Raw genomic sequence first — 72,089 nt, 5'->3', positions numbered from 1 at the left:
TTTTAAAAAATGGGCATATATTCCTTGGTAATGATCAAGCCCATATTATGTGTGGGACCTTGATATTTTGACCTGGTTATAGAAACTTCAAAAGCCCATAACTTTTTCTTTATCTAATTTTCCTCAAACTGTCGCTGATATGTTCTAATAATGTTGCTGAACTCTCTCAGTCCACATGTATTTCAACGTGAAATTGCACAGTACATATCACTTTTACGATATCATCAAAATATATATCATCTCTTTTCTTTTATCTACTCCCCGAAAGCATTACAACATTACTTCAGTTATGCGTTCATGGCTTTATGACAATGCAACACTGTTTTATAGAAATATCAAACAATCGCAAGAAATATTTTGATGATATCGGTAAAAGACAAATTCACATTGAAATACATGTGGATTGAGAGAATTCAGCGATTAGAACATATCAGTGACAGTTTGGGGAAAGTTAGATAAAGAGAAAGTTATAACTTTAAAAATTCATAACTTTGTTATTAAGCTCTTTATCCACAATATTTGTAAGAAACAGTTTGAATGCATGACAGTTGCAAATTTGACTTTGGTGTCAGATTTTTACTTGAATGGATTGATCCAGGTTAGCTAACTTTATATCTCAGCTCCTATGGGCCTATTGGCAAGTATTTCGTTGAGAATTTGAAAACTTGAAATCGGGTATATTATGTTGGTATATGTACCTCACATTAGCAATAGCACGAGCAAGAAAATTACGTAGGCCTGAAGGGAAAGGTCACCAAATCACAAAGTATAGTAATCTATTACTGTAGATGAATAAGCCTTGGTACATTTATTATCAAAGTTCGAGTCGGCAAATTTGACGAAATGCATGATAAGCAGGCACTATGCATAAATAGGTGAATTAAGGTTTTATGTAGACTCGCATTAAATCAGAATGTCACATACGAAGCTACTTCTTTCTTTTTAAACAGATAAAGGTTAGGCTCGTAAAGACATATAGTTTGGTATAATCTTGATTAAGACTTAGGTATGTTTATAGCTCTTCATGAAATAATAGAAATATGAAAGAAGGAGTTTAAACATGACACATTACATAAGTATGTACGCCAGAGGCCCAAAAAACTATACAGGTTAGGTAGACTGATATATAAAAAAACTACAAACTTGCTCAGATATTTCATGCAAATGGGGAATGCATTTTCAATGTACAAAAACAGAGAATGATTTATTTAGTATTTCTTTCACAAAGAGATTTATTGAGAAAAAGGTGAAAATAGAGGGAAAATCATGTTGGTCTTGATATGATTCGGTAATTATGAAGAGTAGACAGAAAAAAAAGAAAGAATAAGATCTACTGAGAGCTTGAAAAGAGAGAAAAGAAGAAACAAACCGAAAGCAGGGAGGTGGGAAGAGATTCCCACCTCCATGCAGAAAGGGAATGGCTGGGATAATTGTTCCTTGGTTCCTCATGTGCAAGGAGGTGGTCACTCATTGCAGAGGGGAGCATTCTTGCTCTAGAAAGCACATCCCAAGTCTTACATAACAGTTCAAACCACCATCTGGTTTTCTACTCAGGTTGACCTTTATCTCAGTGGTTGTCAGCCAGACAGCATGTCAATCACGGTTACCATGACAATCCTCTCAGAGTGAAGCTCCGCCCAATAAACATGAAAAGGTGTTTATGGACCCAAAGGTTGTACAAACCCTTGTTGGGAGAAGCTTCAACACAGGGCCTATGGGACAGTGCCAAAGTGGTGCATGTAGTAGTCTTGGCGCAGACTCCTTTACGACCAACAAGGGTTTGTGCCTGCAAACTACTGCAGCCTCTCCCAACAAGGGAGAAGCTACAACACAGGGCCTATAGGACAGTGCCGAAGTGGTGCATATAGTAGTCTTGGCGCAGACTCCTTTACGACCAACAAGGGTTTGTGCCTGCAAACTACTTCAAATCTGATTTTGTGGGGGTTAATAGACATGATTAATATTGATAACAATAGCAATCGCTGCAGCTGTAGACCTAGATATATAATACTTTGATTATAATTTATTCCAAGCTTCAATTGGATTTCCAATTTACTTTTTTTGCAAGATATTGATGACGACGTCGAGTTTGCATGCATCCTAATTGGGCTCACACCTGTACAAATAAAATGGAATGTCCCAGACCCCTTCACAAATTCGTACCAAAGATACCAAAATAAATGAAGAAGAATTAATTTAAAATCAATGATATAGTTTGGCAAAAACTGAATAGCTGTAAATATTGAGTATGAATTCTTCTACAAACTGCATTTTGGTTGGAAGATGAAAGCTTTTCTGATTGAATTTGAGGAGACTTTATTTCATTGGCTGCATGTACAGAAAAGATGTGATTTTTTTGAGTGAAGAGAACTCGTAGTTTGGCTTTGCAGACCCTTGGACAGAATTTAAGCCGAAGAACCCACCTGGGAAATTTGATGGATGACAGGGTATATCTCACTTATCCAGGTTAGTGAAGATGAAACATCTCATTTCATCCAGCTGTTTTACAGAATTTTTTCTAAGGGGAATTATTTACCCGTGTGAGCCCAGTAGACACAGGAAAAATGTCAGTAGACGGCGATCAAAACCACAGAAATACCTACAAAGGCGATGCTGATGACATGTGAAGTGGAAACACACACATACACACACGCACACACACACACACACACACACACACACACACACACACACACACACTCACACACACACACACATACCCATACACACAAACCCGTTATGCTTCTGTTTGAAGGACGGCGTCTCATTCTCACATTGTAATCTGATTCTGTAGTTAGCAGACGACCATGCCAATGGTACTGTGTGTAACAGTACAAACTCAACGCCTAACTGCCCAAGTCATGCAGTCCACGCACATGCGTACAAAAACCAACTTGCACACTGATAGTCTTTGCTCAAGTGACACAATGGGCAATTTCGACGCGTTGGGGTTACGGAAAAAAAAAATCGCGGGCGGCGGGGGGGGGGGGGGGGGGGGGAGGAGTTGCGCCAGCTTGTAGTTTTGAAAAGTCGCCTCCCTGTAATGCAAGGACTGGGTTTTGCCATCAACTTGTGGTTGACGCAGTCGCGGTTCTGAGAGAGGCGGCGCGGCGCCCCTCTCCTACTTTTGCTGTAACAAAAAGAAATAAAATGAAATAAAAGGAAGCTGGTTGCGCAAGCTTTTGATTTTGAAAAGGCGCCTTCCCTTTACGGAATTCCTGGATCTTCCCCTGTGAAACGTTATGACATTTGCAGTAAATTAGGAAATTTTGACATTTCTGGTCGAGGTGTTATGACATTTGTGATTAATCCGATTTTGACAGTTGTGGCTGACGCAATCGCGGATCGAGAGGGGGAGCATCCCTCTCTTGTGCCCCGTCTCTATATTTTGTTCGCGTTATGACATTTGAAGTAAATTTGAAAAATTTGACATTTTACATATGTGGTCGACGCGTTATGACATTTGCGACGCATGACATTTTGTGATTAATTTGATTTCAACATTTTGTCGTCGACGTGTTATGACATTTGTGGTTAATCCGATTTTGACAGTTGTCGACGTGTTATGGCCATTATGACATTTGTCGTCGACGTGTTATGATGATATTAGTGGTTGTTATGACATTACATGCGATCCCAATTCAAATGAATTTATTAAGAATTTTCTGCATCGATTATGATATTACAAAAATGAAATACAGTCATTTCTTTTTGTTTACAAGAGAATGAAACATGCAGTGTGTACATCCGAATATAAAATTGAGATATACGTGTATCAACAGATTAAAGAAAAGAGTAAGAGAACGCGTCGATAGGGAACCACTCGGAATAAAGAAAATCAAATGATCTGACTGAATTAAGGGAGTGTAAATGCAGAAGACTGTCGTCAAGTGAGCATATAGCTTGACGATACGACAATCACATTAGTGGTTGTTATGACTCTATATACTGGTCGATTATTGTTGACATTAGTGGGCTCTACACATGGTGACAGCATATTTTGAAAGAAAATCATACAATGATATGAATTCACCTAACTCCCTCAGATTTTGAGCATTTGACTTGAAATTTGGCATATGTGACAGCTATGACATATACTTGTGCAAACTTCATTTTTTTTATATATGTAAAACATTGTGTTGACATGGTAACAGTATTTTTTAATGAAAATCGTATAGAAATTGCTGATTTACTTACTTTACTAACTCAAGTTTTGAGCACTTGACGAGATATGGCACATGTGACTATCAGTGAGCAAAATAACACATTACTGTTAATTTTATTCAATGTTGAAAATTACATTGTCATGGTATTTTTTTTCAAAGTAATCATTGCCTGTTGAGCTAACTGCCTCATTGTTTAGTTTTAGGGATATTAATCACATCGAGTGATAGTTCTAGTTTGTATTACAATACTTCTTGGATATTGGAGGATCAGATTACATCTGTACCTTCATGAAAAGAAAAAGTGCTTGAACATAAAGAAGTGAATAAAGTGCATAATGACTTCATGCAACAGTGGTGTAATTTTCCTTCATAACATGTGACCGTACATGTTTCAATGTAGAGAGTAATAAGTGGTCTTGTAAACAAACATTGTAAAGTTTAAGAATCAGAAAGAGAGAAGGGGGAGAGACAGAGAGCGCGTATGAGAAACAAATAAATTGTATGATCAAGCTATGATTGAGGAAGGGAAAAATACACGAGTCATGCATTTGAAAAAAGGAGGGGGTCGAGAGAGGTCGGAAAAATGAATATGCAGAGTGAGTCTTTGAAACTAGTATGAAGAAAAGAGGGGCAGGTTTGAGAAACAGAATAATATACCATCAGTATGAAGATAGATTTAGGGCCTTTAATAGCAACAGATACTAGGTGTTTCAAAAAACATTTCCCACTTTTGATCATTAATAGTGCAAAACCTATTCATCCGATAAAACTGTCATTAATATGAGTAATAGCTGAATAGTGTACAATTTTGTTGAAGGTAATTTGAATGTGAAAGCATAAATCAGTTTCATTAGATCTAAGATTGATTTTGAAGTAAGGTTTCAGATTTTGGTCAAATTTTAACCCTCTGTACAAAAATTGAACTTTGCACAAGAACCAATGATGTGTATGTGAGTGTGTGCTGACAATGGCCATGAACAATGGACATGCCTGAACCACCTGTTGACTAGGCGTCAGTCTCGCGGTCCATGGCACGTGAATGCTTAATCAATAATTCATGTGGATTGCCCTGGGCACTGCTAGTCTGAATTCATGCACGGTAAAGGGTAAAATGTATGCACATGGAAAAAGTAAGCACATGTTTCCATGTGCTTGCAAACACCACATTTCATTCCAGCTGGCAATCATTTTCAAATTTTGCTTCACATATCACTAAATTTGGGATATAAATAAGCATAAATGATCTAAAGTTCCTCATTTTAATACAATTGTCTACTAATTAGATAGTTGACAAATTTTTCGCTTTTTTTGATAAAAAGATATTATTTTTGGTAAAGAGTTCAGCAGCATTTATCATTGGGGCGATTTGTTTCACAGTAGATTTATTTAAGGCTCCATATACACAAGTGTATAGTCCAATTGATTTCTTTGCTTCGTGTCACCATGTTTACGATAGAACAGAAGGTATTCATTGTAATTTCGTTTTTCAGAAGTAAGGAGAGCACTGTCGCGACTCAACGACAGTATTGGCAGGCGTTTGACTTTACACAGATACTGCTAGAGGCTGAATAAAGACTAGTTGTGATAGTGGAATTTCTCATGAATAAATAATGAAGCATTCAAAGCCTGGCCATTGTTCAGGACCATTGTCAGGGTGTTAACCACACACTCCCATACACACCCATTGACCCCTGTGCAAAGTGAAATTTTGTACAGAGGGTTGAAAATAGAGCAAAATCTGGAACCTAAACTGTGAAATTAATCATGAATTTCATGAAACTGATTCATGCTTTCATATTTAAACCACCTCCAACCAAACTGTACACTATTCAGCTATCACTCATATCAATGACAGTGTTATCTGATAAATAGTTTTTGAATTATTAAGAATCAAAAGTGGGAAATGTTTTTTGAAACACCTAGTATAACAGAGGGGGTTGGGGTCTGAGAAATAAAATCAATACATGTACATACAATGTATATAGAGAGGGGGTCTTAGAAACAGAAATCATGTGATATGAGAGGAAGTCAAGAGAGATAGAGAGAGCTTGTATTTTGAACAAATACTTATGATGTATGGAGAGACGGGAGAAGAGAAAGACGTTTTAGAAATAAGAGAGTGAGGGGGGTCTGAAAGACAAATACAACACTTTTGATACAATGTACTAATTTTAAAATTAGAAAAAAATCAAACATTTTCCAATGTATGATGTTTATTCCAATCAGGTGTCATTAGATTTAAGCGATCATGTTATTTCACAACTCTCTGATACATGTACCATTGTATAGCCTATTCCATAACTTTCAACTATTCTCCCTTCAAGCTTTCCATCCATGCTCTTCTTCTCCACTCCTTTTCCCTTAAAGGGGTGGTACAGTATTGGTGGAGATGAGAATTGGTCTTTTAACTTTTTGCAAGATACCAAGAAAACACTTATGATATAGTACAGAGCATATCATTTAAAGAGGAATTTAAAGTTAATTTGATGAAAATCGGGTTTGAATGACTGAAACATCCAAAAACAAAGTAAATCAAAGTGAGTTATATGTGTTAGTAGAAAAAGCTGTTTCCCCTTTTGGCAAGGTTTACATTAGTATAACTGACGTCAAATAACTCATAAATGTTAATAAACAAGGTTTGACCATAGCCAATAGGGGATAAATGCCCAAAACGGCCTATTTGGGGATGTATTTGGAAATTTGTGTATTTTCCATAATAGAGGAATATCGCTTGTAATTGTTGCTGCTATCCCCCTATTGGCCAGTTTCATATTGGTATAATTATATTATATAACTCATATCTGTTGATAACCAAGGTTTGACTCTGGCCAATAGGGGATAAATGCCCGAAAGTTCCCTTTTTGTGATAAACATGAAAATATCGATTTTTTTTGTACTTGAGTTATATGTGTTAGTAGAAAAAGCTGTTTTGCCCTTTTGGCAAGGTTTACATTACTATAACTGACGTCAAATAACTCATAAATGTTAATAAACAAGGTTTGACCATAGCCAATAGGGGATAAATGCCCAAAACGGCCTATTTGGGGATGTATTTGGAAATTTGTGTATTTTCCATAATAGAGGAATATCGCTTGTAAATGTTGCTGCTATCCCCTATTGGCCAGTTTCATATTGGTATAATCATATAATATAACTCATATCTGTTGATAACCAAGGTTTGACTCTGGCCAATAGGGGATAAATGCCCGAAAGGGCCCATTTTTTGGATATACATAAAAATATCGATATTCTTTCTTATGCGTGTTAGTAGAAAAAGTTGTTCTCCCCTATTGAAAGAAGAGAAAGAAGATGAAGAAAAACAAGAAAGGAAGAAGAAAAGAAAGACTGTTTGGATCAAAAAGTGGTTGTTGCAGAGGACAGACTTTGGTAATTACAATGAAAAGCTTTTGCAGCAATTACATGATGGAGATGTCAAGAGCTTCAAGAAACCTTGCCTGTTTCAGGAGCTTTCACATAAGACTTGTTCGCTAGCAGTGGCGAATCGAATAAAACGTTAGCGACACCGTATTACGACCGTTTGCGAATTCTTACGAGTGTTTTGCGAATGTTTGCGAATGTTTGCAACTGTTAGCGAAAATACAAATTCGCAAAGGTTCGCGAAGAAATTTTGAACATGTTCAAAATTTCTTTGCGACAAGAAAAACTGTTTGCGACAATAAAAACCGTTTGCGAACTTGCTTGAGAATATTAACGAACCTTTTGCAACCGTTTACGAACCCTGGCGAATTCCCAAATTCGCTACGTTCGCAAACGTTCGTCGCTCAGTGAGATACCCCCTTTACGAACCCTGGCAAAATCCCAAATTCGCTACGTTTGCCAACGTTCGCCGCTCAGTGAGATACCCCTGTGGAGCCGGGAAATGTGCAAACGCCGGGAAATGTGAAACGCCTGGAAATGTGCAAACGCCTGCCGCCGGGAAATGTGCAAAAGTCGCCGGGAAATGTGCAAACGTCTTGCCGGGAAATGTGCAAATCTCTAAATTTCATCAACGGGAAATGTGCAAACGTGACGCCGGGAAATGTGCAAATGTTCAATTTTGCCGGGAAATGTGCAAAACGTCGCCGGGAAATGTGCAAACCATTCATTTCACCTATATTATGTAGAGATGGAAGAGAAACTCTCAATCAAAGCTGCGCACGATATTACCATCTTTACCACCTGTCTTAGCGACCATCTGTCTTTTTATGCCTCCGCCACGAAGTGGTGCCGGAGGCATTATGTTTTCGGGTTGTCCGTCCGTACGTACGTCCATCCGCTTTCGTTTACGCGATAACTTTAAGTAATATAAGTAAGATAAGTAATATTGACTGGAATTTTACCAAATTTGGTCCAAGTATAAAGTATGATAGGGTTATTATTTGATAAGATTTTGGGTGAAATCGGCCGAAGGTCAGAGGTCAAAGGTCAAGGTCAAATCATGAAATTGTATCCGTTTACGCGATAACTCAAGACTGGATCGAGCAAATTTCACCAAACTTTGTCGGAGGATGATGTATGATGGGGCAATTACTTGATTAGTTTTCTAGTGAAATCGGACAGAGGTCAAAGGTCAAATATCAAGGTCAAATCCTAAAATTTATCTGTTTACGTGATAACTCAAAACTGGATGAAGCAGCTTTCACCAAACTTGGTCCAAGGATGATGTAGGATGGATCAATTAGTTGAGTAGATTTAGGTGACATTGGCAAGAGGTCAAAGGTCAAAAGGTCTAGGTCAAATGCTGAAAATGTTGCTATTTCTCCATATCTATGCAATGCCCAAAGGTATTTTCTTGAAGCTTAGTGTAGACATGTACTACTGCGTAAAGATTCTCCAAGGAGAGTTTCATGTCATAAGGTCAAAGGTCAAAAGGTCAAAGGTTAGGTGAAAATGTTGCAATATCACTTTTCTCGCAAATGGTTCAATGTATCTTCATGGAACTTGGTGCACGCATGTACTGACTGGCAGGGATTATCTAGGGAATTTAGGGGTCGTGGGTCAATAGTCAGGGGGTCAAAGGTCAAGGTCAACTCCTCAAAGTTTACTATTTCCCTCATATACTAGTATATGCAATGCTTGCATTATTAGTTTTAAAACTTAATATATACGTGCATTACCTAATGGAGATTCTCCGGGAAATTTCCAGCCAGAAGATCAAAGGTCAAAGGTTAAGTGTCAAGGGCCAGGTTTCAATGCCCCCCCCCCCCCAAAAAACAACAACAACAACAACAACAACAACAAACTATCTTGTACTGTAATTACATTCTTTTTTCATACCTTGGAAATTACTCAATGCATAAACTTATAAAAGGGTCCGTCAGAAGTCAAGTAAAAATTCTCAATTTCCTAAATATGTGTACCTGCACTCCTAGACAATAATTATAGCAAACCCAGTTCAAGGAAAGTGAACATTCAAGATATTTCTGACAAACCTGTCATTTCAATATTTTGCCAGTTATGTGAAACTGTCATCACACATTGTGAAGACATTGTACTACTAGTATACACCTATTGGGAGAATCATGCATTATGGCGGAGGCATCAGTCGCCATAGCGACATTTCTAGTTTTTTATTACATTTTCAGCATTTCCTTGCAAACCCTACAACGATTTTTCACCAGATTTGGCAGATAACATCTTAATGGTGATATGATCGTAATTTGTCAAAATGAGCCCCCCCCCCCCCCCCCCACACACACACACCAATCCTGAGGAGGGGGAGGGGGAGGAGTTGAAGCCTCAGAGTCCCTATACCATGGTAAACGCTTGATTTTTTTTTTTCATCTGTCGAACCGAAAAAGAAAGAGCTAAGTTAGTGCTATGAAGACATTAATGACTAAAATTTCATGTTTGATTATGGCGGACCCAGGGGTGCCCTTATCGGGGGTGAGGGGAGGAGGGGGATTTTCCACATTTTCAGCACATTCTCGAAAAATCTAGGACGGATTTTCACCCAACTTGTGAAATATAGAGACAGTCATATTTATGGTAATATAATCTTGATTTGTCAAAATGCGCCCCCCCCCCCCTTCGCCGAAGGGGGGGGGGGGGGGGGGGACTGCGGGGGGTTGAAGCTTCAACGTCCCTAAACTCTAGGACTTCTTCTGTCAAACCGATAAAGATAGAGCTAAGTTAGTGCTATGAAGACACAGCGTTAATGAATGAAATTTCATGTTTGGTTATGGCGCGGATCAAGGGGTCTCCAGATCGAGGGGGTGAGGGCAAAGAGAGGAATTTCCACATTTTCAGCATCTTCTTGAAAAATCTACGACAGATTTTCACCAAAATTGGCAGATTGCCTCTTTACGGTGATACGCACTTAATTTGTTAAAATGAGCCCCCCCCCCCCCATACACACACACACACACACACACACACACACACTGCTTAAGGGGGGGGGGGGGGTTGAAGCCTCGGCGTCCCTAAACTCAATTTTTTTCTTCTTCTGTCAAACCAGAAAAGAGAGCTTAGTTAGTGCTATGAAGACATTAATGGCTGAAATTTTATTTCAAGTTTGATTGTGGCGGATCGAGGGGTGTCTTTATCGGGGGGGGGGGGGGTTGAGGGGGAGGAGGGGGATTTTCACACATTCTGCATCCTCTTGAGAAATCTTTGACGGATTTCCACCGAACGTGGGAGGTAGCATCTCTCATAGGGTAATAGAGTCCCACTTTGTTCGAAGGGGCAACAAGTCCAAGTTGTTCCCCTTCCCCAAAGCTATAGGGATAAGACCAGGGTAGCCCCCACATCATTTAGTAAGCAGAAGTGAAATTTCATCAAAGTATAGATCTACCTTCTAAAAATGTGATAAGATTGTGTTCTATTACTCTTGGTTGTATAGAAAATTTCTTTCCGGGTTTTTTTTTTTCATATGTATAGGGTTTTCAACAAAATTCTGAATTCCACCCGAACGACCCCACCCCCTCGTGTTGGTTCCTTTCAAGTTCAAGGGGCGGAGATGAGGTAGGGGGGGGGGGGGGGGCTCCATCTCCTCCCACTTTAGGGGTTGGGGCAGTGCTCATTTAGACAAATTGAGGTCATATCACCAGATAAATACGCTACGCTACGTTTCAAGCTTGGCAAATATCTATTATAAGGGTTTCAAGAAGAAGCTGAATAAGTGACAAATCCGCCTCCGCCGCACTTAACGTTAATATTCATGAATTAATTTACCATAACAGGCACCAGCACTCTATTAGCTCCATCATTTTTGTATAGAAGGTTTTTTTCTTCTTTTTAAAGCTGATATATAATTTTATTATCCGAGGGATGCGTCTTGAGTTTTCAGGAAAAAGACAAAAAATGTGAAAATTAAGCCTCCTTCCTACCCACTCACCTTGTTGGGCATCCCTTCATCTGTCATTGTAAACTTGAGCCTACTTGTACATCATGCATTAACTGTATTTACAGTACTATCACCATAAAGATGCTATGGCCAAGTTTGGTGAAAATTCGTCATAGATTTTTCAAGAAGATGGAGAAAATTTTGAAAATCCCCCTCCTCCCCCTGGTTACAGCTCGTTATTCCGAAGGAACGTTATTCCGAGGGCTCTTTTATTCCTAAGATTCGTTATTCCGAAGGTTCATTGTTCCGAATTTTATTTACGGATTAACCAGTCTTCCGAAGGTTCATTGTTCCGAATTTTATTTACGGATTAACCAGTCTTCGGAATAACAAAACTTCGAGATAAAGCCACAAATTTTCGGATTAACGAACCCTTTTTCATTTTCGGATTAACGAACCTCTAGGTATAGGGACTTTGCGTATTTCGGATTAACGACCCTTTGGAATAACGTACCTTCGGAACAGCGAACCTTCGGAATAACGAACAGCACCCCCTCCCCCTCACCCTCACCTACCCCCGATCAGAGCACGCCTAGATCCGCCATAATCAAACATGAGATTTCGGTCATTAATGGCTTTACAGCACTAACTTTTTTGGTTCGACAGAAGTAAAAAGAAAAAAATCAAGAGAAGAATAGGGACTCTGAGGTTTCACCCCCCCCCCCCCTCCTCGTCGGCGGGGAGGGGGGGGGGGGGGAGGGGGATTCAATTTAAGAAATTAAGATCGAATCACCATAATCAATCTGCCAAGTTTGGTATAAAATCCGTCATATATTTTACAAGACTATGCAGAAAATGTGGAAAATCCCCCTCACACCCCTTATCAGCGCACTCCTGGACCCGTCATAATCAAACCTGAAACTTTAGTAACTGTAGTGTCTTCATATAACGTAGTTCCATATTCTTCGGTTCAACAGAAGAAGATTACAGATTCCAGAGTTTAGGGACCTAAAACTTCCACCCCTCCTCCCCCCCCCCCCCCCCCCCCTTTGGCGATGGGAGGGGGTGGAGCTCATTTTACCATATAAGACCATATCACCGTAAAGATGGTATCTGCCAAGTTTGGTGAAAATCCTTCTTGGGATTTATCAAGAAGATGCAGTAAATGTGGACAATCCCCCTCCTCTCCATTACTTCCCCTCCCCCCACCCCCAATCAGGGCACCCCTGGATCTGCCATAATCAAACATGAAATTTCAGTCATACAAGGCACTAACTTAGCTCTATCTTTTTTTTTTTTTGTTCGACAGAAAAAGATTTTTAAAAATCCAGAGTTTAGGGACTCTGAGGCTTAAACCCCCCCCCCCCCTTTTCGGCCGGGGGGGGGGGGGGGGGGAGGATTGGGGGCTAATTTCAATTCATAAAGATCATATCACCGTAATGAGGCTATCTGACAAGTTTCGTGAAAATCTGTCCTAGACTTTTCAAGAAGATACTGACAATGTAGAAAATCCCTCTCCTCCCCTCACCCCCTCCCCCGCGATCCGGACGGAAGTTTTTGTGGAAGTTTTTGTGATGTACAATTGTTGAATATGCAAAAACAGATTTACAGATCGAAAATTAGACTCTCAATGCTTTTAATTAGGCTAAAATATCATCTTGAGCTTAATTTGCATAATTAATTGATTTGAATTAGAAATTGATTGTTTCAAAAAATCTTATGACACAATCTTTTGTAGATTATGACGTGGGTCTCACGCATGCGAAATTTCATCGCGATCGCACCACCAGTGGCCGAGATCTCATGGGGGGGGGGGGGGGGGGGGGGCGGTGTGAGCATAGCAAAAAAAAAAAAACATCCTAGCTCATTCTTATTTGGTTATATAATACAAGAAGAATTTCGATAATACCGTAGTTTGGGGACTTAATTGAGCCCCCCTCCCCTTTTTCGGGGGGGGGGGGGGGTGGTGGCTACTATATAAACAAATTGAGATCCCATTGCCATAATCGTACTACCTGCCAATTTTGTTGAAAATCTGTCAAGGATTTTATTAAGAAAATCTAAATGGTGGAAGTTCATGGGCAGTTTTGATATGGAGTTTATCTATTATCTTTATACACAATGTCGCTAAAGTAAATGATTTGCACATTTCCCGGCGACGTTTTGCACATTTCCCGGCAAAATTGAACTTTTGCACATTTCCCGGCGTCATGTTTGCACATTTCCCGTTGATGAAATTTGCACATTTCCCGGCGAGACGTTTGCACATTTCCCGGCGTTTGCACATTTCCCAAGGCGTTTGCACATTTCCCGGCGAGACGTTTGCACAATTCCCGGCGTTTGCACATTTCCCGGCTCCACAACCCCCTTTACAGATAGTGTGTAGCGATGTCAGCACTCCCGAGGGCAAGCCGCCCTATAGATAAATCTGACTTCAGAGCACTGTATAGCTTATGGCAGCCAGCCATAACTGGGGGCTTCCAAAGAAGAACAAAAGCACTTTCAATGGGTTAGAGATGAGTCAGGGCGTTGCAATGTCAGTGCATGAATTATCTTTTATCAGTATACTTGAAGCCCCCGGTTAGAAATTAGCATACAAACAGCAACCGAGAATGAGTGAGCATTGATTTCGCATGATATCAAAGAATCTATTCTCAGTATAGAATCTTTTTCGACATTCGACATTGCAAGGGTTTATCTGACAGGGGGTTATACTATATACGTGCAGTTTGAGCTGAGTAATGGAAAATCTAACGGAATCTCTGATTTGTTAGCTATTTGAATGAAGCAAGTACAGTAATTAGTCACTTCTATACTATGGAACGATTTATTCCAAACCTTATACACGGTAGTATAAATGGATGAAAAGCAAATGGAAATAAATGGACGAGTAGCAAAATGGACAATTAGAAATGGTGTGCTCGATTCAAATGTTTATTGCAGATTCCTTATGTCTGGAAAAGTGCCAAACATAGCATGCTTCTTAGATGTATTAGGCATTATAGATTCAGGAATTCATGCATGCTGTTGGTATGTATATAATAAGACTGGTAGTGGCGCAGATAATGTAGCTATAAAGATTGGTCGAGATGATGCATCGGCGGAGAGTATGATTTTTTTTTTTCTCAGAGGTATTTTGGGGGCGCTAAAAAGAAAAAAAATTGCCGGATCCAAAAGACATGACCACTGGGTCGGCCCCTATCCTGAATTCCAATATCATGGCCGCCATGAAGAAACAATTATAGGGCTTAAAAATTCTTGTCTTGGCTTCTAAATGACTAATGGCGTTAATATTTCGTACACAAGGACTTTTGGACATGCTAAATTCAAATTCATGTGACGGATGGATTTGAAATGTCTGACAAACATATCAGTGTGCCGCCTCGACGAAAAGTTGAAAATCCCTATCTTAAGTTCTAAATGACGAATGTTGCTCCGTGCAGGGAAGAATTGATGAGATCTATCGCAGGTGTTGATGAGTTGCTTTGACGAAACACAGCGTTCCTGTTTAAGTATGCGTAGTTCCTCAATCACAGTGAACCGAACGAGCAGCAGTTCGATGCCCCTTTCAATACTTTCGGCAGCAATGTGTATAGAGAACAGGACACGTGAACAAAAATCAGTTAAAAAAAATGTAGGCATACTTCGGATCGTTAACTGTAACATGATAATTAAGTATACACAAAAGTAGGGCCCTGCTTTAGCCAATTACATTTCATAATTAGAAATATTTCACATTCAAGTTCTAAACTTCCCCAACGAAGCCATTTTGTGCGCAAGGTAGTTGATCGATTTTTTATGAAGAAAAACTGAAGGGATTTGTTCGCCGCCATAATTATTACCCCCAAGGCCCACACAGGATTTCCACATTTCTTCTGAACGGAGGTCTCCGTGATATATTCAAACTCTGTAAAAGAGCGGCTTAGAGCACTGTCATTGCCAAAGACAGTGGAATGTCTGTAAGCATTCAAGAATTGTCATGCAATGAATCTACGAAAAATTTGCACAAAGTGCGAAGAGATTTCGCTCCTTCTCTAAAGGCCTATCGAGACAACGAATTCCCGAACGAATTAAACAAAAATGGAGATGCGTTCGGATCCGTTGCTAATGCTTAAGAATAGTTCATAACAATCACCAAGTTTGACGGTCTTTGTTTCCAGTAGCTAGTTTCGCAGAGATACGCTGGAGCAGGTGTTTTTTTTTTTCTTTTGATATGTTCAAAATAAAAGTCAGCTCCGGCGTGTCACTGCGGATCCCTGTACAGCATAGCAACAGCCCCGAGCTTTACATGCATTTTTTGCGTGATATTCGACGGTCGAAAGGCTTCATTTGAACATGGAAGTTCCATGATTTGAATAAAGAAACGTTACCCGCTTTGGCAAATTACGCATTACGTGCCGGGATTACGCGTCCTTGACAGTAGCATGGGGGGGGGGGGGGGGGGGGGGGGTGTCAGAGAAGGAGAAGAAACGAGAATCTTTTCTTTTGCCCATGCCCGGTGGATGCTGCCGAGAAGTTATGCACTCTACCGCAGGTGTTGATAAATTGCTTTGACCTATGACAGCACTTCTGTTTAATGCATCATTCCTAAAATACAACATACCTATAGCCAGCAGCAATGCGCTGCCCGTCCAATATTTTCAGCAGCAATTGTGCGTACAATCAAGGAGGTTCTTAAACCTCCTTGGCACAATGTGCAAAGAATATAAATTTATATAGGACACACGAAGGAATGTAGTAAAAAAAATGTACCTCTTTAACTGTAAAACTGACTAAACAGGCAGAAACACGCAATTACCAAGTACTAAATTCGAAAGATTTGATAATTGAGTATTAAACCCGGCAAACAATATTATGCACTTGATATACGCAAGATTGTTAAATATTACCTTTTTTTATGAGATATTAATATTCAGTCCGAAGGTATTAATAATAAGGAGATTTGAAGAAGAAAAAAAAACTTATTATTCCATACACGATTACCGCCAAGTTGCATACAAGATTTCAAAATTTCCTCTGAAATACAGTTCAAAATTCTTAAAATCAAGAGCCTCTTCTTTGGTCTCCATATCCAAACCCTATGGAAGAGCGGCGTGGAGCACGGAACATCAGAGCCAGTGAAATGCTAAGGGTTAGCGTTAGGGTTTGTCTTGCTATAGAACCCATATGCTATTCGCACAAATTGCGAAGAGACTCCACTTTTTCTCCAACACTTTTTTTTTTTTGGTATAGTAGTGGAGAGCATTAGCTGTTATTTTAGACACGATCGCTATAACAGAGTGACGTTTTGATTTCGAAACTGTTGTATACAGTACATATGTAGGCCTACCTCTGTTTTCTCAGCCACCCTGACATTCACAAAGCTCCCAAATTCAGGAACTACTTGATTAACAAAAGACATTAGAATGCACCTTAAAAAACAATAGCAGGATCCAAAAGACATGACCACTGGGTCGGCCGCCATCCTGAATTCCAATATCATGGCCGCAATGAAGAAACAATTAGGGCTTAAAAATTCTTGTCTTGGCTTCTAAATGACTTGTGGCATTAATATTTCGTACACAAGGGCTTTTGGACATGCTAAATTCAAATTCATGTGACGGATGGCTTTGAAATGTCTGACAAACATATCGAATGGCCGCCATTTTGAATTTCAGTATGCCGCCTCGACCAAAATGTTGAAAATCCCTATCTTAAGTTCTAAATTGCAAATGTCGCTGAAATTGGTTGCACATAAATATCATAACACGCTTGGTTAGGAAATGGAATAATATAATCTGTCTGACAAGCGGTTTGCCCGCCATTTTGAATTCCAATATGGCTGCTAAGGCTAATATTACGACTAATTACATGAAATATAATAGGAGCGGGGAGGGGGCGGGGACTGCTGATCAATTTGCATTGGTGAAGAAAAGGATTTTGTCATGAGGGCAGGGAGTAGGTCTACACAGCTTGCTCCTTTGGTTATGTCTACAGAAGTTGGTCTCAAAGGTAACAGGCGCCGATAATTGCTTGAGTAATCATAGAATTCAATTTTTCACAGTTTGCAGGGTGCATACTATGAAGCACAAGCTGTTTTGATTGCGTAATATAGTGTATGAAATCTGCTGAATCTCTGGTTGTTATCACTGAAGACGACGAGGAATTTGTCTTGAAGGAAGAGACTTGTTTGTTTGTTTTCCTCCTTTGTAATGCTCGCCGTTGCTTGCCTCACATAGCAACAGGCAGTCAGAGTTTGCGTGCATTTGAATAAAATTTAGCTTTTGAAACCATTCACTTAACTAGAAAATGTTATCTGCACTCAGTTTGGTGGCGCAGGCAGGTGGTTACTGGAAAAGAAGTGATATCTCTTCGCTCTTTTGCAAATTTATGCGTAGCCCCTATAGCATGACTATTGAAAAAGTAGCATTTCTTCTGGCTTTGGTGTTCCATGTTCCAAACCGCTCTTTAAACGCCTCCTTGTCTTTATCCAGGCAGGTTGTCGGCGGTTATGATGGGATCCAAGTGGGAAAGCATGTTTAACATGTTATTGTAACGCTTTTGACAGAATTTAGGCATTTTCACATCAGCCCGATAAAAATCCAAGCTCGAGATATTTTTCGCGATTGTGAATTAGCGCGCTATTTCATTTCTTATTCACATCCACCCAAAGAGAATTAGCCCGAAAATTTTTCGAGCTCATTCGACAGCTTTAGTAATGTGTGCACTTTCAAATATTTCTCATGCTTTGTGTGCAGTTTGCCTCGATTTATCGGGTCACACACGCTAGGCATGATGGGATGCATCGCGCTAATTTCTTGAGGCGTTTTCACATTATCAAATAGCGCGCTAGTTCGCCAATTATCCCGCTATTTCAGAAATTTCCCGAGTTGGACTCGAGAAATTTTCTCGACCAGAGAGATACCATAGGCGTTTTCACATCAGCCCGATGTTCCAAAATAGCGCGCTATTTTCTGACTTGGGAAATTATCCCGATAGCGAAATAGCGCGCTATTTCATAATGTGAAGACAAATTAGCGCGCTAATTGTATCGCTCTGATCGAGAAAATTTCTCGAGTCCAACTCGGGAAATTTCTGAAATAGCGGGATAGTAGCGCGCTACTTGATAATGTGAAAACGACTCGAGAAATTAGCGCGATGCATCCCATCATGCGTAGCGTGTGTGACCCGATCGATCGAGGCAAACTGCACACAAATCATGAGGAATTTTCGAGAGGGCACACACATTACTGATGCTGTTTTTCGCATACTCAGCTGTCGAATTAGCTCGAAAAAAAAAATCGGCTAATTAGGCGTTTTCACATCAGCCCGATAAAAATCCAAGCTCGAGATATTTTTCGCAGAAAATAGTCAGCAAAATAGCGCGCTATTTCGAAACATCGGGCTGATGTGAATAAGAAATGAAATAGCGCGCTAATTCGCAATCGCGAAAAATATCTCGAGCTTGGATTTTTATCGGGCTGATGTGAAAACGCCTATTTAGTGCGCTAATTTGTGTTCACATTATCAAATAGCGCGCTATTTCGTGATCGGGTTAATTTCCCAAGTCAGAAAATAGCGTGCTATTTCGAAACATCGGGCTGATGTGACAACGCCTAATGTAATTAACGGGTGATGAATGTCCATGGTCAAAGCAAGTCAGTACATGTATAATACCTGCGATAGCGCGTGTAACTTCTAAGCGACACGGAGCAATCTGGGGTATAAAAAAAGAAAGGAGAGATTGTTTAAATATATATTTTCTGTAACACCTCTCAGACGGACGTCGTGATAGGCATCTTTCAAGAACGGCTGATTTCGATGGCACCAATCGGCGTTTTCACATCAGCCCGATAAAAATCCAAGCTCGAGATATTTTTCGCAGAAAATAGTCAGCAAAATAGGGCGCTATTTCGAAACATCGGGCTGATGTGAAGCGCGTAAATGAAGACACGGGGAATTGTCCATATAGGGCACCCAGAGGACATTTGTTCCTTCTGTATTGTTGATAGTGGCTTGCTATGCGTTGATAGTGGCTTGCCTCACATAGCATCAGGTGGAGGGAGTTTGCTGCATTTGAATACGATTCAGATTTCGAAAGGAATCACTTGACTAGAAATGATAACCTCGCCCAGTTTGGATCTTTGGGTGACTTTGAGAAATTGCTGATTTCGACAGCACTAATGAAGACACGGTATTTTGTCATTAGGGCAGCGAGTGATAAAGTTGCCCCTTTTGTAATGTTCGTGGTAGCTTGCCTCACAAAGCACCAGGTGGTGGGAGTTTGCATGCATTTGAATAGGATTCAGGTTTTGAAAGGGATCATGATTAGAAATGTTAACCGCACGCAGTTTGGATTCTTGGGCGACTTTGAAAAACTGCTGATTTCGATAGCACTGATGAAGACATGGTATTTTTTGTCATTAGGGCAGCGAGTGATCAGGTTGCCCCTTTGTACCGTCCGTAGATAGGAGCCTGTCTCACATAGCATCAGGCGGCAGGAGTTTCCATGTATTTGAATACGATTCAGGTTTTGAAAGCAAACACATTAATGTTAACATCCCCCAGTTTTGATCCTTGTGCCAGTTTTGTTTTTGTTTTTGTTTTTTAGAAACTGCGTGATTTTGATAGCACCGATGAAGACACTGTATTTTGTTAATGGGGCAGGGAGTGGTCACGTTGCCCCTTTTGTGATGATAGTAGTAGCTTGACGCACATAGCACCAGGTGGTGGGAGTTTGCATGCATTTGAATACGATTCAGGTTTTGAAAGGAATCAACTGACTAAGAATGTTAACCGTACCCAATTTGGGTCGTGTGACAGGCTACGCCTACTTTGAGAAACTGCTGATTTTGTTGGCACCAATGAAAACACGGTATTTCTCGATAAGGCATCGATCGAGTGGTCAGGTTGCCTATTTTGTAATGTTCGTAGTAGTTTGCCTCACACAGCATCAGTTAGCGAGAATTCGCATGCATTCGAATATATTTCAGCTTTTGAAAAGAATCATTTGACTAAGAATGTTAACCGCACCCAGTTTGGTTCGTGTGATAGGCATGATAGGTAAGGCCTACTCTGAGGCTGCGTTCACATAGAAGTATACTATTCGGGTATTCGGGGCTCGTTTTCGAGGGCACGCGAATAGCTTGAATCGAACGATAGGATTTCCTCACACCGGTTCACATAAGAGGGCACTATTCGAAAGTACCGAATAGCTGCGAATAGTATAGCAAAGTGGGAATCGAGCTTGTTCGATTTTCTTGCAGCGTATACCGTCTCTCGTTTATGAAATAATGATAATTTTGATCTGGATTTGCCATTTGGCAAAAATAAGCATGTAGACTGACATTCTGATGCAGTTTAGAAATTGTTAATAAGATTTGCTGGGATGTAGGAGGAAGAAATCCTCACTGCATGGGATGGTGAGTTGACGGTGCGGGTGATGGTGTACTCGGTGCCCGAATACCGAATAGCGAATAGCGAATAGCGAATAGCGAATACCGAATACCGAGTACTTCTATGGGAACGCAGCCTTAGGCTGGGTTCACATAAGAAGTACACGGTATACGGTATTCGCTATTCGTTATTTGCTATTCGCTATACGCTTTTTGGACACGCGTGTCCTAATATGGCGCCGTCAAGTCGATCCAGTACACCATCACCCGCACCATAAACTCCTATCCCATGCAGGGAGGATTTCTTCCTCCTACACAACCATCTTATTAAGAGTTTCTAAACTGAGATTACATTGGAACGTACCATTTTTGTGACAAGAAAGCTATAAATTGAGTATATGAATAAAAAACTGATCCAACTCCAACCTGGGGTCATTTTGGGTAAATCAACTAAAACTGATTATTTTTAATTGGTTTAATAACATTATTTGATCATGATACACAACACTGCATCAGAATATCAGTCTACATGTTTATTTTTGCTAAAGGGCAAATCCAGACCAAAATTTTCATCGTTTTCATAAACGAGAGATTGTATACGCTGCATGAAAATCGAACAAGCACGATTCCCATTATACCATGCTATACGCAGCTGTACGGCATTTTCGAACATTAGGAAATCCTATCGTTCGATTCAAGCTATTCGTGTGCTCTCGAAAACGTGCACCATATACCCGAATAGTGTACTCCTATGTGAACCCAGCCTAAGGAACAGCTGATTTTGTTCGTAGCACCAATAAAGACACGGTATTTTGTCAATAGAGCAGTCAGTGGACATTTCGCCCCTTTTGTATTGTTCCTAGTATAGTCTGCCCCACATAACATCAGTTGGCGGGAATTCGCATGCATTTCAATAAAATTAGACTTCTATGATTGGAATCCCTTGACTAGGAATGTTAACCGCACCCACTTTGGGTGGCGTGACAGGATATATTGAGAAACTGCTGATTTTGTGAGAACCAATGAAAACGAGGGATTATCTTATTTGGGCGTTGAAGAGAGTTTTTACTCCTGTCATTGGCTATAGGGGGTAGATTCAGTGAAAACAGGGAGGTGGAACCATCTCCCTGGTGAAAAGTATTAAAGGGGACAGCGTGGATAGAGACCAGCCTGTATCACCTCTGAAGGAGAGTCTTTGCTTCATGGAGGAGTCGTGCATGCTGAGGAACGAGTCACTTTCCCCTGCAGCAAGACATCCGACATCATGCCGGTGAGGAGCGGTGAGGACCACACGGCCGTTTCGTGGACATCATCTCTCCCAGGAGTCGGGCAGCTGTCTACTGGCTCCTTTGTACCGGCATTCAAAGCTATTATAAGTAAAACACATTTAGCTCTCTATTTATTTATTCATTTATTTATTTATTTATTCATCTATTTATTTGCTTCATGAAATATCTGTAGAGTATAAAGATGTATTGTCTTAGTGAGGAAAAACTACACACAATGTGTGCATCCAATGCTTTTTCATGTTTACAAGTTATGTTATGTAAGACTGTTTGTGTGGAAACTGTATTAACTGGTCTTATATTTTCTATGACTGTCGTATCAAAGGTGAATGCTAGTCGACAACCTCACCATGCCGAGTGTTCCTAACAGCCTTTATGGGGGACGTGCAGCCAGTGAGACCAATCCAAGCTCCGGACACCTGCTGGACCGACCACGGGGCCATCCCCGGCAGCAGACACCAGTCCACCTGTACCCGCCACGAATGGGCCATTGGTAGTGTAGTCTTGTCTTTTAAATCTATGCTTGCAATAAGATATTGCGTCACTTGTATTAAGGTACTCCGTATAGGGAGTGTCCAATATGCCACTTTATCTCTGTTATCTCTTGTTTGTACAGGTTCCGTAACCATTTATGAATCTAGCAGTTAGCTCAAGTGGACATCATTTTAGCAGAATATGGTTTTAAGCGGTGATAGTGTATGGGTTGTAAGCTCTCATTGCCTTAGGTTTTTTAATTCCAATTTGGGACAGAAATTGTAGAAATTTGCCATGCTACTACATGCCATGTGCCACCATGTCATCTATATCATCGACTTCCGTTTGGTTTTCTTTTTTTATTTGAAAAAGTAAAAGTAAAACCAAGTGAAAAGTAATACCGATTCTGATCAGTGTAGTGAGATGTAGATTGCGGAAAAGTGTATCGATGTTGTGTTTTTATGTTTCTAGTTAATAAGACTTCTACAGGTTACCTGTCAAGTCTACGACCCAGAATGCCGAGCATCCCATCGCCTTTATGGGGCATGCAACCAACGAGACTAATCCACGCTCAAACAACCCATTACTATAGAGTAGACCGAATAGAGCCATCTTCGACGGCCGGGGCCTCCACTCCCGAACTTCACATTGGTCAGCACGGTGGGGACGACTTTTACGACCGGGTAATGCATCTAAAATCTTAATCTTTAAGTGACTTGGCTGTCTTTTGGGGGACTGGCTGCTTACTAGTAGGGCCTATTTGCTTCATCCAAGATAACTTTATTTCTTTATGATAATCTTTTATGATAAAATTTGAATAATCTTTGAAGGCAAATGACTGCGAACAAGTTTCACTTTTTAATTATATACTTTCGGATGGAACTGCAGTTAAAAAAATATTTGTACATCAAGTAAGGTTAGATAATATTTAGATCCACAATCCATTTTGGGTATTTCCTGACAGACAATATAAATCTAATATCTTAAACCACAAGACTGCATGGAGGCTCTCCAATAATGAATTTATACCTTTCTTTTGGTTTTTAATTCTCTTCCGAAGAAAGCAACAAAATAGCTGGCGACATGCTTTGTATGTCGTATGTACAACAGTATTCCCTGTTGTCTCGAGACATTTAGCTGAATAACATGACTTTACCCTCTAATAACGACAGCTTCATCTTAAAACTTGAAAATAACTCAAAAAGACCTGATCAAGCTTCAAATCTTTGGTATAAATACAGATTGATGGACTTCTTGTAGATATCTTGTACAGCTGATTGCAATAAAGAAGAATGTTACGAAATTAGAATAAAAGTTTATTTTCAGAACCTGTTTTCGTCTTTATTTTCAGAGTGCCCAGACTGAAAAGTGACACTACCAATCTCATTTTGTATGCAGAGTATGAGATAAAATATGTCAAAGTGCAGAATGTGCAGACCCCAGTGGGTATGCTATCACGGTGCCCACCCAGTCGGCACTGTGACAGCACACCCCCTGGGGTCTGTACCCTCTGCACTTTTGATATATTTATCTCATATACTCGGCATACAAAATGAAATGGAAAATAAAAATCATTTGTTCAGGCTTGTAATTTCGGGTGTGTTGTGAAAGTGCATAGCGTGAAATACGACATCCACTTCACTTTATACATCACAGTATACAAAATGATTTCAAAATTAAGTGTGTGTGTGTGTGTTGGTGTGTCTGCGTGGCGTGTCCCATATCACGTAGTAAACAAGACTATACAAAAAGATATAGAAAAATATAAATTTCTTAAAAGACACAAAACACTCGACCCGACAAGACTCAGTATCATGTGCCACATCGAGGGGGTGGAGTTTAAACAAGATACACTCTTGTTTAAACCCATCCACTAGGTGTGGCACATTCTTCGATACTGGGTCTTGTCTGGTCGAGTGTTTGTGTCTCTTTAGAAATTTATATTTTTCTATATCGTTTTGTAGTGCAGTACTTAGTAGAGTGTGCCACACCCAGGGGGTGGGGTGCAGACCTAGAGTGTGCCACACCCAGGGGGTGGGGTGCAGACCTAGAGTGTGCCACACCCAGGGGGTGGGGTGCAGACCTAGAGTGTGCCACACCCAGGGGGTGGGGTGCAGACCTAGAGTGTGCCACACCCAGGGGGTGGGGTGCAGACCTAGAGTGTGCCACACCCAGGGGGTGGGGTGCAGACCTAGAGTGTGCCACACCCAGGGGGTGGGGTGCAGACCTAGAGTGTGCCACACCCAGGGGGTGGGGTGCAGACCTAGAGTGTGCCACACCCAGGGGGTGGGGTGCAGACCTAGAGTGTGCCACACCCAGGGGGTGGGGTGCAGACCTAGAGTGTGCCACACCCAGGGGGTGGGGTGCAGACCTAGAGTGTGCCACACCCAGGGGGTGGGGTGCAGACCTAGAGTGTGCCACACCCAGGGGGTGGGGTGCAGACCTAGAGTGTGCCACACCCAGGGGGTGGGGTGCAGACCTAGAGTGTGCCACACCCAGGGGGTGGGGTGCAGACCTAGAGTGTGCCACACCCAGGGGGTGGGGTGCAGACCTAGAGTGTGCCACACCCAGGGGGTGGGGTGCAGACCTAGAGTGTGCCACACCCAGGGGGTGGGGTGCAGACCTAGAGTGTGCCACACCCAGGGGGTGGGGTGCAGACCTAGAGTGTGCCACACCCAGGGGGTGGGGTGCAGACCTAGAGTGTGCCACACCCAGGGGGTGGGGTGCAGACCTAGAGTGTGCCACACCCAGGGGGTGGGGTGCAGACCTAGAGTGTGCCACACCCAGGGGGTGGGGTGCAGACCTAGAGTGTGCCACACCCAGGGGGTGGGGTGCAGACCTAGAGTGTGCCACACCCAGGGGGTGGGGTGCAGACCTAGAGTGTGCCACACCCAGGGGGTGGGGTGCAGACCTAGAGTGTGCCACACCCAGGGGGTGGGGTGCAGACCTAGAGTGTGCCACACCCAGGGGGTGGGGTGCAGACCTAGAGTGTGCCACACCCAGGGGGTGGGGTGCAGACCTAGAGTGTGCCACACCCAGGGGGTGGGGTGCAGACCTAGAGTGTGCCACACCCAGGGGGTGGGGTGCAGACCTAGAGTGTGCCACACCCAGGGGGTGGGGTGCAGACCTAGAGTGTGCCACACCCAGGGGGTGGGGTGCAGACCTAGAGTGTGCCACACCCAGGGGGTGGGGTGCAGACCTAGAGTGTGCCACACCCAGGGGGTGGGGTGCAGACCTAGAGTGTGCCACACCCAGGGGGTGGGGTGCAGACCTAGAGTGTGCCACACCCAGGGGGTGGGGTGCAGACCTAGAGTGTGCCACACCCAGGGGGTGGGGTGCAGACCTAGAGTGTGCCACACCCAGGGGGTGGGGTGCAGACCTAGAGTGTGCCACACCCAGGGGGTGGGGTGCAGACCTAGAGTGTGCCACACCCAGGGGGTGGGGTGCAGACCTAGAGTGTGCCACACCCAGGGGGTGGGGTGCAGACCTAGAGTGTGCCACACCCAGGGGGTGGGGTGCAGACCTAGAGTGTGCCACACCCAGGGGGTGGGGTGCAGACCTAGAGTGTGCCACACCCAGGGGGTGGGGTGCAGACCTAGAGTGTGCCACACCCAGGGGGTGGGGTGCAGACCTAGAGTGTGCCACACCCAGGGGGTGGGGTGCAGACCTAGAGTGTGCCACACCCAGGGGGTGGGGTGCAGACCTAGAGTGTGCCACACCCAGGGGGTGGGGTGCAGACCTAGAGTGTGCCACACCCAGGGGGTGGGGTGCAGACCTAGAGTGTGCCACACCCAGGGGGTGGGGTGCAGACCTAGAGTGTGCCACACCCAGGGGGTGGGGTGCAGACCTAGAGTGTGCCACACCCAGGGGGTGGGGTGCAGACCTAGAGTGTGCCACACCCAGGGGGTGGGGTGCAGACCTAGAGTGTGCCACACCCAGGGGGTGGGGTGCAGACCTAGAGTGTGCCACACCCAGGGGGTGGGGTGCAGACCTAGAGTGTGCCACACCCAGGGGGTGGGGTGCAGACCTAGAGTGTGCCACACCCAGGGGGTGGGGTGCAGACCTAGAGTGTGCCACACCCAGGGGGTGGGGTGCAGACCTAGAGTGTGCCACACCCAGGGGGTGGGGTGCAGACCTAGAGTGTGCCACACCCAGGGGGTGGGGTGCAGACCTAGAGTGTGCCACACCCAGGGGGTGGGGTGCAGACCTAGAGTGTGCCACACCCAGGGGGTGGGGTGCAGACCTAGAGTGTGCCACACCCAGGGGGTGGGGTGCAGACCTAGAGTGTGCCACACCCAGGGGGTGGGGTGCAGACCTAGAGTGTGCCACACCCAGGGGGTGGGGTGCAGACCTAGAGTGTGCCACACCCAGGGGGTGGGGTGCAGACCTAGAGTGTGCCACACCCAGGGGGTGGGGTGCAGACCTAGAGTGTGCCACACCCAGGGGGTGGGGTGCAGACCTAGAGTGTGCCACACCCAGGGGGTGGGGTGCAGACCTAGAGTGTGCCACACCCAGGGGGTGGGGTGCAGACCTAGAGTGTGCCACACCCAGGGGGTGGGGTGCAGACCTAGAGTGTGCCACACCCAGGGGGTGGGGTGCAGACCTAGAGTGTGCCACACCCAGGGGGTGGGGTGCAGACCTAGAGTGTGCCACACCCAGGGGGTGGGGTGCAGACCTAGAGTGTGCCACACCCAGGGGGTGGGGTGCAGACCTAGAGTGTGCCACACCCAGGGGGTGGGGTGCAGACCTAGAGTGTGCCACACCCAGGGGTGGGGTGCAGACCTAGAGTGTGCCACACCCAGGGGGTGGGGTGCAGACCTAGAGTGTGCCACACCCAGGGGGTGGGGTGCAGACCTAGAGTGTGCCACACCCAGGGGGTGGGGTGCAGACCTAGAGTGTGCCACACCCAGGGGTGGGGTGCAGACCTAGAGTGTGCCACACCCAGGGGGTGGGGTGCAGACCTAGAGTGTGCCACACCCAGGGGGTGGGGTGCAGACCTAGAGTGTGCCACACCCAGGGGGTGGGGTGCAGACCTAGAGTGTGCCACACCCAGGGGGTGGGGTGCAGACCTAGAGTGTGCCACACCCAGGGGGTGGGGTGCAGACCTAGAGTGTGCCACACCCAGGGGGTGGGGTGCAGACCTAGAGTGTGCCACACCCAGGGGGTGGGGTGCAGACCTAGAGTGTGCCACACCCAGGGGGTGGGGTGCAGACCTAGAGTGTGCCACACCCAGGGGGTGGGGTGCAGACCTAGAGTGTGCCACACCCAGGGGGTGGGGTGCAGACCTAGAGTGTGCCACACCCAGGGGGTGGGGTGCAGACCTAGAGTGTGCCACACCCAGGGGGTGGGGTGCAGACCTAGAGTGTGCCACACCCAGGGGGTGGGGTGCAGACCTAGAGTGTGCCACACCCAGGGGGTGGGGTGCAGACCTAGAGTGTGCCACACCCAGGGGGTGGGGTGCAGACCTAGAGTGTGCCACACCCAGGGGGTGGGGTGCAGACCTAGAGTGTGCCACACCCAGGGGGTGGGGTGCAGACCTAGAGTGTGCCACACCCAGGGGGTGGGGTGCAGACCTAGAGTGTGCCACACCCAGGGGGTGGGGTGCAGACCTAGAGTGTGCCACACCCAGGGGGTGGGGTGCAGACCTAGAGTGTGCCACACCCAGGGGGTGGGGTGCAGACCTAGAGTGTGCCACACCCAGGGGGTGGGGTGCAGACCTAGAGTGTGCCACACCCAGGGGTGGGGTGCAGACCTAGAGTGTGCCACACCCAGGGGGTGGGGTGCAGACCTAGAGTGTGCCACACCCAGGGGGTGGGGTGCAGACCTAGAGTGTGCCACACCCAGGGGGTGGGGTGCAGACCTAGAGTGTGCCACACCCAGGGGGTGGGGTGCAGACCTAGAGTGTGCCACACCCAGGGGGTGGGGTGCAGACCTAGAGTGTGCCACACCCAGGGGGTGCCACTTCGTGGTCGACATCGACATCTTTGTAAATCATCATCGTCATCGACATCGTCTTCGTGGTCGACATTGACATCGTCATCGACGTCGTCTTCGTGGTCGACGTCTTTGTAAATCAGCATCATCGACGTCGTCTTCGTAGTCAACGTCGACATCGTCATCGACATCGTCTTCGTGGTCGACATCGACATCTTTTGTAATCATCATCGTCATCAACGTCGTCTTCGTTGTCGACATCGACATCGTCATCTTTGTAATCGGCATCGACGTCATCTTTGTGGTCGACATCGACATCTTTGTAATCATCGTCATCGACGTCGTCTTCGTGATCGACATCGACATCTTTGTAATCATCATCGTCATCGACGTCGTCTTCATGGTCGACAGCGTCATCTTTGTAATCATCATCGTCATCTACGTCGACTTCGTGGTCGACATCGACATCACCTTCATAATCATCATCGTCATCAACGTTGTCTTTGTGTTCTTCGCCATCGTCGTCATTGTGATCATCATCATGGATATCATCCTCATTTGCGTCATCGTAATCATCATTGTTGAGATATCTCGCATATTTCAATGATGGGAGTATATTCTGCATTACCACTTGCCCTCAAACTGGAGAAATTGACCCAAAACAGTCAGCTACTTCAGATACCATATTATGTAATATATTTCGATGTGCTTTCATTTTCTCAATAAATCACAAAAGTCAACCCTGTAGCAAAAATGTTGCCTTCTGTAACACATTGAAATGCACTGTATATTGTGTGAAAGCTAAAATATTGTTATCTCTTCCATTTTGAAAGAGATGATACTACCGTACGTGTGATTCTCAATCAATGTGCTTCTTAATCATGAATTCAACCATTCTGCTCATATCTTTTCATCTATCTCTCTTTGTATGAATATATGTACTGCTTTATGTTTCTCTCTGACAGTTTAACGAGTTATTCTCTTCTTTCTTTCCAGGAAAACTTTAACACAAGAAAAACAACACTCATAAGCAGGCCCGTAGCCGGGGGGCGATTTTTTTTCCGTAACCCTAACGCGTCGAAATTGCCAATTGTGTCACTTGAGCAAAGACTATCAGTGTACAAGTTGGTTTTTGTACGCATGTGCGTGGACTTTCAGTTTAGGCGTTGAGTTCGAACTGTTACCAGGGGGGCCACCTCCCTGCTGTTACACAGTGTCATGGACCCATGCACAGACAGAGTACCATTTAGTCCATGGGCCAGGCCAGATATTGGTACCATCTGAGGTGGCAATACCTTTTTGGTGTCATTTTGTTTGTCGGGCATAGATATGCTTATCAAGCTATGATAGCATTTCCAAATGAGTAGCTTAGTCATAATAAATGAATTTTAAACCAATTTGGTCTCGTTGTTATATCCCTGTACTTCTGAATCGAGACCAACCGCTATACAAAGAAGAGCACTGTCTTCTGTATGTTCACAGGTGTTCTGTTGTAAAAGCGGTGTGCTTAGTCTTTATTCAAGACAGCAAAGGGAATATCCAAGGGTTATGATGTCCACAGCGCTTAGTCTAATATTCAAGACGGCGAAGGGAATATCCAAAGCTTATATGATACAGTGTATATCCCTTTATCTAAAAACAACAACAACAACAAAGCAATTCCTCGTGAATTTTACCGTATTTTTCAATTATTTATCATTTTCCGGTGAAAACGCTACGGTAAAAACGCTAATACCACGCCAATGTCGCTTTATTTCCATCTAACAATGAAAGATTATGCAAAAACAATGTACCGGTACACTACAATACATTATAGAATAAAGACTAAGCGCACCGCGTTTACAACAGAACACCTGTGGACATACGGAATGCAGTGCTCGTATTTGTATAGCGGTTAGTTTCGATTCAGAAGTATAGGGATATAAAAACGAGACCAAATTGGTTAAAAATTTATTTATTATCACTAAGCTACTCATTTGGAAATGCTATCATAGCTTGATAAGCGTATATATGTCCGACAAACAAAGTGACACCAAAAAGGTTTTGCCACCTCAGGTGGTACCAATAATTCATTTTTCGGGTCTTGGCCCATGGACTAATTGGCACGGTCGTCTGCTAACCAAAGAATCAGATTACAATGTGAGAATGGGACGCCGTCCTTCAAACAGAAACATAACAGTGTATAGGTATGTGTATGCGCGTGTGTGAGTGTTTGTGTGTGTGTGTGTGTGTGTGTGTGTGTGTGTTTCCACTTCACATGCCATCGCCATCGCGTTCGGCTTTGCCTTAGGTGGTATTTCTGTAGATCGCATTTCTGTAGATTTGTTAGCCGTCTGCTGACACTTTTCCTGTGTCTCGCGAGACTTGCGTTACTAGGATGTATGCAAACTCGACGTCGTCATCAATATCTTGAAAACGTAAATTGGAAATCTAATTGAAGCTTGGAATAAATCATAATCAAAGTATCATATATACGTAGCGACACGTAGCGGTACCTATATAGTGAAGCAACCTTCTTTGTCAAATTTGTAATCTGCTATTTACATGTAGATTAACGTCTGTATATCTTTTCATTTTACTCATGTTTGTATTCCAATATACACTATAATCTTGTATATCTTTTGTGTCATGTGTAATCTTTGAGTATTGTATTCACTGGTTTGTTATATTGTTATTTATACTCTTTGTTTGCTACTCTCATACCCCGAGAGGAGGTCGAAAGAGTCAATAAAATTCACAAAATTCACAAATATTTAGGTCTGCAGCGATTGCTATTGTTAACATTGATCATGTTTATTAAGCCCCACAAAATCAGATTCGAAGAGGGCATTTGGTCTTGGGTAACATGGATGAACTCCTGGGTTAATTTGGGTTTATCCTCCAACTTCACAATGATTCAGAAAGGCGTAGTATAGGCTCCTTTTTAGTTCAGGTTCATATAATTGTATCAACGTATATGATTACATTTTCATGCAATAACATCCATGATGAAGATGGGGGAGGGAAGAGAAACTGCGGGAGGGGGGAGCTAGTAATCATCGATTTTGATCTATGAAATCTCTCTATACATATTTTGATTTAATCAGCTTTAAAAAGGCATTTTGGATCGGCATTTAAAAATCAAAAGATGTGCTATTTCCATCAAAATCGATTCATTTTCCCAGTCCATACATGTGCAAACTATAGTATCACGGTTTGAATTGCTCTATCAATAAGTTTTTGATGTTCACTTTATCATTGCCAACCCTATCTATAGTCCGTCTAATCACTTACCATCGTCACCTCTGCCATCACGACTATCATTGAAGGAAACCAAAACCCAAAAAGAAATGTGGATTGAGTGAAAGCAGCAACATTAGTAGAACACATCGGTGAAAGTTTAAGGAAAATCGGGCAATCGATGCAAAAGTTATGAATTTTTAAAGTTTGGATGTTGGAACCACTGGATGCATGACATCATGTGTGGGCAACAACATAAAGACAATATAAAGAAAACAAACATGTTTTCACTTTTCTTGAGTAATGGAAGAGCATTTGATTAACCACTTTCAGAAAGTAGGGGGAATGATTACTACACTTAACATAAATTATGTCAGTGTCAATTAAGTTGATGGAATGTATAATTTTATCGATTTTTTTTTTTTTGGTGGAATTCTCTTCATATCTTCTTTACATTGTTGCCCATCATGGTCTCTGTAGTCTCTTTATTCAGTGATTACAACACAAAGAATATAAAAACGAAAAACTTTGCATCGATTGCCCGATTTTTCCTCAACTTTCACTGATGTATAATCCTAATGTTGCTGCGTTCACTCACTCCATATTGATCTTTGGGTTTTGGTTTCCTTTAATATCAACCAATCATCACTACCATCATTGCTTTTATTAGATTACCATGCACGACCATAAACATCATTACTACTTGTATCATTTCACAACTGGATATCATCTTATCACCACGATTATCACTCGTATTACCATCGTATATCACCACAAGCAATATATCTTCCACCACTATCAATACTTTTTTCCATGTCATCAATCCATCAACAACAACTTCACGAAATCTCTATCAAAGTTTTCAGCATCATCATCATTATCATCAGTCTAAATAAGCATTGCGACTGGCAATATATTCATACTCGATCCCTCCCTCCAATGCGCACATGGCCTAGCACCTGTAATTGAAATGATGAAGAGAAACGATTGAATATTAAAACACTGATTTGTTTGTTTGTTTGTTTGTTTGTTTGTTTGTTTGTTTGTTTGTAAGAACACTAGCCGCATTCACACGTACAAAATAGCTTGTTATACTCGCAACTTTTAACTTCATGATCGATATATTATAGAAACAAACACCTGGCTTTAACTGGTATCAGATTCCCAGGTGGGTTCATGACTTTAAATGTGTATAAACCATTTATTGTCGACTGTCACCCAAAAAGGGAAGCCATGCGTGATTTGTTGTCTCGAAGTCGTGCAGTATCGTACACATAAAAAGTGATGAGATATTAGAGCTGTGATAGAAGTTTACCACAGTATATGAAGTTTATCAATATCAGCATAGCCATTATGTTCACTATGTGAGAGAGTAAAACACATTTGTAGAAGAGATTTGAAACGATCGTTTTATAATGTGTTATTTGGCACAAAATAATTTCACTTATTTACAATAATATTAATCGATAACCAAATGAAAATCAATTTGCCCGATATCAGCCAAATTTAAGATCTTTTCATTAAGTTGGAGCAACGAGATGGTTACAGTTCGTTATTGAGAAGGTTCTTTATTCCGAAGGTTCGTTATTCCGAAGTTTCGTTTTCCAGAGGTTCGTTAATCCGAAACTGAAACAAAGCTCGTTATTCCGAAGGTTCGTTTCGGACCCAATTTAATTGTCGGATCAATGAACCTTCGGAATAACGAACCCTATTTCATTTTCGAATAAACGAGCCTTCAGAAAGCGAACCCTATTTTTTCGGATAAACGAACCTTCGGAATAACTAACCTGCGGAATATCGCCACAAATGTTCGGAATAACATACCCTATTTGATTTTCGGATTAACGAACCTTCGGAATAACGAATATCCGAAACACACAAATTCCCTATATACTTACAGGTTTGTTAACCCTAAATTCAAGAAAGGTTCGTTAATCCGAACATTTGTGACGTTATTCCGAAGGTTCGTTAGTCCGAAAATAAAGCAGGGTTCGCTATTCCAAAAGGTCGTTTATTCGAAAATGAAATAGGGTTCGTTATTCCGAGATTCGTTAATCCCCAAATCAAGCAAGGTTCTGGAACGGGTCATATGACTTTTTTGAATGTTCTTAAAACGTTTTTAAATGTTCTAGAGGGTTTTCAAAAGTTATCTGGATGTCTATAACGTCCAAACGTTTTTCTGTCGGTCCTTAAAACGTTAGATTTTTTTTTTAGTGTTATCTTACCGTTTAAAAAAAAAAAACGTTTCTATAACGTCCAATTGAAACGTTTAAATACGTCGAAAACCTTCCACAAGAAGACGTTCTGAAAAAGTTTTGACAAAACGTTCAAATAAACGAACTTGGAATGTTTCAAGAACGTTTAGAAAACGTCTTTGTGTTAGCTGGGTAAAGACGTAAAATTCAAGTCAGTTTTGAGACGTATTTTTATCACTTCATATTTACGACGTATTAGTGAAATAAAATGTACTTTGCTTTGCAATCTATCTACCACGTCATATTAATGACGTGACGTTAAATTTACGTCAGTTTTGCGACGTCTTTTTGACTTCATATAATAAGGCCTACGAATTATAACTTTATAGAGTTATATCAGTTTGCGACATACTGTCGTCAGAACGACGACAATTTCACGTCAGTCAACTGTCAAAAATAAGATTCTTTTTTGCTCAAATGGAAGACATAGAGAGACGTCATTATCTAGACTTTAGAAAGGCGTAATAACTGTCGTTTGTTTGCGGTAAATAAGCAAAGAAAAAAGAAGCTATTTGGACGTCTCAAACTGACGCCAATAAGTCGTATTGTTGTTTGAAGATATCTAAAAGACGTCATATTTGTGACGTCTTTCTGACGCCTGGTTGGTAATACGAAGACGTTGTAAAGACGTGTAGATTACTAATTTAAAGTCTTATAGACGAAGATAAACACAGATACTTGACATCATATAAACGTTTCAAACTGACGTGAATATGTCGTATTTTTCAAACTGACGTCAATATGTCGTATTTTTGTTCAAATGGAAGTTGTCCCAAAGACGTCATTAGTGGTCATTAGATTCGTCTAAATGACGTGTAAATCACAATTCTAAAGACAAGATTTACGTCAGAATAACGTCATGAGCACGTCATCTACACGTTAATTCATGCCTTTTTGATGTGTATTGGAAAAGAAAAAAAGGAAGACGTCTGAAACACGCCATTTTCACGAAAACTATGTAAACAAGAAAAATGGACGTGATTTTGACGTCATATTTAGATCGTGGGCGGTCAAGGTCTAATAAAGCGCACGTAAGTACCTCAAAGCACAACCATTATACAAATCTGGGTCCTAGCTGACATTTGGACGTTTCTAAACGTTCTTGAAACGTTCCAAGTTCGTTATTTGGACGTTTTGTCAAAACGTTTTCAGAACATCATTAAATTTTTCTGGAAGGTTTTCGACGTATTCAAAACGTTTCAATTGGACGTTATAAAAACGTTTTTTTTTTAACGTTAAAATTACAAGAAACCTTTCTAATCTTTTAAGGACCGACAGAAAAACGTTTGGACGTTATAGACATCCAGATAACTTTTGAACAAAAAAGTCTTATGACCCATTCCAGAACCCTGTTTGATTTTTGGATTAACGAACCTTCGGAATAACGAACCCTATTTCATTTTCGAATAAACGAGCCTTTGGAATAAAAACCCTATCTTATTTTCGGACTAACGAACCTTCGGAATAACGTCACAAATTAATGTTCGGATTAACGAACCTTTCTTGAATTTAGGGTTAACAAACCTCTAAGTATAGGGAATTTGTGTGTTTCGGATATTCGTTATTCCTAAGGTTCGTTAATCCGAAAATCAAAAAGGGTATGTTAATCCGAACATTTGTGGCGTTATTCCGCAGGTTAGTTATTCCGAAGATTCGTTATCCGAAAAAATAGGGTTCGCTTTCTGAAGGCTCGTTTATTCGAAAATGAAATAGGGTTTGTTATTCCGAAGGTTCGCCAATCCGTAAATAACATAGGGTTCGTTATTCCAAAGGTTCATTGATCCGACAATGAAATAGGGTCCATAACGATCCTTCGGAATAACGAACCTTTGGAAAACGAACCTTCGGAATAACGAACCTTCGGAATAAAGAACCTTCGGAATAACGAATATTTGGAATAACGAACGTTCGGAATAAAGAACCTTTTGAATAACGAACCTTCTCAATAACGAAATGTAACCATGATATTATGGGTGCTATCATCGTTCAAAGTTTCCTATGAATGTATTTCATAAAAACTCGAAAGTAGCCTCTGTGACTCCGAACTAATGCTCATTGCTCCAACTTAATGAAAAGATCTTTTCATTAAGTTTGGCTAATATCGGGCAAATTGATTTTTATTTGGTTATCGATTAATATTAAAAATATCGATTTTATTTGGGTGTATATTGATGTGTTAAATATTCTTTTTTTTTCTTATGAAGCACTGTTATGCTGAAAGTACAGCTCCATTTAATATAAATATTCTTTTTTTATGAATGCACTGTCATGCTTATAAGGACAGCTCCATTTGATTTTAATGAAAGTAAGTAAGCAGTGTATGTTTTGTTTTTATTTTTGTTTTTCGGTGCATCGTATATTCTTTACGAATGCACTGTTTCTGCTGAAAGTAGAGCTTGGTTTGATTTCATTATAATTGTGTTTTGTTGAATCGTGGATTCTGTAATACATGTGATTCGATTTATTATGAAATTGTATTGAATCTGGAATCAATAAAAGATTATGGAAAAAAAAAATAAGTGAAATTATTTTGTGCCAAATAACACACTATAAAACGATCGTTTCAAATCTCTTCTACAAACGTGTTTTACTTGAGAATCGGAGCTGTGGGTTAGATTTTTTTTCTCTCTCTCTCTCTCACATAGTAAACATATGGCTATGCTGATATTGATAAACTTCATATTATACTGTGGTAAACTTCTATCACAGCTCTAATATCTCATCATTTTTTATGTGTACGATACTGCACGACTTCAAGACAACAAATCACGCATGGCTTCCCTTTTTGGGTGTCAGTGGACAACAAATGGTTTATACACATTTAAAGTCATGAACCCACATGGGAATCTGATACCAGTTAAAGCCAGGTGTTTGTTTCTATAATATATCGATCATGAAGTTAAAAGTTGCGAGTATAACAAGAACTCTCGAGTTTTGGAGCGCGCTCGGTAACCAGCTATTCTGTACGTGTGAATGCGGCTAGTGTTCTTACAAACAAACAAACAAACAAACAAACAAATCAGTGTTTTAATATTCAATCGTTTCTCTTCATCATTTCAATTACAGGTGCTAGGCCATGTGCGCATTGGAGGGAGGGATCGAGTATGAATATATTGCCAGTCGCAATGCTTATTTAGACTGATGATAATGATGATGCTGAAAAATTTGAAAGAGATTTCGTGAAGTTGTTGTTGATGGATTGATGACATGGAAAAAAGTATTGATAGTGGTGGAAGATATATTGCTTGTGGTGATATACGATGGTAATACGAGTGATAATCGTGGTGATAAGATGATATCCAGTTGTGAAATGATACAAGTAGTACTGATGTTTATGGTCGTGCATGGTAATCTAATAAAAGCAATGATGGTAGTGATGATTGGTTGATATTAAAGGAAACCAAAACCCAAAGATCAATATGGAGTGAGTGAACGCAGCAACATTAGGATTATACATCAGTGAAAGTTGAGGAAAAATCGGGCAATCGATGCAAAGTTTTTCGTTTTTATATTCTTTGTGTTGTAATCACTGAATAAAGAGACTACAGAGACCATGATGGGCAACAATGTAAAGAAGATATGAAGAGAATTCCACCAAAAAAAAAATCGATAAAATTATACATTCCATCAACTTAATTGACACTAACATAATTTATGTTAAGTGAAGTAATCATTCCCCCTACTTTCTGAAAGTGGTTAATCAAATGCTGTTCCATTACTCAAGAAAAGTGAAAACATGTTTGTTCTCTTTATATTTTCTTTATGTTGTTGCCTTAAAAATTTAATAAACTTTAAAAATTCATAACTTTTGCATCGATTGCCCAATAAACTTACAAAATTCATAACTTTTGCATTGATTGCCCAATTTTCCTTAAACTTTCACTGATGTGTTCTACTAGTGTTGCTGCTTTCACTCAATCCACATTTCTTTCGGGGTTTTGGTTTCCTTCAGTGATGGTCGTGATGGTAGAGGTGACGATGGTAAGTGATGAGACGGACTATAGGGTTGGCAATGATAAAGTGAACATCAAAAACTTATTGATAGAGCAATTCAAACCGTGATACTAGAGCAATTTTGCACATGTATGGACTGGGAAAATGAATTGATTATGATGGAAATAGCACATCTTTTGATTTTTAAATGCCGATCCAAAATGCCTTTTTAAAGCTGATTAAATTAAAATATGTATAGAGAGATTTCATAGATCAAAATCGATGATTACTAGCTCCCCCCTCCCGCAGTTTCTCTTCCCTCCCCCATCTTCATCATGGATGTTATTGCATGAGAATGTAATCATATACGTTGATACAATTATATGAACCTGAACTAAAAAGGAGCCTATACTACGCCTTTCTGAATCATTGTGAAGTTGGAGGATAAACCCAAATTAACCCAGGAGTTCATCCATGTTACCCAAGACCAAATGCCCTCTTCGAATCTGATTTTGTGGGGCTTAATAAACATGATCAATGTTAACAATAGCAATCGCTGCAGACCTAAATATTTGTGAATTTTGTGAATTTTATTGACTTTCATCTTCCAACCAAAATTCAGTTTGTAGAGGAATTCATACTCAATATCTACAGCTATTCAGTTTTTTGCCAAACTACATCATTGATTTTTATTTAATTTTTTTCTTCATTTATTTTGGTATCTTTGGTACGAATTTGTGAAGGGGTCTGGGACAGTCCATTTTATTTACAGGTGTGAGCCCAGTAACGCAAGTCTCGCGAGACGCAGGAAAAGTGTCAGCAGACGGCTAACAAATCTACAGAAATACCACCTAAGGCAAAGCCGAACGCGATGGCGATGGCATGTGAAGTGGAAACACACACACACACACACACACACACACACACACACACACTCACACACGCGCATACACATACCCATACACACAAACCCGCTGTTATGTTTCTGTTTTGAAGGACGGCGTCCCATTCTCACATTGTAATCTGATTCTGTTAGACCAGGAGCTGGCTGCTGGTCAATTTACCCCATCAAGTCCAAAAGGTTTGACCCCACAAAGTTACTGGGGCCACCCCCCTAATTACAAAACTGGGCGTCAGCCTGATACCTGAGGGCGGGGTCGTCCCCCAGGGACCCCCCCCCCCCCAAAAAAAAAAAAAAAAAAAATGGCCCCCGGCGGGTGTAATTTACCCCATGGAGCCCATGGACCAAACCTGGTCTAAAAGAATGGCCTAGGGGTGTACATAATAAAAATATAAAAACTGACAAAATATCTGGTCGGGAAAGGGGTTGCCAGACCGTCCCCCCTGGGCCCCCCCCCCCCCCCCTGGCGGGTGTAATTTACCCCACGCAGCCCATGCACCAAACTTGGTCTAATGAAAGTACTATGGGTGTACATAATGAAAATATAAAAACTGACACGATATCTGGTTGGGAAAGGGGTTGCCAGATCCCCTCACCCCCCCCCCCCCCACCACCGCCCATTACGCCCCTTCGTGGGTTTAATTTAGCCAACAGCACCCATGGATCAAATTTGGCTGGGGGAAAGTAGGCCCCACTATGGGTGTGCAAAAAATAAAGATAAAAGCTGACAAAATATCTCACTTACAAAGAGTAATCAAACATATCCCCTACCTTTGCTACCCCCCCCCCCCCCATTTTTTAATGTGAAGGGCCTATACGGTTTGGAGAGGTATGAATGAGCGTGTCATAAAAAGTAATAAATGGAACTTCTTGAATTAAGATGAAGTTATGACAACAGAAGCATTGTGTGTGTACATATATCCACATGCCCCATCCCACTCCCTCCCCCAAAAGAATGGAGTTATCAATATCTACACTAGAAACATACTCAGACAGTGCAGACCTTTGCCAAGCAGCTCATTTCCACCCATCCACACATGCTAAAAACTGCCAAATTTCCCATATAAAAGCCTTTTGCTTTTAAATGCCATCAACTTCCAGCTGTGTGGTAGTGCATTATACCTTGAGCACATGCCTTTACCTTTAGTGCGCATGTATGCAAACCTCAAATTAATGCAGCTTGAACTCCCAATTCCATTGATCTCATCTAGCTGCCATAAGATGAAAATCATCAAAATTTCATAAAGATTCCCGGATCACTACCAAAATTTATATTTATCATCTGTTTTTAAAATGTAATTGTGTTATTATCATCTTTTCATACAAGTTTCATCCAAATGTGTTCTCAACCTTTCAAGTTGTTTTGCATACAAACAATAATGCAGACAATACTATATATAAGTAACATAAAACCTCAAGTGGCAGAAATAATTACAACTGTATCCAACATCCTACAGTTCAACTGTGTTACCATGCATGTGGAGCGAGCTCATGTACAACAGTACAAGAAACTGTATACCTGTGATACAAAATTGTACATGCAGTGGGTGCATAGGCCATAGTGTGGTTAATTGCATGCATATATATTTGTATGTTGTATACATTTTACTTGTTGCATGCAATTATACATTTCGAAGATCGGCAACACGTGTATCATCAGTCTGCAAACAATAAAAAGGCGGTGTTTTCCTGACCTTGGTAAGTGAACTGGGCTTTCCTATTGTAGGTACTATACTGGTAGGCCCCTATGACAGTAGTACATGTATTTCATTACTGGATGACAATTGGTGTCAGTAACAGAGCAAACAAAGAATGGTCAAGAGTCTAGATCTTGGACTAGATCTAAGTCTCAAATATGCTATGATATGGCTAGATATCTAACGTTAGACCCATATTTCCTATACATGCTATAGCTCGTAGAGTACCTAGTACTATTTGGCGAAACCAAATGAACTGGAACAGGGGATGGATTATCAGTGAGATGTAGTGTATCATGAGTCATAACTGAAAAACCAATAAATAGAACATCAATGTTCTCAGCCTATATAAGTTTAAGTGTCAAAGGTGTGCATTGCTTTAAATTTGCATAGAACACTTAAACTCTGAATTTCTTAAAGTCACTGCACTTCCTATCACTCATAGCTAGAGTCAAAAAGGCAGAATTATACTACATTTCAATTTCTCTATCTAATAGACAACTTTGACTTTAGGATTAGAAATAGCCTTATTGATAGCTATATGTATCATAAGTGTTGAAGATGCAGATGTTCCAGTGAATGAATACTTGCAGAATTGGGTATGAAGATTAGGCAAATAATCTGATAAGCAAGAGAGTTTCACGCACATGCGTACAAAAACCAACTTGTACACTGATAGTCTTTGCTCAAGTGACACAATTGGCAATTTCGACGCGTTAGGGTTACGGAAAAAAAAATCGCGTGCGGTACACAGCGACTGGGCTGTAGTTACAGTGTATGAGCATGCATGCAGAGCTAAATTCACTGTGCGCGCGTGGGTGACCCAAAGATAGTAGATTAGTTAAGGGGGTTTGGGGTGACCGGTCCTACATGGCCTTCTGTCATTTGTTACGTGAAAATGTTCTCCCATGGGAGAACATTACCAAGAATGTTCGCCCATGGGCGAACATAACGAATGTACCTCCATCACGTGACTCTGTTTAGCCAATCACTAACCGGTATTTGACTAACCCATTTAATATAATAAAATAGGTTATTCTAGATTAGTTAAAGGCATTACTTACAGTTGCAGATGACATAAAAACCCAGCATTAGTCCTTCAAAATAGTTCTAAGATGTGAGTTAGGGATAGAAACAACCAATGTGATAATTTTAATCATTAAATAATCGATGTTAAGTATTGTTAAATATACAAAATGTGAACAATAGTTATGATAACATTGTTTCCAGAATAACCGTCTACAGTTAGTTTATTGAGAAAAATAGTGATAGCTCCTTATATTTTAGGTTTTACTGCAAATTTTATATATGGTAGGACGTTTTGTGATACAACTGAGCTACACATATGCATCAAATGTGATAAACCAAACATTTCTACATTACTGTTTCAAATGTAACCAATACCTTTAATGTTCTATCATATCAGCTAATAGAAATGTAAAAAAACAAAAACAAATAAAAAAGCAGATAGTGGAGAGCATGATTCAAATGCTACCACGAGGGATAAGAGAGCGGTTAAACGTGTTTCATATAATCATATTTACATTGTATATTATATGTGTATATAATCCTATATATAATCCTTTGGAAAGGTCCAGTTGTGGGTCGGTCGATGGAGGTGCACACTGATTTTGATTTTTCAGTACTTATCGCATTTATACACTGTTTTTTTTTTTTTGTATTTGTATTTTTGTATTATTTTGGTCTAAATATTAATTTTCCCGGTAAATCGTGCGCTTAGAAACATCCGCATTATGCGCCTTATAAATGTTCTGTATTATTATCATATATATATATATATATATATATATATATATAATAAATACACACATTTATATATGTGTGTGTGTGTGTATGTGTGTGTGTGTCGGAAGTATATAATTTAACTGACGCCTAATTGTTATAGGGCCTAAGGAATGAATGACTCCCCAGAGAAGGGGAGTCATTCACTCCTAACACAATTACTGTTGTATATTTACCTATATTTACATATAGGTAAATAGATATGTGTAGTTGTCACTAATAAATCAATTGTTTCTGGTCAGTTTCCTTTTGTTTGTTTTCATTATATGAATAACCCACTTATTCAGTTTTGGGCATACTGAGGGTGGTATCGAAACAAAGGCAAGCTGAGGAAACAGCTGATACAGAAAACATATTGCCAACAGAATAAATGGATGGATGAATTTATTTCCATATGAAATAAGAGGTAGAAACAACTAAATGGAAAAGAAAGAATGACAAAGATTATGAAGTGAAATGCAACAAGAACCAGGCATCTATGATACTTAATCTATAACCTACACTTCCATGGTGCATGTGCACATCATTAGTTAAAAGGCAACTATCATATTTTCATTGCAGAATTTTTCGACTGATTGCATCAATTATAATGCTCACGAAAGGTTGATCCCATTCTTGGGTATCTTCAATGCAATATAACATCACAGAGTAATCTTAATGATAACGACTGTGGATTTATGTCATACCAATTCGTTTCTAATAACAAATTAAGTACACACCATACATTAGGCAAGCTAGGGTTCATTTTTTTCAAGGGTAACTTAATAAAGAGGTATAGAAGCAATCACTGAACTGAAAGGAAACAATGACAAATAGTATGAAGTGAAAACGTAACAAGAACAGACATTTACAAAATTCAATCTTATAATGTACACTTTCATGGCACATATGCATGTCAATACTAAAATGGCAACTACATTGTATTACACTGCAGTATCTTATTTTCTCTGCATAATTTTCAGCTGATTGGATCAATCATAATGCTCTCAAATGATTGATCTTGTAACAAACTACATGATAGTAGGGCCAACTACTTTATTTCTTGTGTATCTAGTAACAAACTACATGATAGTAGGGCCAACTTCTTTATTTCTTGTATCTAGTAACAAACTACATGATAGTAGGGCCAACTACTTTATTTCTTGTATCTAGTAACAAACTACATGATAGTAGGGCCAACTACTTTATTTCTTGTATCTAGTAACAAACTACATGATAGTAGGGCCAACTACTTTATTTCTTGTATCTAGTAACAAACTACATGATAGTAGGGCCAACTACTTTATTTCTTGTATCTAGTAACAAACTACATGATAGTAGGGCCAACTACTTTATTTCTTGTATCTAGTAACAAACTACATGATAGTAGGGCCAACTACTTTATTTCTTGTATCTAGTAACAAACTACATGATAGTAGGGCCAACTACTTTATTTCTTGTGTATCTTCACCACAATATAACATCACTGAAAAGATGGTAAGTACTGCGTCTTGATGCTATTTGAATTTGTTCATACTGACAAATTTGAGCATTGCATCATATAGCACTCCCTATACATTACACATGTTTTTGCTCTTTTTTCCATTTGAGGGTAATTAACTCATAACAAGGTATTTTTCTTGGGGGGGGGGGGGAGCTCTTTCTTTTTTTATGGTAACACAATTTGAAGTATTATTTCTACATTTCCACAGTACATAACATGATTCTTAATGACTGCATGCAACACAATATGAAATATTAATGTTCTCAGACACGTTTGAATCTTGTATTGTCCTCTATATCAACTGTAGCTTCTCACATCTTCTCATTCTTTAATATGTTTGAATATACATGTATCACGAGAGCTCATGATAACTTCAAAGCAGACTGATGTACACCTGTAGGCCTACTTGGGAATGTATGAAATCACAACTAGTTATAGGTTATGCTCTTGGGGTCCTTCAAGTAGTGCAATTTTACTGTTTTAAGTGTATGTTATTATTTCATTATCCATGTTCATAGGTGGAATGTATGTTTTATGTAGCTCACACATAAGCAATAACAAGACACTATATTTCTTTATAAATGTTTTCAAATCTTCTTGTTACATCCAGTAAGACCTTAAAACAAGGAAAAGTAGAAATTACGCAGTGCGTAATATATGTCCCCGCCGGAAGTAGCATTTAGTAGCAAAATGTACAATATAGGTAAAAAGATCAAGGTCAAAGGTCCAAGAAGTCAAAGGTCAAAATTCTATGTACAAGTTTTGAAGCCCTCACCTAGTGCCATCACATAAAGCGAACGGAATCGAAATCGGGTGAGAAATGGCGAAGGAGTAGTATTTTGTAGCCAATGTACAATATAGGTAAAAAATCAAGGTCAAAGGTCAAAGAAGTCAAAGGTCAAAATTCTGTGTAGAAGTTTTGAAGCCCTCACCTAGTGCCATCACATAAAGCAAACGGAATCGAAATTGGGTAAGAAATGGCGAAGGAGTAGCATTTGGTAGCAAAATGTACAATACAGGTCAAAAATCAAGGTCAGAGGTCAAAGAAGTCCAAGGTCAAAATTCTGTGTAGAAGTTTTGAAGCCCTCACCTAGTGCCATCACTTAAAGCAAACGGAATTGAAATCGGGTTAGAAATGGCGAAGGAGTAGCATTTTGTAGCAAAATGTACAATATAGGTCAAAAATCAAGGTCAAAGGTCAAAGAAGTCAAAGGTCAAAATTCTGTGTAGAAGTTTTGAAGCCCTCACCTAGTGCCATCACATAAAGCAAACAGAATCAAAATCGGGTTAGAAATGGCGAAGGAGTGGCATTTTGTAAGCAATGTACAATATAGGTCAAAAATCAAGGTCAAAGGTCAAAGAAGTCAAAGGTCAAAATTCTGTGTAGAAGTTTTGAAGCCCTCACCTAGTGCCATCACATAAAGCAAACAGAATCAAAATCGGGTTAGAAATGGCGAAGGAGTGGCATTTTGTAGGCAATGTACAATATAGGTCAAAAATCAAGGTCAAAGGTCAAAGAAGTCAAAGGTCAAAATTCTGTGTAGAAGTTTTGAAGCCCTTACCTAGTGCCATCATATAAAGCAAACGGAATCAAAATCGGGTTAGAAATGGCGAAGGAGTAGCATTTTGAAGCAAAATGTACAATATAGGTCAAAGGTCAAGGTCAAAGGTCACAACTGAAATTCTGTATAGAAGTTTCAAAGCTCCCATGTAGTGCTATCATATAAAGCAAACAGAATCAAAATCGGGTCAGAAATGGCGAAGGAGTAGCATTTTGAACATTTTGATCACACACAGACGCACAGACGGACGGACAGACGGACACACACACGTACGGAGCCCGTTTCATAGTCCCCTGCTCGAACTCGTTCGGCGGGGACAAAAACATACCAAAACTCTCCATAAAACGTTAACATGTGCAACATGTTTATAATCAGGGAGGTGAGACCTGTTATAATCAATATGCACCATCTGTACAGAATCTAAAACATGAACAGTTTGTTCTTGAGCTATTTGTTGATATGTCCATCGAAGGAGCACATCAGGTTTGTTTTGGTCAATGGCAGTGGGCAGTATCTTTCACAAGATCACTTCTTGTTCTGCTCGACAAAGTTGTCTCTCCTCTTGTAGATTGTTTCGAAGACCTCGTCAAACTCTGGATTCAGTCTTTCCCGGACTCTAGCGATGTAGGCCTTCACGGTGTCATTGTCCTCAATGACGGGGGCTCTAGACATGGTGTTCTGAACCAACTGTGTCACAGAGATGTGAGAAAGATGACAGAGATGTGATATAAAGGACACTGATTAAGCTGCCTATGGGCTTGTTCATATTGTCAAACCTGCCTTAGCAGCCACCTGTTTATAGTGGTCACCTGCCATATCAGCCACTGAAAAAATTTCCCCTGAGAGAAAAGCCACGTAAAAGACCTTGTCTAGCAACCACCCGACTACAAAAGTCACTGTATATCTCCCTTGGGTGGCCACCATATACAGATTTGACTGATACTTATATCATAAAGAATTCCATTTGCAAACAAAATATGAACAATTATCAACAAAGAATCATCATTCAATATGACTAAGAACTCTTGTTTGTGAACATACCATTTTCGTGGCATTTTGCTAATGATCTCTACTCGAGTAGGCTGATCAAATCCCTATATCATGTAAGTCTAAAACTTCTGTTTGATAGTTGTAGAGTACGATGACAAAGCTAAAATTGAACAATCTATTTCATTCTGTAATAGAACATTTAACCAACTGCTTCATTATCCTCACAAAGCAAACAATGAATGGAATGCTCCACTCTATGAATCAACATGCTGCTACCATTTATAACATCTTCCTCATTAATTTAACTGCCATGACTAAAATCTAAATATAAGATTTTATTATTTTAAAACAACCTACCAATCTTATCTGCAAAAGGAAAGGGTGTTTGTTATTTGATCTCTTCTTCACTAAGCATCATCACAGAGCCAGAAATAATGACGGATTGTACATACAAGGTGCATAACAACTACCTATCCCGGCAAACCCATACTAGCAATAGAATCCAGGCATGCAGAGTTGATTGGTTTGTTGTGCCATCTTGGATTACCTTACCTCACTAACAGAAAGCACGTCGGCAAAGCTCAGTTCATCTCCCAGGAGATACGATCTATCCTTCAACCACACGTCAGTGAAGACAGCCATCTTTTTCCTAGCCGTCTCTAGGTGCTTAGTCACTGCCTCCTCAGAGATTGGTTTCCCTGTGAGGATTGGGAGCCACACCTATCGGTGGAATACAATGGTAATGCCAAGGCAAGAGCATGGTTGAGAGGACATAGGTTACAAGTATAGGCCTACCGTCAACCTTGCCTATTAAAGTCGAATCTATTTGGCCTGAAGAAATAGCTTCGATTTGGAGAAAATTTGACTTATGAGGGATTAACATCAATAGAATTTAAAGAGTAAAGGACAAAGACCTTCGGACTTGGGCGATTATATGACCTATGCGAGGTCATTGTAGTCCAATAAGATATCATGTAAGGTTATTGAAATAACCATTGTAATGCTGAACTTTCACATGGAGGTGCTTTCATGTTGAAAATCTTGTACTGACTAATTTGGAATTATATATCTTCATCATTAAAAAATTACACAGGGTTTTTAAGGAGCTCAGTGATTCACATGATCCACATCACTTTTCTCATCCCAGAAACATGAATCAGATGTCCAGTTAAACTTGGAATCAAATGGCTCTATGCAGAATGATGTCAACCAAGTTCAGGCCAGTATGGAGGGGGCGATCACAGTGCTGACTACCAATATATCTAAAATGACTACAGTTTGCACATTGAGCGGTCATGCAGGATAGCCAATCTTTAACTTTATGGTGACACAGATTACAAAAGATGGCCAATATAGGTGTATCGCCCTGCCTTGTAACAATGCAGCACTGAAGGCCCTTCACAAATCCTCCTAAAAAAAGTATGTATAGAGACCTTACTAAAATGTTGAAAGTCCATATTAACCCTATACACAGAGCCACATTACCACTCCTTCCGGTCTCAAACAGTACAGCTCACCCTTTCCCTAGCCTACTGCAAAAGGTTGTTGTTCCTCCAGTGTCAACTAAAGACATCCCCATATCAAGCTTCATGCTCATAGTGTCTTTCAAAAAAGGGCCAGAGCATTAAAGGACAAGTCCATCTTCATATACATAAGGATTGAGAGAATGCAGCAATATCAAGGAATATCAGGGAATGTGTACTTTTTTTCAAAAATATGAAATTTTGTGGAATTCTCTATTTTCCTTATATCATTCTATGCATGTGACATCATACACTGTAGTAGTCTTCTCATGCATGCATTAGTGACTCTGCACAAACTTCAAAAATCATAACTTTTGAATGGATTGCCCAATTTTCCTCAAACTTTCACTGATGTGTTCTATTGATATTGCTGCATTTTCTCAATCCTTATGTATATGACAGCGGACTATGACTGCCGGCCAATGTCTTCAAACACCTGCCTCTTCCACAGCCACAGCCTCAAGAGGTTCCCGGACACCCTGGTGGTGGAAAGCCATGTACTCATCCACCTTGGCTCGTCTTTCAATGTCCGCTGGGTACCAGTGGTCTGGGAAGTCATTGGGGTACTTCGCCGTCAGGTACCGGAATATTGCAACTCTGTCAATGACGACCATAAAGTATATTATCATCAACTTATATATTCCAACTTCTACACATTGACAGTATCCCTGTCCTTGCTTTAAGATGAGAAATATATGATAGCATAATCCCACAAGAAATACAAACTTTGGGAGAGAATGAGAGAATCTTTCCTGGGAGTTAAAACAAATGACATTCAAAGTCGACAAGATTCTGAAGTTAAAACATTAAATTAGAAAATTTCTCTTTAGGTATGGAGTGTATTACAAGAAACTTCAGAAAAATTGTATGCACTGGTTATGATCGCCATCCATTAATCAGGAATTGGTACAAAGTTGTAAAGTTTAGTGACCAACATAATCCACAGTACATTGATCTGTTTACCATAACAATGCTTGTTACTAAACAGAGATATTGTTCTTGTGTTTAAATTGCAGACTGCATGATGAGGAATACAGGTTGAGGTGTAAAAGGAAAAAAGTCTTTTATAGGGAAAAATAAAACATTTGGTATATGCAGACAGAAATGAAATGGGGAAAACACAATTGAGGTTATCAATCAGAAAACATGTACGCACGTCTCAGACAAGCAGAAGTCTCCATCCTTCATTGCAGGGACTCGCATCATTGGATTGATGGCCTGGAACTCAGGCCTCTTCTGCTCTCCTGTGGGTTTAGTAATAATTCAGTGATAATGTCAGCATTCAACACAGTTAAGTATACTGAGACAGAAGACAAGCAAGAAAGGTCTGGGGTGGTTGGGGCCTCGAGGAGCTCAACAAAGTACAGTACTTTGGGATTTTCATTATTCATATTATATCACAAGTATGTGTGACTTGTGTAATCTGTCCAGGGGGGTGTTTCATAAAGCTGTTCGTAAAGTTACGAACAACTTACAAGCTACTGGTGATCAGTTCTGATGTGCTATACTTATATAGCACACCAATACTTATTTCAATAATTCAGCACAAGAACTGATCACTAGTCGCTCGTAAGTCATTCGTAACTTTACGAACAGCTTTATGAAACAGGGCCCAGGTACAATAAAAAGTACACACAGATCATGTGTCATACACACAATCCAAGCAGGAATGTGGAGCTATAGCTTAAAGCAGAGTCTGGCAAATTGTTTTTTTTTTTATGTGTAGACCATGGTTGTTTGCACAGAATGCACAAAATATGTATCTCCAGCTCTTTACAAAGTGATTTAAGATGGGAGAAGAATTTTTTTTAGGAGTTGTTGCTTTATTTGTCAGATGGGGTAAAATATGAACAAATGTGTGTAAAGCTTTTTAATACATACATTGGGGAAAAAATATATATATATATCAATCATTATTTTCTTATGTAGATAAGTGACCTTGGTCCTACCTGTAGCATACAGTAAAAGTTAGACCTGCAATCAAACATAAGTCATAAAATCAAACATACGATAGGTCCATTATTAACCAATCAGAATTGGGCATTCAGAGATTTACGCTTGATTTTCTGAGTTATGTTTGATCTCGACTTTTATGCAATCCAAGGGTCCTAGTCAGTAACAGTCACCCACCTCTGGTATACCATGCCATCCATACCAGTTTAATGAAGAGACAGCTGAGTGAGTTAATAGGAAGGCAAGAAGTACTGCAGGAGTGTTATCATTGTGTGTTTGGCTATAAAGAAATGACTTTCTGGTGATTACATGCTCTTTGTGCATGCTTTGGGTTGCATATATCATAACTAAAAATATAATACAACAAGCTCTATCCACAAGTGCATTTTTTTTTGTTAAAATCTTTAATAATCACATGAAACACAATTTCGATTATTGTTTGAATGTATTATCTTAACAGAGGAATTTGACATGGCAATTTTTATGGTTGATGACAACAGTCATAATGATAACATCAGTTTTGATATCCGTACATCATTATTCATATAGCTATTCAAATTACTATTCTCACATTTTTGTAAGTTTTGGTACGGAGGAAAAGAAAATTTTAATGGTAAAGGAGATCAATGATATTGCTGAATGTAATATCTTCTTCTTTTTTTAACCCTCATACACCTGTTCCCTATACCTTTTGACTTTAACAGCATCTTTTTTTGTGCTTTTGTTTGGTTTCTGCTTCATGTTCATTACCTCTTGCAAAAAAAAAATTAAAAAAAAATAAAAAAATCTTTGTTTCATCGTCTGTTAGTGTTGTGAGAATACAGAGTCAGTTTATATTCAGTTATTCTATACGTGATTCCACATTGTTTCTTTGAACAGTACGCAATACCCGGACTACAATGGACACACATACACCAAATCATGGCACTCATTCACGACATGTGATCTGGCACAATTCAAGTACAGTGGCAGTGTATATAGCAACCACTGTCGCACTGAACCGGCAAAGGATTACTTCACATCCAAATGATTTTTTTTATTTTTTTTTTCATTCACAACATTTCGCTATACGAAATTCTCTGTACAAATCAGTCTTGCATGCTGACTGATAGATAGAAAACAAGAAGAAGGTTCCTACTCTGAACAAGATAATGACTTAAATGTCCAGTTTCAGCTTGCATTTATACATGCACGAGTCAGTATCAAACTTTAATCAATCATTTCACTTACTCCATAATAACCTGGTTATATGTATACTTACCTTCCAGTGTTTCCACGTTCTCGAGCTCAAAGGGAATTTTCGAATTCTTCAGGAAAACGATGAGAGCTCGACATGGCTGGGAAAGCAAATCGACATAGATCGTCACCACCATTTTGATTTCTTCGATCTTGATGTTCTGGATAGAATAATGTGCAGACGTAGACTCGGTTAACAACGCGCGTTTTACTACCGCACTAGTTGTCACTTCTTTTGGAGGCCCGTTTTCTATCACATACTGTAATCGCTTGACATTATGACCTCACATAGCTGTACCCTGGGAATCTCTCCCGCACTCACCACCCGTCTTTTGAATAAAATTATGTTGATCAAGTTCGCTCGCTCTTTGGATTCTTGACCTTTGCCATTCACATGACGATCGCACAAATCCAGCTCTTATGTCAGGGGCCGCGGAACGTTTTTCAGTTTTTTGTTTTTTGTTTTTTTGTTTTGTTTTGTTTTGTTTTTTTTTTGGGGGGGGGGGGGGGGCTGCGCAGCCGAAAGGGGGTATCAAGGTCAAAATAATTTGGACTTTTTTTCAGGAAAGTGTTAATAGCAAAATCACGGCATTTAGCTCTTATTCCGCGTGTGCATCATCTATGTGTATGTACAAAGTCTAATGAGGTAGAGGGGGAGGGTGTGGGAGGGGGATGCCCCCTCCCACTCGACGGAGCTGTTGCGTTTTTAAAATCGAAATAAAGTGATCTGAAGAAATTTTGTGAGAAATTCGGGTAGTGTGATTTTCCCCCCGATTTTTCCCCTTTCTTTCTTTTTTTTCCCTTTTTTTTCAAGATCCAAAAGTGTGTGTGTGTGTGGGGGGGGGGGGGGGGGCTGCAGCCCCCCAGCCCCCCCCCCCCCCACACCGGTTCTGCGGCCCCTGTATGTGAATTCCTTTTTGTAACTCCATGTGCTATCGACGAACGAGGAGCAATGTTAAGGGGTAGGCCTATAGGTATAAGCAGTGAAGTAGCTGCTTTGATAATAGTTTTAACATTTAAATTTATAGGTCACATAAAATTCAATATGTTTGTTTGCTTTAAAGCACTATTTTCAACTCAATAATCCAACTCATATTCGCTTTATATCTCTCACATCTCAACTCTATGTTTACTTTATCATTAACGTTCTTATGCTAGAAAGAAAACAAAACGAAACGAAATGAAAAAAAAAAAGAATTCCTAAGTAGCATACCACTTATACACGATTATGGAATATAGCTCCAAATCCTTGAATCACTGTTGATATCCCTTTCTCCCTTCTCTGTGTGAAGGTATTCCTTTCTCTGCATTTTCCTCGTATTTGTCTCGTTATATAATTATAGACAATCAAGCTTTATCATGCTGAGCTTGATGCGTTTAATTTGAAGTATACATGAAGGAAAATTAGAGGCTAAAGTTGTTGTTTTTTTTTTCGTTGCTCCTTCAGTTCCGATCAGAAATTTGGATTTTCTTACAAACACCCCATATGTTACTCCGAGGCCGAGGTGAGGGGGTTTCCCCCTCTCACAAAAGGGAGATTTTGCATAATATGTATATGTATATAATTTGATTATCAGACTTGTATGTAAAAAGAACTGAACTGGTGCACACTTTTTGGTGGAATATTTCAAAAGTTGTCAATCAAAAAGTGAGAATATGTGGTATCTGTCACCTAGCTCCTTCCACATTTGCGTCTTCACTGTGTATACTAAGTACTTGTATATACGACAGAAGGGCTGGGTAGGGTGTGTATGTGTGTGGTGTGTGTGTGTGTGTGTGTGTGTGTGTGTGTAGGGGTGGGGGAAACTCCCTCCCATTGAGGGACAATTTGAATCTTGGAATCTGTCACGTCTTGTTCCGCGTGTGCGTCTTACATTGTCTACGGAGATGCAGAGCGATCATCGGCAATGACATGATAAACGGCTATGAATCAATGGAGTGGTGGCAGATGCATGTATGTAGCTCCAATTAAGAAACCTAAGAAATAAAAATTATACATTCTTTATTGTTGCGTGCATTTCTTACTTACTTATAACATTACTTGAAAATATTTTATCTAGAGTCCAAAGGAAAAAGGGGGAGGGAGCGGAGCGTGTACGTCACTTTTTATACAATCTCACATTGAAGGACATCGATTCTTGCAAAACATCATGTGATTCAGTACGTGAAAAGTAGAGGTCCAAGACGGTAAAAGTGGTTCACCTTACAATGTATCATGTATATGTAATGTGATAATCTTCCATCTCATACATCGGTTTATGTAAGAATGTATATAATATGCATGTTTCTGAAACAATCACCGATTGCACAAAAAATGGACACTATCGGACATTTTATTACAAAACAGGAACGCATCCCTTATAACGAGTAAACTGCTATCAGAGACACAGAGTGTAGGTAATATTGTTTTTATGAAGCCACATTCACACGGTTCACATCACCGAATAATCTCTCTCCATAGTGCTCGCAGCTATTATATATAGTTCTGAGTTACGTTTTCTGTCTATTCATATTAGTACATGTATGATTATCGCAATGGTCTTTTCATGTACTTATGTTTAGAGTAATTTAGCTCCTGGTAGATGGATAAGTATATATAAACACCGAATCAAATACAATGTACATATTCACAGATCTGAAGAGGAGAGCCACATTTTGGTGATGAATACACTTGAGCAATCCTATATACCGGTGAATTTCATTCGCATGTTACAGTCGTTATGTGCGTGCGTGTGAATGTCGGTTTAATCGAAGTCAACAAGTCAATGTTGATTGATTATATTACCAGTGTACAGAAGTCAACAGTCTGTGAATTCATGCGCTGTACTTTGCGATGAGCTGAAGTCAGGGGCACCTAATAAAATCATGCACAGTGGAGTGATAAACTGAATTATTTCGGCTGAACTGCCCGCTATGAAAGGAGTAGTGAAAATATGGGGAAAAAATGATCCTCTCGCGTCTGCCTATTCAGAAATATTGATTAAGAGAGTCATGAAACTCGATTGAAAACTTTTAATCTTATTCACATGTAGTCAGTGTATGTCTAAATAGGAAAGAATTTTGCCAGATTTCTAGTGTTGGCAGTAGAAGCAACAGAAGAAGGAACAAGAAGAAGAAGAAGAAGAAGAAACAACAAGAAGAAAATGAAGAAGTATAGTAGCCTAGTAGTTTAGAAGAAGAAGAAGAAGAAGGAGAAGAAGAAGAAGAAGAAGGAGAAGAAGAAGAAAAAAAGGAGAAGAAGAAGAAGAAGAAGAAGAAGAAGGAGAAGGAGGAGAATAAGTAGACGAAATGAGGTATAAACACTATGGTAAGTAACTGAATACAATCGAACTGGTATGGACTTCTCATTAAAGATTCAGTCTCATGACTAAAAGTTGTAGTCTATTCAATTGCCATTTATTCTCCTTCTGTATGGATTTTTTTTTTTTGTGCGCATGATAACGAGAATATATCTTTTTTCTATGTTACCAAAAGTAATATTTCTCATATTTTGTATTCCACTGTTCATGATATAGAATATACAGCAGTGCATATCATTGTATGTATGTATATATAATGATAATTGTTGGTATCAGTACAGAAAAGATGACGAAGTAGGGTAATAATGCATTTCAGTCCAACAGTGCTATTTATTCAGGCCAAATTTTTGTCGACCCTGAGGAAGACGTATGTATTCGTCGAAAATTTGGTCTTAATAAATAACACTGTTGGACTGAAATGCATTACCACCCTACTTCGTCATCTTTTATATATATATATATATATAATTATTATCATTATTATTATCATTATTATCATCATCATCCTGAATAATATTTTTGTAATACAAAAGTAATTAGAAGGTAATTTTCAGTGGGCAATGCTCTGAATCGAATGAAACTATGAATGATGAATGCCACAATTTGTTGGTAAATTGTTGCTACACTCTTGCTGAGCCATGGAACACTGTTTATAACGAATTATTTTCTTCCTTCACTGGAATGTTAAAAGAACCCAAGATGTTATTGCGTATTCATCCATGTATAGAGAGCAGAGCAAAGCAGTCAGTAGATTCCAAAATTGCCTTCCCGACCCCACAAGTTGGTGGTGTTTCAACATCCTTAGATCCATCACAGTGCGGGCGCAATGATATCTCACCTGGGCGCCTCGCCTTCCTCTAGTCTATACAGCTCTGCATTAGCGTTCATAAATATATTGTTAAGGTCAGTAACTTGTCCTGTGTACTGGTTACACTTCATAGTCAGGGTCAATGTCCTAATTCTTATCAGTATTCTCCCACACATATATCTTGTACAGATTGAATATCCTTTGTCCTAAAGTCATAAAGTGGAGGGCTTACTTAGCCCCTATGTGTTAATTGAACCAAGACACACACGTACAAGCTCAATGTTGGTGCCTAGAATGAAGCAGTAATTGTAGCCCTTTTCTCATCTACTATACTGACCATGCAAGAACCTATCCCTTGTCCTCCCATAGTAGCTAGACGTTTGATGTCACCCCTTTGTAATAGTCTCAACTTTATGTCTCTTTGTCCTATTGTTGTAGCCATGCCTCCCTCCAATTACCACCCTATTGCCCGATTGTACCTGTATTAGTTTCTTATTTAATCTCTTCTATGACTATGGAAGTAGCCAACTGGTTAATTGTTTGTATACTTGGCTGGGAATGATGCCAAGCTAAAACTCCTGTTTGGGAGTGAGTCTGAATTTGGTCCTCCTGAAGTCAAGACGCCAATAAATGTTCTCTCTGTAAATGCAATGATTATGTTGGTGTGATTGATTCATTGACTCTTGTTCGAAACGCAACACTGGTGGCAGCGGTGGGATTTAGACTTATTCATGCCATCGAAACGCTAACACTTTCATCGTTGAAATGCCACAAAATTAAAGACGTTGGATATGCACTGCCAACAACCTGCAAACAAGATGGACCACAAGGCAAGGGCTGGCGACTTCTGTGTGCTGTAAAGTCTGCATGACAACCGTCACCACAAGGACAATGAAGGTCCTTACTCTTCTGTTGTTGGCATCAGTAGCTCTGGTCTACTTTGTTACATCATCAGATGTCAAAAGGGGGATCGAATCATCGGTAGACACAGTGATCACTGAAAATGGTTTCTTTTACCCCGTGACCAGCGACAAGGAAGTGAGGAGAAATGTTTCTGATTTGCTTCTGAAATCGATGCCAAAGCCAACAAAGAACTTTGCTGCACTTGCAATTCATTTGAAAGTATGCGGATACCAAGGTAGCAAGTTCCATCTCGTCATGATCCAGGGCGGGGACTTTCCTCGTGGAGATGACACTGGAGGCAAGATGACACGGAGGACGACAGGACTGATGTTGACAACTTTAAAGCCAAACTACCATGGACCTGGCTGGATGAGCATGACAAACGCTGGCAGGAACGTGAGCGGATTGCTGTTCTCCATGAGTAAGAGCACGACCGTTGAGACGTCTTGGCTGGACGGGAAGCACATCGTTAGGTAGATAAACCCGGCACATACAATATCACAGTGACAACGAAGAGACTTTGACCACACCACAACATGAGTGCAGTGATCGACAAATTAGTGTTTCTCCTTCTTCCCGGTACGTTTTTCATAACTACACATGGTCTTTGGTTTTTTAATTTGTAATAAATTTCATTGTTAGAAGACATTCGTGAAATTCAGTTAGTTCCACAACTAAATCTTGCAAGTAATGTGTTTTGTTTCGATATTCTATAGAGAATGCACACACAATGAGAAATGTGTGATGAAATTTTATCATTGGCACGAAAATGAAGACGACAGATGAAATTGAAACCCTGGGGTTGTCAAATAGATAATGAGTAAAGGTGGCTAGATTTAGAGAATTATAGAGATAATTCAGTAATGTGCATTGTTGTTCGTATATGGGTGTTTTTACTGGTGAATTGCCCTGCAACTATACAAAGTTGCCTTAGCTGAAATTTCAGGCAGCAATGATCCAACTTGTAATAGCACACGTATGTGAATAAAGCTACAGTTTATTGAAAACATAACAAGAGGATTTCTCCGAAGGGTCGCTGGTAGTTAAAAATATTTATAGATACAGTTGTACCAATAAACCGTATGGAAAATTATGACAGCATCTGCATCTTTCCTGGCTTGGCATACCAGTGTAGGTGAACTTTTATACATGTGATAGAATTTAGTTGGATATGTCAAGTGAATGCAATTATAGTACCACTTTAGTTGAGTTGACTAGTTGTGTACAAATGATACATGCCAGTGTTGTAGAGGTTAAGCTCCAAGGTTTGTAGAGTGTACAAGCTTGTGTTGAGGCTAAGGAACAATCTGCCCTGCATCTATACAAAGATGCCTTAGCCGGATATATCCGGGCCGCAGAGAAATTCCTGTAGAGTTTTGCATGTAGTTGTTTCATAGAATGTTGAAGTAGACTTAAGGGTATCAAGATTTGCGTCACCACTTGTCACCCAATTTAGGTTTTACACTGTGATTAATTGTTCAGTTGATGCTGGTATTTAATTTGCATAGGATCCAAGTTTCACATTAGGGTTTGTTGTCTCTGTTTATTCCATCCCTCACTCTAGTTTTCTATCTGATTTCATTACACTGAGAGACCAGAATGTTTACACCTATGCATTATGAACAGGAATTGGTGTACTACCCATGCTCTTATGTTGCAAAAGTTTCTAAAATGAATTAATATCCTACAGTACTGATCTGTTCTTAACTCCTGTTCGTGGTTAACCTTTAATTTTCTTGTCAATGGCGACCACATTGTATGTACACTGTACATGTCGTTTTACTCATGATCTCGATGTGTTTACAAAGTAGCATCTCTTCCGTTTAATAGTTTACCTCGAATGAGGATATACTGTCTGTTCTTCTCTTTCTTCTCTTACAATTGTCTTATTTCTTCGTTATCTTTTCTTCTGCAATGTTTCATTCATTTTACAAAACTTAGATTGTCGAAGCTTCAATAACCAATGTCTTTATTCTGATTTTCAACGTGCATGTTATAGTGTAACTGTATAATGTAAGATTAAAGGTAAGCGCTATTTGTTGATAGATGGACGTAGAGTGAAATGTAAACAATGTAAATTTGGGCTGTTATTTCTGTTACATGCTGTTTGTTCATGTCATTACTTTTTGTACATACATGTACATGATTATACATCGCTGTCAGTTGTAATATATTTTTGAGTTGTTTTGTGATGGGTTCACTATTTGGGAGTTATAAAATATTTGGACTATTTATTAATTATAGTTTGGATAAATGTGACAACCTCTCTAACACCTTGTACGAAATCTTCACTATCATTCTGTTACACCTCCTGATTCTGTTTCTCTCTTCTCTTTCTGTCAAGTGTCTTCTCTCTCTCTGTCTTTCCATGTCATGTATCCGTACTGCTAAATTCATCCTGTGGTAGGTTGTGTATTGAGGACAATACCTCTTTTCAAAGGGGGGAGTAGTGTTAAGGTCAGTAACTTGTCCTGTGTACTGGTTACACTTCATAGTCAGGGTCAATGTCCTAATTCTTATCAGTATTCTCCCACACATACATTGTATATCTTGTACAGATTGAATATCCTTTGTCCTAAAGTCATAAAGTGGAGGGCTTACTTAGCCCCTATGTGTTAATTGAACCAAGACACACACGTACAAGCTCAATGTTGGTGCCTAGAATGAAGCAGTAATTGTAGCCCTTTTCTCATCTACTATACTGACCATGCAAGAACCTATCCCTTGTCCTCCCATAGTAGCTAGACGTTTGATGTCACCCCTTTGTAATAGTCTCAACTTTATGTCTCTTTGTCCTATTGTTGTAGCCATGCCTCCCTCCAATTACCACCCTATTGCCCGATTGTACCTGTATTAGTTTCTTATTTAATCTCTTCTATGACTATGGAAGTAGCCAACTGGTTAATTGTTTGTATACTTGGCTGGGAATGATGCCAAGCTAAAACTCCTGTTTGGGAGTGAGTCTGAATTTGGTCCTCCTGAAGTCAAGACGCCAATAAATGTTCTCTCTGTAAATGCAATGATTATGTTGGTGTGATTGATTCATTGACTCTTGTTCGAAACGCAACAATATCATATCCACGCATATCTCTTGTTCGTTTCTTGGCATGAATATATGTACATAACTTGCTATATAGTGTCTCAGCACGAATTATACAAAGTCTGGTGTACGCGATAGGTCCTTCTGTTTCCAAAAAATATAACAGGGCAGACTCAGTGTTGTGAGGTCAGCTGCAATAAATCCAGTTGTTACCTGTGTGTTTAATAAAGTACGTAGAGAACGTCAGATGATGCCTTTAATATACTGATAGAGACAAACTCCTTTTGCATATTGCTACCAAGTACATCCTAAAGTCATATATGTGTTTACTTTCAAAAATTATCATGTTTTACGATGCCATCATAATTATGCCAACCATTGCTACTTCAGGCTGCAGTATGAGACTATCAAAATTTTTTCATTCCCCTCTTGCAACTTCCAGTGGAATTGATACCAGTACATCACCAACTAATTCAATAAGAAATACAACCAAAGAGGTTATTGATGGTAATGATAATAATAACAAATGATTATTGTAATAATAGGGAAAATAGTTTAAAAGCAAAATAATGACAAGATTTCAATATTCTCTAGAACTCTGCACTCAATCTTTTCAATTTGATCCTTTTAATAGTAAGTAAAAAAAAAACACGTAGCGATCACGTTCCTTGCATTAAATCATTGTTTACAGCATAGTATAATATTCGAAGTAAGCTTTCTTACGAAGAAAGGATCCCCTTGGAGATGTTGTATGAAGGTGAAGAGAGGGTATTGCAGGAGAAGAAACACGCCCCCTAGTGCTCGGATAAGTCCATACACAGTGGCGAAGTTATGACGGAAACTGAAATGTGGATAAGAAAGAAGACATCAAAGGGATTTCACTTCCAGCGGAACTGGCGTATTTATGTCAATATTGGCATCGTCCACCCACACCCTTATCTTTCTGTGACATGTCTTTACTAATATCTACAAAGATGAATCGTTAAGATAAGGAGGTCCACCTGGATAAGCATAATTTGATTATGATTCCCATTTTCAAAAGTGGAGAATAATTATATTTAACAGTTTTGCATTATTTAACGGTGAATTCTTTGTGTAAACATCAATCATTCGGGGTCTTAATGGTTTTGTTTCATTTTGTTCGATGAAAATAAAGTAAAATTACATGTACAATCTCTGACGAGTTCATCGATGGAGCGTTTTCTTGAGCAATGATTTAGCAGAATTAATGCCGTGATGTTACACCGCGATGATCCTGTCAATTGCATTTCCAAAAGACAGCAGGCTGTCGTTCTTTTGGAGTGTAGTGAGTCTCACTTTTGGTAGAGCGTATAATGATAATACATTTTATTTCTCTTGTGCATATTTAATAAACGTCGTCGTCACCACTGATGATAATCAGAAGAAATATGGATTTTTTCCCAATCAAACTGCCACTTCGTAGGCATGATTGACAATAGCTGTGAGATAGACAGGTATATATTTTGGTTTGCAACAAATCAATGGTAGCAACACAAACATACAAAGATTCCCTTACGCGATGGCGGATACAGCAGCGCCAACTCCATAGAGCATGGATCGCATGAAGAGCATGAAAATGGCAGTCACATACTGCATGGGTAGACTGGGCACGAGAAGGCAGATGGAGTAACCAACAGCCAGGAGTGTAATGAGGGCGAGAGGTAGAAAACTAGTTCTCAGTTCAGCAAAAGTGTTCCTACGGCATCCTGCAAAATGTTGGGGCGACAAGATTAACATTCTATGACTGTGAAGTTAATGTTTGTCATGTCGTTTTATCGCAGGAGAGTGATCCTGTTCATGATATCTGACACCAATTCATATACGAGACGGATGATTTGGCTGTAATCCCATGCATGTACGACGCGCAAAGTTCTCCGAAATACGTTCTAAACTGTTCTCTGGATAGAAGACACGAAGATTTGCAAGTAGGCCTATACTTGTCCATGTTTTGAGTAAAAGTTTGATTCATTCAATTCAATACAACAGTTCATTTATTTCCATTCAAAGAATACATGATACAAATTAAGCGGTATAGACGTCATTGTAAGAAGGAGCTTACAGACATTATTCCCCTTAGCTTAAAGAAGAAAAATCCCGAATTTTAATCAGTATTGGAAAAAAAGGGGGTGGTAAAAGGTGTTATTAAAGAAGACTCATACAAAGTCAGCTGCATTAACATTTCCCATGCGTATATGAACTGTAAATAAACGATGTAAGACGCACAGAATAATCATAGATAGAGCATTACTGGCGTGAGGTTACTATCGGGGTGATAATGGAAAACTACGTGAATATCATCTTGTAATGCTTCTTCAAAAAACACTCTTGTAAAATCCATGATGCAAGATGAAATGAGTGTTGAACTGGTGTTGAACTCACCTCTCCTCGAGTCAGGATGAGGAGGTTTGCTCCTCGCTTTCCTATCTATGAGCACGCCCCCAAGGGCGCCAACCACGAGAGAGAAAGACTGAATGATGGAGAAAACATTCGTGTAGCTCCCGACTGCTCCGTGAAAACAAAAAGGTTATGTTGGGAAGCCTATGTATTACAATGATATAATATAATGGAATATAATATAATATAACTTCGCTTATTCATTGATGAATTACGATTCACATTTGGTGTCATCGGCCTCAGTGAAACATGGTTACAGGAGGTGTCTCCTTCTTCATTGTTTCATATTGATAGATTCAAACTGATTATAAATAATAGACCGTGCAAGAAAGGAGGTGGAGTTGGTTTTTATGTAACAGAAAATTTAAACCATCGGTTATTAGAAGAGTTCAGTTTTATGACAGAATTTTTTGAAAGTATTTTCATTGAGATAAAAGTACCAAATTAAGGAAATGTAATTGTTGGAGAAATTTATAGGCCACCAAACTCTAATTTTACTGAATTCGGTGAATTAATCCACGGTATTTTGTCGAATAACTATTTCAAGAATAAATCATGTTTTCTTATGGGTGATTTTAATTTAAATCTTTTAAATTATGATAATCATAATTGCCAAGAGTTTCTTAATCAACTGTTGTCTAAGTCTTTTATTCCTCTCATAAGAAGACCTACAAGAATCACCGACCTCTCTTCTACTTTAATAGATAATATATTTGTTAACAAGTCATTTTCTGATATTTCATCTGGTATTGTTGTTACGGATATCTCTGATCATTTTCCTGTGTATGCACTTATTGGTAGTATCCACCCTTTTGCTGACAGTGTGCAAAAAAAAATCCGGTTTTCGTGTTATGTCAGACTCGAACCTGAATAGTTTTAGAGAAAGGTTGAAACTCGTTGATTGGTCGATTGTATATAATCAAAATGACGTAAATCTATCTTTTGATATTTTTATAGATATTTTGATAACTCAGCTTAATATTGCTATCCCTTGTCGTAAATTCTCTAACTCAAATCATAAAAAAGTACCCCGGCAGCCATGGGTTACAAAATCACTTTTAAAATCAATCAATAAGAAAAATAAACTTTATCATAAATATCGCAAAGTACCCACAGTTACAAACAAGTCCAGATATACTCAGTATCGTAATATCCTCACTTCTGCATTACGGTCAGCCAAACGGATGTATTTTATGAATCAATTCGACAAATGTAAATTTGATGTGAAGGGTACGTGGAGGGTGATAAACCGAGCGTTGAAACGTAATACTGATAATAACGTGCCTAGTTATATTCAAGAGGATGATGTTCGTATTGATGACCCCATAGATATAGCTGAAGTTTTTAATGATTTTTTTGTAAACATTGGGCCAAATTTGGCTGATAGAATTCCTGAAGCACAGCGAGAATTTCACTCTTTCCTGGGTAGTAGGAATATGGAATCTTTATTTTTTGTCCCAATTGTCGAAGATGAAATAATAAAGATTGTTGATAAGTTAAATAATAAAAAAAGTTCGGGATATGATGGAATCACAAACTTCTTGGTAAAAAATGTGATTCATGAAATAATCTCGCCTCTTACTTATATTTTCAATCAATCTTTGTCTACTGGTAAAGTTCCTCAAAAAATGAAAGTAGCCAGAGTTGTTCCCATTTTTAAAAAAGGGCGAAAAGACCTTGTCAATAATTATCGCCCCATTTCTCTTTTAACTTCTTTTTCACAGATACTCGAAAGACTTGTGTATAAACGCACCCTTAATTTTTTTCTTCAGGCAAAAATATTTACTGAATCTCAATTTGGATTTCGGAAAAAACATAGTACAACTCACGCATTACTCAAGTTTATTGATAAGATAGCTCATGCTATAGATGATGTTTCTCACACTGTCGGTGTTTTCCTTGACTTCTCCAAGGCGTTTGATACAATAGACCATGACATTTTACTTTATAAGTTAAATCATTACGGAATTCGGGGAAGGGCGCTAGAATGGTTCACTGATTATTTAACGAATAGAAAACAATTTGTAAGTATTCACGGTCACGATTCCCAACCAAAACTGATTTCTTGTGGTGTTCCACAGGGTTCCTTGTTAGGCCCACTTCTCTTTATTTTATATATTAATGATATCCAGAACTCCTCTAAGATTCTCTCCTTCGTTTGCTTTGCAGATGATACAAATTTGTTCTTCTCTCATCAAAATCCTGATGCGCTTATAAACATAATAAATAAAGAACTTGTTTCTGTCCAATCTTGGATTTTTGCGAACAAATTATCCTTAAACATTGATAAAACTCAGTATATGTTATTCAGTAATTCGCTACCTGTGTTACCTCTCTCTGTCAAGATAAACAACATTGATCTGTCACAGGTCAACAATACAAAATTTTTGGGTCTTCATATCGATAGTGATTTATCTTGGAGAACCCATGTTAATTATGTAAGCAGAATTATTGCTAGAAATACCGGGGTTCTTAACAAACTTAGCTATTATTTTCCAAGTAATATTCTACAGAGCATATATTCAACTTTGATATCTCCCTATCTCAACTATGGGATTCTGGCGTGGGGAAATGCTTCTAAAAACCTTATCGATTCGTTATTTCTTGTACAAAAACAAGCTGTTAGAATTGTTAACCACACTGGATATTTAATATCCCACACGAACGAACTTTTTGTAAGTAATAAAATTTTGAAAATTCCCGAGTTATTTTATTACAACGTCGGCCTGTTTATGTTTCAATTTTCAACTGGCCAATTACCAGACGTATTTTCCCAAATGTTTACAAGAAATTATACAGTTCATGATTATCCAACTCGTCAACGTTACGCATATCACCTTCCACGTACCCGAACAATTTTCGCAAAAAAAAAAACCATTATGTTCGCTGGGCCCAAATATTGGAACGAACTCCCTATGGAACTTGTAAGTTGTACCACCGTACTGTAACCTCATTCAAACGAAAACTGAAGCAATATCTTCTTAGCAGCTACATTGTACGGCATGCATAGTGTATAGTTCTTGTTGCTCTTTACATGTTACCCCTTGTCTATCCCACCTTAGTCCGGCGGGATCCTAACCATGAACACTATTTTTGAACAGTCTGCCTATTGCGCTGTTCATGCACCTATTGTTCCACTCGGTTATCGAAACTCTCGCGCGTGACAGCTGTCGGTTACTATGGTCACACGGAATGCTTGGTTTTAGGACCCATGCTGGAATGTTACTCCTGAGCTTTCGGTATTGTTTACATTCACGACAAATCTCATTATCCCACCTTCTACTTATGTATTTATGACATACAGTTACGCCATTTTCTATACTCTGCAACACACCCCTTGAATCTCTGCAGTTGTTGTTCACTGCTGCAACATGTGACCTTTTAGCTTTCTGTTTTTCTGTATTTTTATTTAGTGACATATATTTAATTGGATTTTTTGTTTTGTTTGTTTTAATCGGTTTCCCCAGATATAGTTGGTCTTAAAAAACATCCGTACTTTAAACTTCCCCTAATCTGATTACTCACGGGACCTGCGGCTGTACAAGCTAATGCTTTTACGCAGGCCCCATCATATTTTTTTCGCATTATAACCACAGTGTAATTCGCATGCATACAGACCTCGTGTTTATACCAAATCAAACTTCTGTACATTCTGATGAAGTCTCATCTGAATTATGTTTTGTATAATTTTCGTATTTATATACTTTATTGTGATATATGTGAGAAATATGAAAATAAATTGAAATGAAATGAAATAATATAATATAATATAATATAATATAATATAATATAATATAATATAATATAATATAGTATAATATATAATATGATATGATATAATGTAATGAAATTATAATATAATCATATACTCTGTCATTTCCATTGGAAGTAATGATTAAACGTTTGTACAGTTTTGGTTGAGACCTAATTTCAGGTTTCTAACATTTTTTGGTGAGATAATGAGAAACCACTTATGAAATATGAAAGAGCATGTAAATCTGTGAGGAATTCAACATTTATTTGATGAAAATTGGTTTTAAAATGGCTGAGATATCCAAAAAAAGGGCGATTCCAATTAAGTGTGGGACCCACACTTTATTACGATCGCTTTGTTTTACTTTGTTTTTGGATGTTTCAGTCATTCCAAAGTCAATTTTCATCAAATAAACTTTGAATTCCTCTTAAAATGGAATGCTCTGTACTATATCATAAGTGTTTTCTTGGTATCTCGAAAAAAGTTAAAAGCCCAATTCTCATCTCCACCAATACTGTACCATCCCTTTAATTTCATTGGAGAATTTCACGTGAAAGTCTTATTGTTTAGGGAAAAAATATTACACATGGTAGTGAAACATGCAATCTTCACCGTCAATCCCTCGTTTGAGGCGAGTCCCCAACTGAGGTTACCCAAAGTGGGGTGCGTATATTTGTCGTTTGGGAGTTGGGAGTCGAAGTACTTGTTCATTGCAAATAAACTTTCTGCTCAGGCGTGACAAACCTGGAGGCCAAGCCAGGGTTTGATGACTCCAGCAGCTGTCGTATTACGTAAGAGCATGATAAGGATATCTGCCTGTGGCAGACCATTCAAAGTGAACTCAATTTTCTCTATCCTTTTTAAAGTTTTCAATTTTATATTCTATTGAGAAATTCTATGGTCATCCATTTTACATTTCAAACGAAAAAAATTGACCCGTAAATAACGAAAATACAGGAATAAGAAGGAGAGCATTGCCAGTTTGCCGGTGCTATTTGGCAGTGAGTTACAACGGGGAGGTGAGACTACTCCCTGGTTACAATCAGCCTGCAGACTGGATCGGTTGAGAAAGCAGCTGTCGTATTACGTAAGAGCATGATAAGGATATCTGCCTGTGGCAGACCATTCAAAGTGAACTCAATTTTCTCTATCCTTTCTAAAGTTTTCAATTTTATATTCTATTGAGAAATTCTATGGTCATCCATTTTACATTTCGAACGAAAAAAATTGACCCATAAATAACGAAAATACAGGAATAAGAAGGAGAGCATTGCCAGTTTGCCGGTGCTGACAATGTGCTATTTGGCAGTGAGTTACAACGGGGAGGTGAGACTACCTCCCTGGTTACAATCAGCCTGCTGACTGGATCATTGAGAAAGCAGCTGTCGTATTACGTAAGAGCATGATAAGGATATCTGCCTGTGGCAGACCATTCAAAGTGAACTCAATTTTCTCTATCCTTTCTAAAGTTTTCAATTTTATATTCTATTGAGAAATTCTATGGTCATCCATTTTACATTTCGAACGAAAAAAATCGACCCATAAATAACGAAAATACAGGAATAAGAAGGAGAGCATTGCCAGTTTGCCGGTGCTGACAATGTGCTATTTGGCAGTGAGTTACAACGGGGAGGTGAGACTACCTCCCTGGTTACAATCAGCCTGCTGACTGGATCATTGAGAAAGAGAGAGAGAGGGAGAGAGAGAGAGAGAGAGAGAGGGAGAGCGAGGGAGAGAGAGGGAGGGAGAGGGGGGAGAGATAGAAGGGGAGAGCAAAATGGAATGACAATAGTTCCGGTCACTACAGTACAGGCATGCTCTGTCTGCATACGCTGAATGTCTACACTCACACACACACGCACCATGGAGCTACATGGCCCATGCCAAAACCAAAACAATCTCCTCCTCTCGCGGTGCCCCCCCCCCCCCTCCTGTGGCGCTGTGGCGATGACTGATGCTTAGATTAGGCCAGGGTCAAGAAACAGGTGTTTTATATCTTTGACTTTAAGTCATTGATTGCCAAGATATGCACTGGCATTATTTACTGGGGTGTAGCCTCTTCAAACGAGAGATTTGCGTCATGTGACCAATATTTGCGCTTCCAGAATATTCATGAAGTATTTCATTTTGTTCATTCTGTGACAAGGTTCACATATCGTAGTGTGACTTCTTAACACATGACGTCAAGCCCGACCCCTATTGGAGTCGATGACTCACTTTGCTACAACTGTACAACGTCATTGATTAAACTAGGAGATTTTCCGCACCTTTTTCGTTGTTATATTCAGCGAGACGCGATAGAATATGATTGAGTGCTCCGAAGGCGAAAGTCATGTCGAGCTGGAGGATGGTCATCCACACCAGGATCAGCCAGAACGTGGTCGATTTCACGCAGTTGACAACCGATTCGTTGTCTTCGTAAGCGGCTTGGGCAAATTCGCTCTCTCCATCAACAACATCCGAATCGCATGACAGCATATCCATTGCAATTTGTGCAGCAGGATGCCCGTTTGCGGCCTCTAGGAAAATCATTAAACATTGTTAAAAGAATAAACATCTCACTTTATAATCCACATCTGTTACAATAATGATTAATTTTCCATTTACAAACTACCTCATTTAGAGCTGAAATGCATGATTTGATAACATTTTGAGATGTACTTAATCACACTTTATATGTCTATGCCCTTGAATAAAAATTGATCCTGTCTTAAGTGTATTTGCTGTGGTTCCCGCTTGCGGGGGGGGGGGGGGTGGTATTACTGCATTAACGATTCGGATTGTGTTACTTCCACATTGTTTCTATTCACCTATGCAACTATTGCTTCTTTATCGCCTCATTTTACTGATTCTGGCCGATTCTCTACCAAAGCAAATACAACCAAAGAAGATGTGCATCAGTGTCTTCTCCTGGCAAAAATGAGCTACAACCAGGTTTAAGCTCCTCCAATAACGTATTGAAGCCCAATTATTGACTGACCAACTACTATACAGCCTGTTATGATAGAATGTGGTACATACTGTCCGATGCTTCGACATATTTCTCGTCCGGTAACGGGGGCCACTTGATACCGTCTTTTGGCAGGAGGCAAGTAGTGATGGTAAACACTGGGGTAGATGCGGCCATGATGAAAAAGGACGTTTGCATAGAAATTCCAGACTCGTAAGCTATCTGCAACACAACAGAAGCAACAAAATACATTTGTATATCATATTGACGTTATCAACTTTTGATACACGTCCTCTATTCGAGCAGGCCTGAGTTCAACCAGAAACACATATTTTACAGTCCTTTTTCTTTGTTGCCGACGTAAATTCTCAACCGACATAAATTCATAAAACGTTTTCTCACCTTGATGATAAAGAAAACGATCAGAGAGGTACTGTAGGATCCATTCATCAGATTTATCACTGTAAAACGATGACCTTTGAAGAGATTTCCTATCTGCAAACAGAGTAGAAATGCAAATCATGCGAAATCATTCGATCATTATTCTGTTCTAGCCCCTCATACATTGCACATTATCATAAAAAATGATGCTGTTTATGATTTGCTACTGTTACTCATAGTTAAAGGTCCTGTTTACCTTTGGGAGCAGTGATTTAAAAAATGTTCAAGATAAGACTCCACTAACAAGTATACTTTCGAAAGTAAGCGCTGATATTTAATGCGCGCACACACACACACACACACACACACACACACACACAATTCTACGAACTCTTCATCACTAAAAAGTGGTGTCTTTCCCGAAATCAACTACGACCAGGTTTAGTTTCTGTCCTATTGCGACTGTGAGAAAGATTTAATATTCTTTTACGAAACGAGTAGAAATAAATTGCAAAGAGCTGTCTTTTGTTTGATAGAGTTTATTAAATGTGCTGTGCGTGACAAAACTTGACATGTTTTTGTCAACCACATGACTTTTGTACGGAGTATCACATTTTTGTCGAAGTGTTACATGATTCTAATGTGCATGCTTTTTATTCACCTGCAAAGTTGAAAACAGAGCTATTGTTCCACCGACGGTAAATGCTATACTTCCAAGAAAAAGAAAATACGCCCTCCCGGGTGAGCTGAAGCCCATGAAGAGGTAACCTGTCAGTAATATAAAACTGAAAAAATGTGCATGGATAACAATGGATAAATATTATTCTTTGACTATTATGGGTATGTTATACAGAGGCACTGTAATACCTTCACATACTGACAGGCATTGCAGCAACATTAATATAGCTCAACTATCAACGACACCAGACTGGTCTATATACAACAACACCGTATGAATTGAAATAAAACTGACTATCATTGAAATAAAGAGGCTGGCCACGAGTATAACAATAGGTAAATTATGATTTTTGTTGGTATGAATTCCTGATAGCCCCCGCTTTTGCATGTTGTCCATAGCAGCTACACACAACCTTGACCGGAAAGAGAAATATTGCGCTACTATATACCACGAGTGTTTAAGGAAATAATCAGGCCTACCCCCAAATGGACAGGGTCCATATAGGCTTGGAAAATGATCTATCAGATGGAGAAGCAACACCCAGCCAAGCACGGTGAGATTAATTACAGAGGTCCAGAGAGGTTATCACAGAGATGATAGAAAACGCACCAGAAGTCTTGATAAAATGCTATAATGTTTCTGGTATCTAGTGAAGTTTCGTGTGCTCCACTTGAAAGCGACCTTCCATGCAAACCCATCTCGATGGTACGTAATAAATACTTCCCATCGCACAATACCATAATATGGCCAATGCATATAGCCACTAACCTCATGGCAATTCGTGTCCATCTAGTCCCAAATCGGTCCAACATGGCGCCAGCTGGCAACATAGCGAGCGGCAAGACAGCAGACGACACAGAGAAGACCAATTGAAGCTGGACGTCCTGCGCCGGACAAACCGCCGCGGCTGAATCAGTGGTGGTATTTGAGCTGCCCCATTCGCTGAATATTGGTGAAAAGTTTCCTATGGCGTCACTTTTCACGACGTCGCCATCATTATAGTCGACGTCTAAATCTGTCGATGACGAGTTCTTGATGCAAAGATGGCTGTAGTAGTGACTCTCCTTCAAGACGAAAACGAGGGAGGGCCAGCCGAATATGAGTCCCCCATTCAGGAGATTCTCCACCACGCCAAGAACGAGAAGTAGGTACGCTCGTAGCGAAGGACTGCATGGAGACATCTTGACAGTCGCTGTGGTGTCGTGAAAGAACTTTGTGATCAACAGTGTACACATTGTATTGACTACCTTAGATGTTGCCAAATGGTCACTTTGACCACCTCATGGACATGGTCATGGAATTTGCGTGAGAAACACAGCTACATTCATGGTCAAGGTTGTCTTTCATGAGTAAAGTGACCACAGGATGTCGCTTGGTACAGACAGATATGAATAATTACAGTCAAAAGGCATGCAATGTGACTCTTTTTTCAAGTTGACTTCAATGTAATCAAACAAGTTTAGCTTGATTTCATCTCAGCGGTATCATTCATAACTGCATTGCAGGCCGTATGCCTAATTATGACGTGATGATAATCATCATCTTAAAAAACAAACAAACAAACAAACAAAAACAAAACACTCATTGCATACACATCTTCATTACTTGGGCCCTAACATTTGATTTTTTAACGAAATAAGAAATACGATAACTTATATGTTTCATTATTATTGTGTTGCTGTAATAACCATGCCGTGATGACTTGTAAGGACAGGGGGGGGGGGGGGAGAGAAATTGAGTTGCTGAATTATCGACCAAAATATCATTTTTTTTCTCTTTGTGTCCAAAATCAACGGGGCAGTTGTGAGATAACATTATCACCTATCTCATACATAATAATATTGTGGCGGTTATTAGATTTTAAATCAACCTTCTCTTTTACACACTGGTTTATGTCCAATTTTAATAAAATGTTGTTTTATTTCACTGTATTTGGCAAAGTACGTCAGCTTTGACGATGAGTAGCGCTGTATACCTTAACGGCCCATTGCATCATCGTCTTATAAGAAGAAAATTCTTGTGATGAAGCGCCACAAGCAAAGTTGCCGTTCTTAAAAGCATGCACACTGCTTGATACCGTTTCAATTTAAAGCGCTGCTCAAGACATAAATATATCGCTTGTAAGGCGTACTTGTGTTTCCTCAATACAAGTACAACATTATTGAGCTGCATATTCGTCTAGCCACATGGTTAGGGAGAATAAGATAGGTGGATGCATACAGGACTGTGTCGTGCATTTCAGCATTGATTACACTAAATGATTTTGTCGCTTCAGGTTAGAATTATCATGATTGTAACTACACTATATAATCCTATTATCTGCTACAATGATCGCTGATCGCTGCGTGTGTGTGGAAGAAAGTGTAAAATGCACTATAGGTGGGTTCTCTAGGAGAAAATGGAGAAGAAAACAGCTAAATATCAATCATGATGGGACATTGTGTCCATCGCCCAATTCTCCTGTGCAAATCGGCTACAGTACGAAGGCGTGCGCCAGCTCGAATGCAAAAAGCATTAATGCGACCATGGCATTATAATGATACCGCTGGGTTGTGCGACGATTTTAGGCAGAGAATAAATATGAGCGAAAAGACCAAGAAACACTCTCAGATGCAATATTGAGATAGAAATGTAACGGTCATGGTAAGTAAAGAAAATGAGCAAGCTTCGTGCTTTTCACTCCGTTTCTCCTCCCGAGTAAAATCACATTGATAATGGTACAGAATGCGGTGAACTCCTGCAGCGTGGCTAGGAGGAGACAAAGACATCGACTCACCATGATCTTC

At 40.0% G+C, this 72,089-nt stretch overlaps 3 protein-coding genes across 3 annotated transcripts; 1 reads left to right on the top strand and 2 right to left on the bottom strand.

Moving 5' to 3' along the window:
• Positions 1-45,707: 45,707 nt before the first annotated feature.
• On the bottom strand, positions 45,708-51,345 carry LOC139729684 (glutathione S-transferase theta-1-like). The gene is made up of 5 exons (XM_071640614.1): positions 51,100-51,345; positions 49,042-49,129; positions 48,326-48,482; positions 46,915-47,082; positions 45,708-46,059 (listed from the first exon to the last, which is right to left on the bottom strand). Exons 1-5 carry the CDS (start codon positions 51,209-51,211, stop codon positions 45,898-45,900), a joined length of 687 nt encoding a protein of 228 aa, XP_071496715.1. The 5' UTR covers positions 51,212-51,345; the 3' UTR covers positions 45,708-45,897.
• A 4,703-nt stretch (positions 51,346-56,048) lies between these two features.
• Positions 56,049-56,561, top strand: LOC139729697 (peptidyl-prolyl cis-trans isomerase B-like). Its single transcript, XM_071640627.1, has one exon. The coding sequence runs from the start codon at positions 56,049-56,051 to the stop codon at positions 56,559-56,561; it is 513 nt and encodes a 170-aa protein (XP_071496728.1).
• A 4,096-nt stretch (positions 56,562-60,657) lies between these two features.
• Positions 60,658-70,484, bottom strand: LOC139729696 (equilibrative nucleobase transporter 1-like). Its single transcript, XM_071640626.1, has 6 exons — positions 70,072-70,484; positions 69,286-69,409; positions 68,315-68,465; positions 67,561-67,812; positions 61,525-61,647; positions 60,658-60,851 (listed from the first exon to the last, which is right to left on the bottom strand). The coding sequence occupies exons 1-6, from the start codon at positions 70,482-70,484 to the stop codon at positions 60,658-60,660; spliced, it is 1,257 nt and encodes a 418-aa protein (XP_071496727.1).
• Between the last annotated feature and the right edge of the window lie 1,605 nt (positions 70,485-72,089).

The sequence above is a fragment of the Diadema antillarum genome, unplaced genomic scaffold (genome assembly GCF_040938485.1).
Source record: "Diadema antillarum isolate AM-2024a unplaced genomic scaffold, OU_Dant_1.0 seq00000250_RagTag, whole genome shotgun sequence".
Taxonomy (NCBI): Eukaryota; Metazoa; Echinodermata; class Echinoidea; order Diadematoida; family Diadematidae; genus Diadema; species Diadema antillarum.
The sequence above is the reverse complement of the archived record's forward strand: the minus strand, read 5'-3'. Positions and strand labels throughout refer to the sequence as shown.

What these genes read in the sequence shown, in the direction of transcription:
- LOC139729684 (XM_071640614.1), bottom strand. Translation starts at nt 51,211, where the DNA reads ATGGTGGTGACGATCTATGTCGATTTGCTTTCCCAGCCATGTCGAGCT. An exon ending in GAACGTGGAAACACTGGAAG is followed by an intron (nt 49,130 to 51,099) that starts GTAAGTATACAT and finishes CTAAACCCACAG; the next exon opens with GAGAGCAGAAGAGGCCTGAG. An exon ending in GACTTCTGCTTGTCTGAGAC is followed by an intron (nt 48,483 to 49,041) that starts GTGCGTACATGT and finishes CGTCATTGACAG; the next exon opens with AGTTGCAATATTCCGGTACC.
- LOC139729697 (XM_071640627.1), top strand. Translation starts at nt 56,049, where the DNA reads ATGACAACCGTCACCACAAGGACAATGAAGGTCCTTACTCTTCTGTTG.
- LOC139729696 (XM_071640626.1), bottom strand. Translation starts at nt 70,484, where the DNA reads ATGTCTCCATGCAGTCCTTCGCTACGAGCGTACCTACTTCTCGTTCTT. An exon ending in CTCTGTTTTCAACTTTGCAG is followed by an intron (nt 68,466 to 69,285) that starts GTGAATAAAAAG and finishes GTTGTGTTGCAG; the next exon opens with ATAGCTTACGAGTCTGGAAT. An exon ending in TCATCCTGACTCGAGGAGAG is followed by an intron (nt 60,852 to 61,524) that starts GTGAGTTCAACA and finishes AACATTTTGCAG; the next exon opens with GATGCCGTAGGAACACTTTT.